The sequence below is a fragment of the Solanum dulcamara genome, chromosome 1, assembly GCF_947179165.1.
Source record: "Solanum dulcamara chromosome 1, daSolDulc1.2, whole genome shotgun sequence".
Classification (NCBI taxonomy): Eukaryota; Viridiplantae; Streptophyta; class Magnoliopsida; order Solanales; family Solanaceae; genus Solanum; species Solanum dulcamara.
The window spans coordinates 62,707,500-62,779,588 of record NC_077237.1 but is presented as its reverse complement, the minus strand read 5'-3'; the positions used below and the strand labels follow the sequence as shown (position 1 = coordinate 62,779,588).

General features: G+C 36.2%; 1 protein-coding gene across 2 annotated transcripts; it reads right to left on the bottom strand.

Moving 5' to 3' along the window:
- Nucleotides 1-41,698: 41,698 nt before the first annotated feature.
- LOC129890945 (uncharacterized) lies at nt 41,699-52,487 on the bottom strand. Of its 2 annotated transcripts, none has more exons than XM_055966323.1 (7): nt 51,900-52,487; nt 51,213-51,347; nt 49,204-49,556; nt 47,514-48,258; nt 47,336-47,432; nt 42,348-42,402; nt 41,699-42,197 (listed from the first exon to the last, which is right to left on the bottom strand). In XM_055966323.1, the coding sequence occupies exons 1-7, from the start codon at nt 52,309-52,311 to the stop codon at nt 42,135-42,137; spliced, it is 1,860 nt and encodes a 619-aa protein (XP_055822298.1). In that variant the 5' UTR covers nt 52,312-52,487; the 3' UTR covers nt 41,699-42,134. The 2 variants fall into 2 exon arrangements, with proteins under 2 accessions (XP_055822298.1, XP_055822320.1); XM_055966345.1 differs by having other exon boundaries at nt 51,213-51,392; nt 51,900-51,983.
- Between the last annotated feature and the right edge of the window lie 19,602 nt (nt 52,488-72,089).

The window sequence follows — 72,089 nt, the reverse complement described above, 5'->3', positions numbered from 1 at the left end:
GATGAATAATCCCAAAGGGGAGATATTGTAACACCTTGTGTTATTCTAGCCTAGACAAAGAGGACCATAAGAAAAGTTAAGAAAATAAACTAATCCAGTGGACCACGAGTATCACCTATGATCCGTAGAGAATTCTATGAGTCATAGGGATGAATCGTAGGTCCTTCTAGCACTTAGTGAATTATTCAATTCTGAAAATCCTCCCTACGAGTGACCTTATGACTTGTAAGGATTTCTACGAATCGTATAAAAAGTTCATAGAACACCTTGGCACTTAGCCAATTTTAGAGTTGAGGTTTATTCCCACGAGCAGAAGTGATGAATCATCAAAGAGTCTACGACCCATAAGAGGGACTTGTAAACCCAGTGGTATGATTCTAGTAGCTACTAGCAATTTTACCTAAGTTCTACGATTGGGTCCTACGACCGGTAGGACTTTGTACGACTCATAAAAAGGGGTCCATAGACCCCAAGCCCTATGTCAGTCGAAGTTCTATGAGTGGTCTTTACAACCCGTCTCTAGGTCTACGACCTGTATAAGATGGTGGTACACTCATTGTACAAATTCCAATGAAGTCTAATTTTGTACCTAGGCTTCTACGACTGGTCTTCTACGACTCACAGAACGACCCGTAGTCGGACAGAGTTAGTTTTTAATGGTAGTTTGGTCTCCCCCTGCCCCCCCACTTTCCAAACCAAAACCTTGACATTTTGGGACCATTGTGAGTCTCTTATTAGTACCCTATACACTTAAACTCTCATTAACACTTAGAATTATTTGAGAGCAAAGATTGGAGAGGAGAAAGAGGCTAGGGTTCAAGCGTTCAACTTCTCTTCATCAATTTTTAATTTTTCTTCGATTTCCAGGTATGTAAGGCTTATCAGAACGTTACACGATTTTCGTACACATGCCCTACATCTTCTTTGAGTCGAATTGATCCTTGAGTTGAGTCTGAATGTTCATATGATTTGAATTTCTTAATGTATTTATGATCCTAGTGAGTCTTTTCATATACATATTCGATCATGTCTTGATGATGTCGATGAGTTGAGCACTTAATATACTCTTTCATGCTTTCATTCTCATAAACCCTAATTGAGTATGATTTTTCAGTGTTTTTATATAATGATTTAGTCTTGAAAGCTTGATTGGTGAATGTTGAATGGGAATGAGTTGAACCTGATTTGGGTAGGAGAAGTCTTTATATTTATTACCATTTTGAACATGAATATTTTTTAGTCTAAATGATTGTTGATTTGGAGTCTTGATTAGTCACGAATGAGTCTTTGAAATAAGTTTAAATGAAAAAATTGATGATTGAGATGTGATTAAATTGATTATAGTCCAATGTGTCTAGATGAGATAACTTGCATAAATTGATTGATTTGACTTATGAGCATATTGAGTCTTGGGAGGAGTCTTGGGCACCGAATTAGGTAAGAGTAAGTAACAACTCAAATTTCATAAACTACGTATCCAGCGTAGGATGGAGGTTAAACCTCTTATGTCCTAAAAGAGGACTTGATTGATTGTAGATCTAATGATAGTGATTTGTCCCTTACCTTGACCAAATATTAGACGGATGTGGCAACGACATCACTTCGTTGTACATCACTGGCTCATAGGTGATGGTTTTCAGTTAGAGAAACTTCCAAATAGGATATGATCGTTCATGATATGATTGGTTTGATTGAGATTGTAGATGATTGAGTTGATTTAAAAAACATTGCTAAATTCTAATTTCCATATCTATTGAGTTGAGTCCTTTGAGTTTATTGTTGAGTTGAGTTGAGTATTGTTGACCTCTTCTCCTTTCAGTTGTATTACATACTCGTACATTTCATGTACTAGTTCCATTTGTCCTGCATCATTTCATTATGTAGATATGGGTGCTAGAGGTCTTCAACAGGCGCATCGTTGAAGGTCATTCCACTTTTAGCTTTTGGTGAGTCCTCCTTGCATCCGGAGGGACTCCTTATGATTCATCTTTTGCTTTGAGTATTGACTTGTCATTGGCACCTTCTTGATACTGATAGAGGCTTCATAGACAGATGGTGATAGTGTAAGCTACTGTTTTGGTTTTCAAACTTGTTCTTTGAAAAACTATTCTTATAATATGGAGTTGATTTGAGATTTGTCTTAAATACATTATTCTTTCGTGAGTATCAATTGTTAGCCCACTTGAGTGTCTCTTGTATTTTAAGTCTTCCACAGATCTGAATGAGTGATTTGGACCAAGTGGTTCGCTTGTGGCCAACAATGATCTTTGAGTGCCGACCACGCCTAGGATACCCTCTCGGGGCGTGACAAAGTTTTTTCTTTACATTTTGTAAAATTATTTTTTCTTATCATGTTGTCAAAAAGATACTTTCTTATTATCGTGTGTTAGAAAGGATATTTTCTTAATAGATACTTTCTTAACATTTAGTAAAGTTTTTTTTACGTTATCGTGTGTTAGAAAGGGTATTTTGTTAATACTTTGTAAAGGTGATTTTTTTTCTTCATGTTGTTGAAATGGTACTTTAGCCACACTTTGTAAAATGTTTCTTCTTATCTTTAACTAACAAGGTTGCAATGCATTTGTACTAAGTACTATATAAATGATTTCGGATTAATAATATCCACGCGTCACGCGAGTACTATACTAATATAAAATAAAGCTAAATATAGTCAAGATGAGTGGCACCTCTCTAAATCCTAAAATATCACTTATCTTTTTTCTCCTCAATTATCCCATTTACTTCATTTTAAAAATTCAATGAAACATTAACATTTTAAATAATTTCCATTGCCACTACATATTCCATGATAATTAAAAGAGGATAAAATTCTTTGAGTCCCTCACGTTATCATGCAATAATTATAGAAACCCAAAAGTCTAATATGTGTTTTGCTTTGTACTATAAATTTCAAAAGTTCCCCCTCTTAATTTACAATGAAACTCAGAAATACAATATTATTTACTCCATCTTTGCAATGTTATATCAGAATTCTTGATACACAGGTTTGATTGATTATTAGTTGAAACCGTAAAGGTTTCATGATAAATTATTTTTAGCTTATATGATGTTTATTATTGTCGATGAACTTTTGTTTTGATGTGATGTAATATTTTTTTTTCATTAAAGTTATTAAATACAAATTCAATTGCAGGAACTGACTAAATGCGATGATATCATATTACTAAGCGCAGAGAAAAGCTGAGCTTTTTGGTATTTCTTTATTTATGAAAGCAAGAAGTAGATAGACGCAGGTTATTCATGGTAAAAATATTTTGTAACTATATTATTTAGTCTATTATTTATATGAAATTGTTTTAAATATTTTGTAATCAGATTTATATAAAGGTTCATTTTCAGTTATATCTTTTAATATATGATGATCTTCATTTTTCTTTTTTTTCCCTTTCATTTCCTTCATTTTAATTAAAATATCTAAGGTGAGGTGTCTACTGTCTAGTAATTCTTTTGTTGATATTGTTTATTCTCTTTATCTCATATTAGTTGTCACATTTTTATTTTGCAAACCCTTTAAGAAATCATAAACAAGAAGAATTTTTTTACTAAATAGTTAATTTTAGTAATGTTGATAATTAATATGAAATAGAGAGTGTATATTTTTTTTCCTTTAATTTTGTTCATTCAACATATTTTAAAAACTCAAATACTCTTTAATAAATTTCTTTAAATACAACTTAGACACAGAAAACTTTCTGCAAATTAAGAAAAAGAAAAGTGTTACTAATTAAGAGTGCATTAACTATTGAAACCATAAATTTTGTATTTATCTTATTTGAATGTTAAAGTGTTTAAATTTTTATTATTCTCCTATTTCCTATTCTTGGAAATTAAAGCTTAAAAGTCTCTATTGTTCTTATTATATTTTATGCCGTCTCCTATAATTCATTATTTCTATAAAGTCCTTAGTATTTCCAATAAGCTAATTGGGGCTTAGATGATGTTTTAAGGAACTCAATTAGATACATGACAAAGATTGAATTCTTTATATCTGTCAAATCAGATCTTCATAAGATGTATCATATTTATTTATAGATTTTTATCATCTAATTTTTCTTTTAGTAGACATATTCATTTTATTATATTGTTTTCCTAAATTTTATTGTGAATCAAGTCTTTATATTTTCAACATTTGTTCCTCGCATTATTTTGAGAAGATTGTGCCTTTCTAATTCATAAAAGGGTGCCCGGTAAAAAATAATAATAATCATTACATGTTTAACATTGTTATACTCATATAATTAAAGAGATTGACAAACTAAATAATAAAAAGATCAAAGTGTAAAGGGGAAGATTATTGACTAAATAATCGGTGCTTAAATTATTTATCGAGTAATTGTTCTCTCATCTTGACATGTATATGTATGAGTTATTACTAACAAACAACAAAGCCTTGATCTCAAATCGGATGTAATTTATATGAATACAAAAATATTTTCAATTTTTGTAAAAAAGAAGCATGAAGTAAAAATAAAAAAGTTGTTCATCACTTTTAAAAAAGGATTAATGAGGACCACGCGATGGACGGCCAAGTTTACTAATTGATATTTAAAATTATGAGGTGGGATTCCTATGCATTAAAAGAGAGTTGGAACAAATGTAAAGGAAATTTTAAATGATGTGGAAAAGGGGAAAAAGAATGGCCCACATGCATTGAAAATTGTGCAATCTTTTTTGCTGAAGCAAAGTAAAAAACAAAATTTGGAAGGACTTTTATGTCCAAGACTAAGAAAGTACAATTGCAAAGTAGTCAAATACAATATTACTTAAGCATAAGAATGAGAAAATTCTCACAGTAGAAATATTATTAATCATGTTTTGTTGCTGTCACAATTCGATTCCTCGAATCATGATAACACCTACTATAATCCATCAATAGGTAAATTGACACGTATCTCGAAACTGTAAGTAATGGATTAAGGGTAGAAACTAAACTAAAATTAAACAATAACAGAAAACACAGGAACAAAAGCAGAAGCAAACAAAAAATGTATACAAATAGAATCCCTTCCAGAACCTGAAAGTCACGAGTATAGAGCTGCTACAAAAAAGATGCAAGTCCAAAAAGTGGACCGAAAAAATAAAGACTTATCTCAAAAAAAAAAGACTAGTCAATTATATACAGATGGAGACAGGTAAATCTAGGACACTGACCATGACAATAAAGACTTGTCTCAAAAAGCAAAAGACTAGTCAACTATACAGATGAAGACAGATAAATCCAGAACGCAATGTGCTCACCCTCGCCTCCGATGTAGACAGTGACTGGCTTAAATTAGTACTGGTAACTGGTGCTCGGACCTGCATCAGAAAAACAGATGCAAAGTGTAGTATGAGTATCAAAACAACAAGTACCTAGTAGGCATCATTGGCTAACTGAGAATGAAAAGTAAAAGCAATATGATAAGATAGAATCTAAGAATGATAGAGGTCAAATGAAATGTAAAGAAGATGAACACGAGTGTATAAGAACTAGAAGAAACTAAGTACAATTAACTAAACCCAACTGGGCCCCATAAGCCTAAAAGGTACGCTTGTGTGAAAGTTTAAATAAATACCCAAGAAGACCCCATAAGCCCGATGGGTACACAGAATAGCTAAATCTACCCGAAATATGTAATGATGAGTCTAGAGTCGAAAAAGCGTATCCCGAACCTCGATCCGCAGATAGGCTCTAAGTAACCAACGAATGTCGACTAGCAAAGGAGCACAAAGCCCAGACCTCAAATCGCGGATGAATCTCAAAGTAGTTAATAGTACTCTCCAAGTACCAATAGTAACAGTTCCGCTAAGAAGTCCAGCGCCCAGTGTAATGACCCTGAAGGTCAGTTTTGATAAAATTACAATTTTACCATCTCGTCAGTTGCCTTGAGATTTAAGATTGGGTTTGAAAGTTGGGTTTTGAAAATCTTGTGAAAAGTTGAGGTTTTGCTAAACAAATGAGTTTTAACGGCTTAAGTTGTCAAATTTTAAATTTCAGAGTCATTTGGAGTTGAAACGTGGATTTTATGTCTGGAGTTGAAAATTGAGTTTAAGTTTGATCCAAGTTTGACTTTGGACAACATTTGAGGTTTGGGTGCTCAGATTGAATTTCTGATGGTTCTAATGGTTTTACGGGGTGATTCTAACGCTAGAAATTGCTTCGTTATAATTTTTAGAGGTTCCGAGGATATTTTGAATATTTCAAGTACCGAAACTAGTTTAGTTGAGACTTAATGGATTCCGGATCAAAGAGACATCGAATTTGAATTTCACCAATTCTGTTGTGTCCGTAACGTCAAAATTAGTATAGCAGCATATATTATTTGTATAATTAGGATTCCGAATGTATCTCGAAGGTTCAATCTGTGTTTTAGCTAGGTTGTGAATTTGTTATTCTGGTGTCTGGTGCATGTACATCACGCTCGCGGAGCTTGTCCACATTCACGAAGGTTCTTGTTCCTTGACCTTCGCATTTGTGAGAGGTCGACCCCGTTTGCGGAAGGCGGAGTGTGAAGCCTTCGTGTTCACGGGCCCTCCACCGCGTTCGCAATAGGCAAAGTGTTCCGCGTTCAAGGGCCTCTGGCCGAGATCGCAGAGGGTTATTTTTGACCTAGCAAGCGTTAATTCCCCAAAGATGGGAAAAGACCCATTTTCTCCATTGTTGGACTTAGAGAGCTCGGGAAAGGGGATTTCAAGAAGATTCTCATGGAAAACCTTATGGGTAAGTTATTTTAGTTTATATTTTTCATTACCGGTTGATTATATTCAGATTTTGGCCTCTAATTCATGATTTTAAACCTTGACTTTTGGGTTTTTTCAAGAACATTGATAATTTTCTTAATTTGATCATTTTGGACTCATTTGAACTCCAAATTCGAAATGGTTTTCGTTAATAGATTCCTTAGATTATAAAGAATGTTTTCATCCAAAAAATTTTGAATTTTCTATTCATTTTGGAAATCAGGTTTTTCGGGTTAGATTTGACCCAGTTTTTAAAATGATGATTTGGGTGTCGTTAGTTCCGTAATTTGATTAGATTTTTACGATTTAAAGCACCACGTAAGAGCAAGGCTCAAGTTTTGGACTAGTGGGATTGGATTCAAGGAAAGTGAATTTCTAAACTTATTCTTAAGCTTGTAGGATCATGTATTCATATCTTATGTGTTGAAGGTTGATAGAAAGTGGTTTTATGAACTATTGATATTCAAATGAACTTGATGATAAAGAGTAGGGTAATAAATGGAAAAATTGAGATTAGATAACATATGGTGTTCGATATGACAGAACTTTCGGCCTGTTGTGAATGTTTGGATATATTTATATGTTATTGTTATGATATTGACTCATTGGGTGATTTTGGACAATATGGCATTATATATGAATATTCATTCTGTATTGACTCATTACTTGTGAATATACTTGTCTATGATGGCAGAGAAAAGTGATATGAGCGAGATGCTAGATATTGGGGCTGAGGTTTCTACCAGTCGAGATGATTTGCCGAGGTCTTTTCTGACGGCTGATGTCTTTTCTGATTGATATTACAGCTGAGGTCTCTTCCGGTAGATATATGGTCCAGGTGAGGCCCCCATAGGTTCCAGTTTGAGGTAATCAGTGGATGTGTATCATTTAGGGAAGACATGCATCGCGATATGTGGTATTGCATTGTATTCCATTGCATCATACATCATTTGCCAACGTGGACTCTTTTACCCCTTATTTTCCCCTAATCTGTATTACTGATTGTAGCATCCCCTTTGAGAGGATGCCACTTACAAAGAAAAAGATAATTTTTTTTCTTAATCTCAAATAGTCAATACATTTAGACAACTTGTTTTGAAATTCTATTTCTAATTCAACACCATTGCGGGTCCATAAAATACACAAAACTCAAACTAGTAATTATCACAAGACTAATATCTTCCTTTGTGCATAATGGCAAGTCAAAATATAAATTCAGTACATGGCATGACTTGAGTTAAAACTACATTCCAAAAATAGCTCACCCAGTTCAAGTTACAAGCATACGGTTTTGTTTCCACAAGCCTTCAAAATATCATACATAAGTGCCACATGTATCCTGTATAAGCCCCCAAAATATTTATAAAACTAGATGCATATGCAGATGTGATCTTCAAAAGGGCTCCAAAAGTCTACTCCAAATGGCCATCTTCACATCTCGTCTCGCACATTACCTACGATAGAAAACAACTATCGCTAAGCATAAAGCTTAGTGGTGTATAAACTTTGGGCTTGGAGCCATTAAATTCTTCAACTCCCTGGTTCATCGCAGGTGGCTCCATAAGGTAAAGGTAAGCCCAAGTAAACAAGTATATCAAAGTATCGAATACAAACCTTGAAGAGCTTAAAAATCAATATCAATATTTGAAGGCTCAAGTATCTAGAAACTTATAATTCAATTCGAAAGAGTTGTCAAATAATCAGTTTTTCCCAATAGGTACATCATGCCTTCACATTAAGAACAATCAACATCAAGATGGACCAAAGCTCCGAAATCAAGAAGGGTCGTCACCCAATATCAAGAGAATCAAGAACCATGTTGAAAGTGACTTTTCACTCGTACTCGAGAATGGACGAAACCCCATCGTCAAGATGAAATATAAATCCAAAGTCAAGATGGGCAAGATACGAATCGATAGGCATGCCAATATCGATGACAAGTTACCATAACAAGAAGGACGAAGTCCCAATAAGGATGCAAAATGATCAAGCAATTCATACAAATGGCGATTTAGCGAAATTTTTGCAATACTTGAGATAATAGTCATACCATAATACAAGACAAGGAGTAAGGAAACAACCCATCAAAATACTTCAAATTTTAGAAAATAAAATATTCCAAGTTCAATTTTATACACAAACCTTGGCGTTTTAGTACATAACAAGTTCTACCACAACTCGAAGAGCTCAATTCCTCTACGCCATAAACCAACCAAAATCTACTTTGTCAAACAGTTCCTCTTAGATGGTATAAGCGCATATACACCTTAAATACACAATCAAATATCTACTTAAGTTTAAGAGTCTCATCATATCAAAACAAAACATGAAATCAATAAAAATCAGCCCAAACTATTAAAACAGGAATTCTGGACAGCCTACTGTCTTGTATTGTTGCTCCATTTCGAAGGGATAAATGGGAGAAGTAGTCTTTATGGCCTCAATGAAAGTTATATACATGTGTCTTAGGGTCGCTTACAATTTCGAATTACCCCTACAATAATTCTGTACAAAAATATATGCCCAAAATACCAATAGAAGTCCATGTAGGATTTTCAAAACAAAATCTGGGCAACGCCTCCCTTATACTTCATCACCCTTTTTCAAAATGATAAAAGGAAAACTGGGTTTTAGAGAATAAATGAAAGTTATATACCTATAAAATAGCTTTCTAAAATATCTTGAATCACTTGAAACGAATCTTTACACAAGGAGTTATACTAGTATTACTAACAGTAGTCCCATTAAAAAAACGGGTTTGTTAACAAGAACAAGAACCTCCTCGATTCCCCAACTATAAAATTTATGTTGTCAAACACCATTACTTAACCTAAGAATACCTTAGATAATTAATTTATGGAATGAAATTGGAGGACTTACCTTGCTTCAAGCCAAACCCGTGGCTACCTCTCTTGATTCTTTACGTTTTCTCTCAACTTTTCTCACTTTCTAAGTTGTAGAATGAGGTCTAGATGAAAGATTAGTCATATTTGCATGTATATATATTCTCCCTTAAAGTGTGACACATGGCAACCCCTAGGGGTTACATGTGTCCAGCCCTTAGGGCGTTACCTCATCCATGCGCACAATCCAAAGTTGCCATGTGGTAGAGTGGGGTCCACCCCAAGTAGGTGTGTCACTTGCTTGGTTCAAGTAGGTGCGTCGTCTTCTTATTCCTCTTTTGTGGTTTCAGAATCTTGTCTCACTTTAAGAACCTATGAAATCCTTTTTACTTAAGCTCGACATGTGTTTAAGTAGCTTTGTTATGTAAGACATCCAAGTCGGTAGCTTACGCAAGTAGGTTGATTACCACAACTCATTACTTGGCCTCCAATTCCTTCCAATTCCTTCTAGACCTATTTTCAACCGTCACTACTCACGTAGAACTTCATAGATAACATGGATCACTTGGAAATCTTTTAGAAAAAGTCATAAAAAGAAAATTGGGATGTTACAACTCTCCCCCCCTTAAGAAATTTCATCTCAAAATTTACCTTATACTCAAAACAAATGTGGATATTGAATTCTCATATCCTCTTCTCGCTCCCAGGTTGCTTCATTGCTAGAATGATTCCTCTAAAGGACTTTTACTAAAGGAACTTTCTTGTTTCTAAGATCTTTCATCTCACGGGCCAAGTTTGGATAGGTTTCTCATTATATGTCAGGTCAGGACTTATCTCAATGGATTCGGCATAAAGAACATGAGATGGATCTGACCGATATCTTCTAAGCATAGAAACATGGAAGACATTATGGATTCTATCTAACTCTGGTGGAAGAGCTAATTTATATGCAACTGGACCAACTCTCTCAAGTACTTTATATGGTCTAGTAAATCGAGGACTAAGTTTTCTTTTTTGGCCAAATCTCATAATCTTCTTCCATGGAGAAACTTTAAAAACACCTTATCTCCTATTAATATTCAATTTCACTCCTCTTAAGATCAGCATAAGACTTTTTTCTATCTGAAGCAATTTTTAGATGATCCTTGATGACTTTTACCTTATCTTCAGTTTGTTGCACAATCTCAGGACTAACCAATTTTTGTTCACCAACTTCACCCCAGCAAAGAGGAGTCTTACACTTTCTCCCATATAAGGCTTCATAAGGAGGCATGCCTATACTTGATTGGTAGCTATTATTATAAGCAAATTCTATCAAGGCTAGGTGTCTGTCCCAACTACTTTCAAATTCCATAATGCAAGCTCGAAGCATATCTTCCAAGATTAAATCACCCTCTCGGATTGACCGTCTTTTTGAGGATGGAAAAATGTACTAAAGTTCAACCTAGTGCCCAAAGTTTCTTGCAATCTAGTCCAGAATCTAGATGTAAACCTTGGGTCTCGATCAGATACAATAGAAATAGGAACTCCATGTAACCTCATAATCTCCTCAACATATAATTCTGCTAGACGTTCAAGTGGGTAGTCCACCTTGATGGCCAAGAAATGAGCACGTTTGGTTAGCCTATCAACTATAACCCAAATTGCATCATGATTTCTTTGAGTACGTGGAAGCTAGAGATAAAGTCCATAGTTATTCTTTCTCATTTCCACCCAGGTATCGACAAGGCTTGTAACAAACCATTCGGGACTTGATGCTCGACCTTTATCTGTTGACAAACTAAGCATCTAGAAGTAAATTCCGCAATGTCCTTCTTCATATCATTCCACTAGTAGTGTTCTTTAATGGTTTGGTACATGTTAGTACCTCCAGGATGCATTGCATATGGTGAAGTATGTGCTTTATTCAAAAAAAAATTCTCAAATTGTCATCTTTAGGGACACATAACCTGTTTTGATAAAGTAGAACACCATCCTTTCTTAATTTAAAATCAAGCTTTTCTCTAATTTGAGCTTCTTTGATCAATTTCACCAGCTTCTCGTCTAACTTTTGTGATTCTTTCACATGTTCAAATAGAACTGGTTTGACTTGCAAACTGGCAGCAATAAAGCCATTAGAGTTAAATGCAAGACAAGCATTCATAGCTCTTAATTTAAGAAACAAAGGCAAGTTGCTTAGCGATAAACTAGCAAGGGCTTTACGACTTAGAACATCTGCTACCACATTGACTTTACCCAGATGATAATCGATCGTGCAGTTATAATCTTTAATGAGTTCAAGCCATCTATGTTGCCTCAAATTCAACTCTTTCTGTGTACCCAAGTACTTCAAACTCTTGTGATCAATAAATATGTGACATTTTTCACCATATAAGTAATGCCTCCAAATTTTCAAGGCAAACACTATAGAAGTAAGCTCAAGGTCATGAGTAGGATAGTTCAATTCATGTGGTTTCAATTTTCTAGAAGCATACACAACCGCTTTCCCTTATTGCATCAAGATACAACCCAAACCATAATGAGAGGCATCACTATATATCACATATTCCTTCCTTTCAATTGGTGGAGTAAGTATAGGAGCTTGTGTTAATAAGGATTAAAGCTTTTTAAAACTCTCCTAGCATTTGTTATCCCATACAAACTTGACATCTTTCTTCAAGAGTTTAGTCAAAAGGGAGGCTATAATGCAGAAGCCTTTGACAAACCTTCTATAGTATCCCGCTAAACCCAAGAAACTCCTTACTTCAGTTGAACTTTTAGGTGGTTTTCATTCAACAATAGCTTGAATTTTACTAGGATCCACTTTCACACCTGCCGCTGACACAATATGTCCAAAAAAGGCCACTTTACCGAGCTAAAATTCACATTTAGATAACTTGGCATAAAGCTTCTTCTCTTGCAGAATTTGCAAAACAATTCAAAGATGCTTTCCATGATCTTCACTATTCTTGGAGTATATTAAAATATCATCTATAAAAACCACTACAAATTGATCAAGATAAGGTTTAAACACGCGATTCATCAAATCCATAAATGCCTCAGTAGCATTCGTCAACCCAAATGACATCACCAAAAATTCATAATGGCCATACCGAGTCCTAAAGGCAGTTTTAGGTACATCATGTTCCCTTACCCGCACTTGGTAATACCCAGACCTTAAGTCAATTTTTGAGAACAAACTAGCACCTTTTAACTGGTCAAATAAATCATTAATCCTAGGCAGTGGGTATTTATTCTTAATTGTTACCTTGTTCAGTTGCCGGTAATCAACACAAAGCCTAAAAGTCCCATCTTTCTTTTTCACAAATAGCACAGGAGCTCCCCAAGGGAAAACACTCGGGTGAATAAAACCTTCTCAAGGAGTTCTTGCAATTCATTTTTCAACTCTTTCAGTTCTACTGGAGCTATTTGATAAGGCATCATAGAGATAGGAGTAGTTTTAGGAACAACCTCAATAGGAAATTCAACCTCCCTTTGTGGGGGCAGTCCAAAAAGATTTTCACGGAAGACATTAGGAAATTCACACACCACGAGTATATCCTCAAGGCTTGGAATTTCCAGGCGTGTATCAAATATATGAGCAAGATAAGCTTCATAACCTTATCTAACCATCTTCCTTACCACCATCGCGGAAATGATATTAGATGTCATTGATCTTTCAACTTGAACAATGATGTGTGAAGGTGAAGGAGCTCTAAAGGTCACATGCTTTGACCTACAATCAACTACCGCATGATATCTATAAAGCCAATCCATACCGATAATGACATTATAGTCTTGGAAAGACATTTCAATTAAATCAGCAGGGAAGACTAGATTTTGAATCACCAAGGGACAACCTCAATAGATTTGATTGCAAACAACTTCTTGACCCAAAGGAATTTGGAAAAGCACCCTACAATCGAGTCTCACAGATTTTACATTTTCAGGAAAAGCCAATAATGAGCCAACATATGAATGTGTAGAACCAGAATCAAATAATGTAACAATACATAAGTCGAATAAGTGAAATTTACCAACAACCACATCTGCTCCACCTTGGTCATCCCTCTGTCTCATCGCATAAGCTCGTGCTATAGCTCTGGACCCACTAGCTGGATTGGCTCTACCTGTACTTGTTGCTTGTGTGTGCCTAGATCTTGCACTTTTATTCCCTTGAGAGGGAGTGGTAATAGGTTTTTGAACCGAGCCTTCCATATGCGGAGAAAAAGTGGGGTTAGGATTAGGATAATCCCTCACTTTATGATTGAAGCTCCCACAATTAAAACAAGCGCCAGAAGCTCTTTTACAAGTACCAAAGTGATTCTTTCTACATTGTGCACAAGTGGGTATGCGAGTCTTGCCTTGGACATAGCTTGGAGTGCTGGCAGTAGAGAAACTTGATCTATTCTGCTTATGTTGGGCTAACTTGAGAAAAGTATTAGCTTTGTAACTATCAAACCTCTCTCTTTTAGATGAACTTCCTAAATCAGCATAAGCTTTCCTGAACTTGTGTTCATTTCTACCAGCTTTTTATTTGTTGATCCTTTCCCAAGTAAGAGCAGCTAAAACTAATTTATAAAAGTTTTCATGTTGTAGGACCGCTACAACTTATCTGATAGAATCATTCAAACCATCTTTGAATCACGTGCACTTATCTTTTTCGTTATTAATAATACCCCCAGTATAGCAAGATAGCCTGATAAACTTCTATTGATATTCAGTGATAGACATACTCCCTTGCTCTAAATTTAAGAACTCCTTTTTCTTTGCATCATGATAAGAAGGTAGGACATACTTCTTATGAAATTCTTTTACAAATTAATTCCAAGTAAGAATAGGAGGTTTTGCTCTGGCATTCGATACATTTACCCACTAATAATAGGCATCTTTTTATAACAGTGAGACAGCATACTTAAATTTGGCAGCATCTGAACACTCTAACTGCTCGAACACTCCTTCAATCCGTTCCAACCACTGCTCGACATCTGTAGGGTAAAAAGTGCCTTCAAACTTAACTCCACCCATTTTTCTCATTTTCTCAAAGTTTATTTCATCAGTGTCAGGCATTCTTCTAGCCATGTTATGAAAGAAATCGACCATTTTTTGAAAATGGGGATCAACAGTAGGAGTAATATGACTCATTTAAGGGTGTGGCCCAACTCTCATACCCTGATTACTTCCCGCTTCAGATCCACTTGTACTAGGGGGATTAAAATCAGAAAAATATTCTCCAACCTCTTCTTGTAGGTGAAGTTGGGCATTAGAGGTATTTAAAACCTCACGAGCGGTTCCATAAGTCTATTGGAAGTAGAAGATGCGACGACTTGATTCTTTGATAAGGGAAGATCACATTGCATTAGAAACATGTACATGATGCATATGCACTATATATAAAAAAACATGTAACAAAAATAAATAGTATACCAACAAGTAACAACAAAAGTCCTAGAATCATAAACCTAGGCTCTGATACCAACACTTGTAGCATCCCCTTTGAGAGGATGCCACTTACGAAGAAAAAGATAATTTTTTTTCTTAATCTCAAATAGTCAAACATTTAGACAACTTTTTTTGAAATTCTATTTCAAATTCAACACCATTGCGGGTCCATAAAATACACAAAACTCAAACTAATAATCATCACAAAATTATTATCTTCTTTTGTGCATAATGACAAGTCAAAGTATAAATCCAGTACATGGCATGACTTGAGTTAAAAGCACACTTCAAAAATAGCAAAACTAGTCACCCAGTTCAAGTTACAAGCATACGGTTTTGTTTCCACAAGACTTCAAAATATCATACATAAGTACCACATGTATCCTGTACAAGTCCCTAAAATATTTACAAAACAAGATGCATATGTAGATGTGATCTTCACAAGGGCTCCAAAAGTCTACTCTAAATGTCCATCTTCACATCTTGTCCCGCACATTACCTACGATAGAAAACAACTATCACTAAGCATAAAGCTTAGTGGTGTATAAACTTTGGGCTTGGAGCCATTAAATTCTTCAACTTCCTGGTTTGTCGCAGGTGGCTCAATAAGGTAAAGGTAAGCCCAAGTAAACAAGTATATCAAAGTATCGAATATAAACCTTGAAGAGTTTAAAAATTAATATCAATATTTGAAGGCTTAAGTATCTAAAAACTTATAATTCAATTCAAAAGAGATGTCAAATAATTAATTTTGCCCAATAGGTACGTCATGCCTTCACATTAAGCACAATCAACATCAAGACGGACTGAAGCCCCGAAATCAAGAAGGGTCGTCACCCAATATCAAGAGAATCAAGAACCATGTTGAAAATGACTTTCCACTCGTACTCGAGAATGGACGAAACCCCATCGTCAAGATGAAATGTAAATCCAAAGTCAAGATGGGCAAGATCCAAATCGATAGGCATGTAAATATCAATGATAAGTCACCATAACAAGAAGGACGAAGTCCCAACAAGGATGCAAAATGATCAAGCAATTCGTACAAGTGGTGATTTAGCGAAAGTTTTGCAATACTTGAGATACTAGTCATACCATAATACAAGACAAGGAGTAAGGAAACAACCCATCAAAATACTTTAAATTTTAGAAAATAAATATTTCCAAGTTCAAGTTTATACACAAACCTTGACATTTTAGCACATAACAAGTTCTACCACACCTCTAGGAGTTCAATTCCTCTACGCCATAGATCAACCAAAATCCATATTGTCAAACAGTTCCTCTTAGATGATATAAGCGCATATATACCTTAAATACAAAATAAAATATCTACTTAAGTTTGAGAGTCTCATCATATCGAAACTAAATATAAAATCAATAAGAATCAGCCCAAACTATCAAAATAGAAATTTTGGACAGCCTACTGTTTTGTATTTTTGCTCAGTTTCGAAGGAGTAAATGGGAGAAGTAGGATTTGTGGCCTCAATTAAAGTTATATACATGTGTATTAGGGTCACATACAATTTTGAATCACCCCTACAACAATTCTGTTCAAAAGGATATGCCCAAAATACCAACAGTAGTCCATGTAGGATTTTCAAAACAAAATCTGGGTTGCACCTCCCCTATACTTCATCACCCTTTTTTGAGAAGATAAAAGAAAAACTGGGTTTTAGAGCCTAAATGAAAGTTATATCCCTATGAAATAGCTTTCGAAAATATCTTGAATTAATCAAAATGAAGCTTTACATAAGGATTTATACTAGTATTACTAACAGTAGTCCCATTCAAAATAAATGGGTTTGTTAACAAGAATAAGAACCTCCTCGCTGACCCAACTATAAATTTTATGTTGTTAAACACCGTTATTTAATCTAATAATACCTTAGATAATTAATTTACGGAATAAAATCGGAGGACTTACCTTGTTTCAAGCCAAACCTGTGGCTGCCTCTCTTGATTCTCTACGTTTTCTCTCAACTTTCCTCACTTTCTAAATTGTAGAATGAGGTCTAGATGAAAGATTAGTCATTTTTACATGTATATATATATGATCCCTTAAAGTGTGATACATGGCATCCCCTAGGGGTGACACGTGTCCAGCCCTTAGGGCGCCACCTCATCTATGTGCCCAATCCAAAGCTGCCACATGGCAGCATGGGGTCCACCCCAAGTCAGTGTGTCACCTGCTTGTTCCAAGTAGGTGCATCACCTACTCATTCCAAGTAGGTGCGTCATTTCCTTATTCTTCTTTCGTAGGTTCAAAATCTCATCTCACTTTAAGAACCTATGAAATTCTTGCTACTTAAGCTCGACATGTACTCAAATAGCTTTATTATGTAAGACATCCAAGTCAGTAGCTTACGCAAGTAGGTTGATTACCACGACTCATTACTTGGCCTCCAACTCCTTCCAAATCCCTCTAAACCTCTTTCCAACTATCACTACTCATATAGAACTTCATAGATAACGTGGATCACCTGGCAATCTTTTCAAAAAAAACATAAAAAGAAAATTGAGGTGTTACACTTATCGTACTGATTCACTTGCGAATTGAATTATACTGTTGTTGAGGTATATGAGTATTGTGTTGTTAGAACTGTAGACTTGGTTGATTTCTGTGCAGGTTGTAGTCTGAAGGTTGGATGGTGTGACAGAACTATGTATATTTTACTAGCTTTGCTTAGTCTTAGTTGTTTACTTAATGGGTACCGCGTTATTGGTACTCACTCCTTGTTAACTATATTTTTGTAGGTTTTGAGCCCAGACAGTGACCCAATTTTTCTTATTTTCATCCAAGGCTTTCTAAGGCAATTCAAGAGGTAACTGTTGATGTCAGCCATCTTTCCTATTGCTCTTTATTTATTACTTTATTCTATTCGAGAGACAAAGATTGAGACTTGTATTTATTTTGTATCTTATAATTATAAAGCTTGTATATGTGACAACCAGTCTGTGGGGATTTTTGTTGTTGACAAATTTCTGCTTTATATTTTATATTTATCTATCTAAGTTGTTTACTACTTTTATCTTCCGCATTTAGTGGGTTAGGCTGACTTGTGTGGTACAATAGGATAAGTGTCATCACGCTCGGATTTCGCATAGTGAAAAATGATATCAGATCCCCAAATTCATAAGTCTCACATGTGTACAAGCCTAGTCTAGTAGAGCCTAGAGGATCGCTGCGGAGATACCCGTTACTTATCTTCGAAGGGCTATAATGACTATTAGCTTCTATTGGACGAGAGGAGCCAGCCCCTGAGATTCCTACTCAGATCCCAGCAAGGAGTAGAGGTAGAGGCAGAGCCAAAGTTCAAGGTAGGGACTGAGGCCAAGGAGCAACACTAATAGGCGATCATGAGACTAGTATTTCCCTCGAGCTTGTGATAGAGGCTAGAGAATAGCAGGTTTCTCCTGAGTATGCGATAGCGCTATTACTACAAGATACTCTACTAAAGGTTTTAGGTGCGCTCGATAATATGGCATAGATTAGTAGCCCAATAGCCACACTAGGAATATTACAGACTCGAGTAAGGTTCCAGGTTCCAAAACCAACAACAGGCTCCCAAGGCTCAGAGATAAGCGGGAAAGCTGCTAGTAGTCCCTAAAGTTGAGATTCCTCTAACACTAGCAGATGAGGGTCAAATTGCACCAATAGTTGTATTTATTGAGGAAGAGTAGTGCAGGTATCAAAAGTTTAGGAAGATGGATCTACCTAAGTTTTAATGTGGGAAGAAAGAGGATGCATATGAGTTTTTAACTACTTGTAGAGAGTTGCTAGAGATAGTTGGGTTGGCTGAGTCCCATAGGGTTTGTTATGTTACATTTTAGCTTTGTGGACTAGCTAGAGAGTGGTGGAGGATAGATTTAGGGTCTCTACAAGTTAGGTCTCCTCCAATGACTTGGGAGATGTTTACCAGTGCCTTTTATGATTATTTTGTCCCTTGGAGTGTAAGGGAGAAGAGACGAATAAGGTTTGAGATCCTGAGGCAGGATGGGATGTCCGTTACTGAATATGATGTTCATTTTTTAAGCTAGCCAAACATGCCACCACTATCATCCCTTATAAGATAGAGAGGGTTTGTCATTTTGTAAGAGGTTTGACTTACTCTATCAGACAGTCTACATTTTTGGGTATTTAGAGATGGAGCCTTTTTTTAGTCTGTGGTTAGTACCGCCAAGAAGGAAGAGTTGATGGATAGAGAGGAGTTTGGTGACCCCAAGATATACCGTTCATCTAGTCAATACTCTGTTGCCTCTTCTAGAGGCAGAGGTTTTGCATGTGGTGGTGGTTCTTTCTAGTGCCACGAGTTTTATGCATCCTTATCGGCATTTGAGGGAGGACAGGATCATCTTGGTTTGTACAGTTGGGGTCAGAGTTCATCCAGTTCCTGCGGGCTGGGGTGGTGACAGTATCCCTTATTTTTATTTGCAACACCTGTCTAATTCGATATCATGATTTGGGTATGGGTTCCGGGGCCATTTGGTCCAAAAATGCCCCATGTAAAATTATTCTTGACCGTATCATTCTTACACAGAAGCACCAGTTAGGGGTTCGGCACCACAGCCAGAGGTTTATCCCCACAGACCCAAGGTCTTGGTAGGGGTCAGTCCGATATAATTGGTCGTATCGGAGGTAGGGGAGTGAGTGATGCCCAACACAGAAGGGTAGTAGAAGAGTTTCCTATATAAGTGGTGGATGGGGAGCTCATTGCTATGCTTTTCCAAGAATACTCGAGGCCAAGGCTTCCAATGCAGTCATCACAAGTGTTGTTCCGATTTGCCATTATTTATTTTATTTGATCTTGGCTTCACTTATTGATATGTGTCTGCATATTTCTCTTCTGGGTTTGAATTGTTATGTGATCATATGCCCATGCTCATGCATGTTTCTACCCCCAATAGGAGAGCCCTTAGTAGTGGATTGAGTGTACGGATCCATTCTTGTGTCTTTAGCGGGTTATAAGATGTGGGTGGACATGATTATTCTTGATATGGTAGACTTCAACATTATTTTGGGTATGGACTAGTTATCTTTGTATCGTGTTATTATTAATTGTTATGCCAAGACTATGACCTTAGCTATGCTCGATATGCCACGGATAGAGAGGAAGGGTTTGAGCGGTTCTTATCCTTTTAAGGTTATATCTTGTATTCGGGCCTAGCGATTGATCAATAGAGGTTGTTTGGCATATTTGGCATTTATTCATAATACTATTGTTGAGCCAGCTTCTATGAAGCCTTTTCCTGTAGTTTGAGAGTTTATGGATATATTTTATATCGATATCCCAGGGGTTCCACTTGATAGGGATTTTGAATTCGCTATTGTCCTCAAGCCAGGCAGCAAGCCCATTTCTATTTCTCCTTATCGTATGGCTCTAACTGAGTTGAATGAGCTAAAGGAGCATCTTTAGAATTTGTTGAGTAAGGGGTTTATTCGCCCTATTGTTTCACCTTGGGATGACACGTTCTTATTTATGAAGAAGAAGGATGGGTCCATAAGGATGTGTGTCGACTATAGACAGTTGAACAAGGTGACTGTTAAGAACAAGCACCCTCTTCCCCGTATTGATGATTTTTGATCATCTACAAGGAGAGACCTTATTCTCTAAAATTGATTTGAGATCCAGGTAACATTAGTTGAGGATTCTTCCATCTGATATTCCTAAGAATGCTTTCCAGACTAGATATGACCACTATGAGTTTCTTGTTATGTCTTTTAGGTTGACTAATGCCCCAATAGCATTTATAGAATTGATGAATAGGGTGTTTTGTTCGTATCTAAATTCATTTTTGATTGTTTTAATTGATGATATCTTGGTTTACTCTAATAATAAGGTAGATCATGTGCAAATCTTAAGTATTGTGCTTCAGAGGCTTAGGGAGAAGAAGTTTTATGCCAAGTTCTCCAAGTGTGAGCTTTGTTTGAGTTCGGTGGTGTTTTTAGGTCATATGGGGTCTAAAGAGGGCATTAAAGTTGATTCGGCTAAAATTGAGGCAGTTTGGGGGTGGACTAGAACCACCTAAGCTAAAGAGATTCATAGTTTTGTGGTCTTGGTGAGATATTATCATCGTTTCGTTCAGGGCTTCTCTATGATAGCATCTCCATTGACCAGGCTCACTTAGAAGATTGTGGTATTTTATTGGTCGAATGAGTGTGAGAAGAGCTTCCAAAAGCTCAAGGTATTATTGACTACCGCACCTGTATTGACCTAGCCTAAGGAGGGTGTTGACTTCACCATGCATTATGATGCATCGGGCGTGGGTTTAGGTGGAGTGTTGATGCGAAAAGGGAAGGTGATTGCCTATGCTTTGAGGCAATTAAAGACACATGAAAAGAACTATCCCACCCATAATTTAAAGTTAGCAAAAGTTGGTAGCAGTAATCTTTTTTTTGAAGTTATAGAGGCATTATTTATATGGGGTCCATTGCGAGATATTCACCGATCACCGGAGTCTACAATATATTTTCAGCCAGCGGGAATTGAATTTGAGGCAAAGGAGGTGGATTGATCTTCTAAAGGATTATGACTTGACTATCCAATATCACCCTGGGAAGGCCAATATGGTGACCAATACATTAAGTAAAAAGACTTCTAGCAAGGGAATTCTTGCAGTTATTCGAACTGAGGAGCGACCCATAGCTAGAGATGTTCAAATATTAGCCAATGGGTTCGTGACATTGTAGCTTTCTGATGAGGGTCGAGTACTTGCTTTCATAGAGGCCCGCTCTTCTTTGATGGATCAGATCCTCAGAGGCAGTTTGAGGATGAGAAGTTGTGCCTCATTTGAGAAAAGGTGAAGAGAGGTGAAACTAAGGAAGCAGTACTTGATTCTGAGGCTATTTTGAGGATTTGGAGTCGTATTGGTGTGCCTAAGGTGGGTGATATGATCAGATCGATACTTGAGAAGGCCCATTGAACTCGATATTCTATTTACCCTAGGACAAAATAGATGTATAATTACTTGAGTTAGCACTATTGGTGGTGTGGTATGAACAAGGACATCACTGAGTTCTTGTCCAAGTGTTGGACATTCTAGAAGGTTAAGTGTGAGCACCAGAGGCCCATGGGTAAGTTTTAGAGGATGCCCATCCCCACTTGGAATTGGGAGAGGATCACTATAGATTTTGTGGTAGGATTGCCCACTACCGGGGAGTATTTGATTCCATTTGGGTTGTGGTCGATCGATTGACCAAATCTTCTCACTTCATTCCAGTGAAGGTTAAGTTCACGACAGAGAGGTTAGCTCAGCTCTATATTAGTCAGATTGTTAGACTTCATGGAGGTCTTATTTTCATTATATCTAATCGGGGATCATTGTTCACATCTCACTTTTGGGAGGATCTGCAACGTTGGTTGGGTACCCGACTTGATCTGAGTACCGCATTCCACCCTTAGAAGGATAGACAATCTCAGAGGAAAATTCAGGTCTTGAGGATATACTATGGGCATGTGTGATTGATTTTGGTTCTCGATGGGATCAACACTTGCCTTTGGCGGAGTTCTCTTACAACAACAGTTACCATTCCAGCATCTAGATGGCTATTTTTGAAACTCTGTATGGCTGAAGATATAGATTGCCCATTAGGCGGTTTGATTCTTTGGCGGTGGATAGACTAGAAGTTGATGTACTCAGAGATTCCATAGAGCGGGCTTGGTTGATTCAAGGTAGGTTGTTAACAACTCAGAGTCTCCAGAAAAGCTATGCTGACAGGCGGGTTCGACTTTTGGTGTTCATTGACGGTGACCAGGAATGGTTGAGCGTCTCTCCCTCGAAGGGTGTCATGATGTTCGGGAGTAAGAGCAAGCTCAACCTTAAGTTTATTGGTCCTTTTGAGATTCTAGATTGAGTAGGCGAGGTGACTTATAGGCTTGCCTTTCCACCTAGTGTATCTTCTATACATCTAGTATTTCGTGTCTCAATGCTATGGCGCTACATTCCAGATGAGTCACATGTGATTTCCCTTGATTCGATTGAGTTGAGCCCAGATTTGACCTATGAGAAGAAACATGTGGCTATTTTGGATAGACAAGTCAGGAACTTGAGGACTAAGAAGAGCTTCGGTGAAGGTTCAGGAGTGGTATCGGTCCGTGGTAGAGGCTACTTAGGAGATAGAGTCAGACAGCGGGCCTATTACACCCATCCTTTTGAGACTCCAGGTATGTCCATTGCTTTATGTTTGATGACAAAAATGGTTTTTAGGAGTGGATGATGTAATCACCTTGAAGATTATTTTCGACATTTTTAATAAAATTATCATTTTACCCTCCCGTCAATTGCCACGAGTCATTTTAGATTGGGTTTGAAAGTTGTCTTTTGAAAATCTTGTGAAAACTGAGATTTTGCTAAAGAAATGAGTTTTAAAGTCTTAAGTTGTCACATTTTGAGTTTTTTAGTCATTTGAAGTTTCGAGTCTTCGAATAAGATCCCGTCGATTCCATCAATTTAAAGTGTGTAAATTGGTCTAGGAGAGTAGTCAGAATCATATTTGGAGTTGAAACGTGGATTTTAGGTTCAGAGTTTGAAATTGAGTTTAAGTTTGATCAAAGTTTGACTTTTGTCAACATTTGATGTTCAGATGGTCGGATTGGATTTCTGATGGTTCCAATTGTTTTGGGGGATGATTTTAATGCTAGAAATGACTTTGTTGTAATTTTTAGAGGTTTTAAGGGTATTTTGGGTATTTTAAGTGCCGAAACTAGTTTAGTTGCGACTTAACAGATTGCGGGCCAAGGAGACCTTAAATTTAAATTTTGCCTATTCCATTGAGTCCGGAATGTCAAAATTAGTATAGTAGCATATACAGTTTGTGTAATCATGATTCCGAACGAATCCCAAGGGTCCAATATGTGTTTTAGCTAAGGTGTGAATTTGTTCTTCTAGTGTCTAGTGCGTGTGCATCACATTCGAGGAGCTTGTCCGTGTTCGTGAAGAGTCTTATGCCTTGAACTTTACATTCGTAGGAGATCGATCACAATCGCAGAATGCTGAGTGTGAAGCCTTCGCCTTCGCAGGAACTCTACGGCGTTCGCGATAGGCAAAGTGGGAAGCTTCCACGTTCATGAGCCTCTGGCCACGATCGCAGAGGGTCATTTTTGACCTAGCAGCAATTAATTCCTAAAAGACAGGAAAAGACAAAAATCCTCCTTTGTTTGACTTTGAGATTTTGGGAAAGAGGATTTCAAGGAGATTCTCATGGGAAACCTTGTGGGTAAGTTATTTTAACGTATATTGTTCATTACACGTTGATTGTATTCGGATTTTGGCCTCTAATTCATGATTTTAAGCCTTGATTTTGGGGGGTTTTCAAGAATATTGGTAATTTTCTGAATTTGATGATTTTGGGCTGATTTTAATGATTTTTGCTAATAGATTCCTTAGATTATAAACAATGTTTTCATCCAAAAAATTTTGGATTTCCTATTCATTTTTGAAATCGGGTTTTTCGGGTCAGATTCGACTCAATTTTCAAGATGATGATTTGGATATCATTAGTTTTGTAATTTGATTGGCAATTCATTTGATTGGCAATTCATTTGATTAGATTCTTACGATTCAGAGCGCTAGCATAAGGGCAAAGGTCAAGTTTTGGACTAGTAGGATCAAATTCGAGGAAAGTGAATTTCTAAACCTATTCTTAAGCTTGTAGGATCATGTATTCGTGTCTTATGTGTTGAGGATTGATAAAAAGTGGTTTTAAGAACTATTGATATTCAAATAAACTTGATGATAAAGAGTAAGGTAATAAATTGAAAAATTGAGATGAGATAACATGTGGTGTTCGATATGATAGAACCTTGGGCTTGTTGTGGATATTTGGATATATTTATATGTTATTCTTATGATATTGACTAATTGGGTGATTGTGTACTATATGGCATTATATGCGAAAATTCATTCTGTATTCACTCATTTCTCATGTGTATACTTGTTTGTGATGGCTGAAAAAAGTGATAAGAGCGAGATGCTAGATATTGGGGTCGAGGTTTCTATCGGTCGAGGTGATTTGCTGAGGTATTTTTCAGCGGCCGAGGTCTCTTCTAGCAGATACATTGTCCAGGTGAGGCCTCTATCGGTTCTAGTATGAGGTGATGAGTGTATGTTTATTATTTAGGATAGACATGCATCACGATATGTGACATTGCATTGCATTCCATTGCATCATACATCTTTTGCAAATGTGGACTATTTTACCCCTGATATTTCCTTGATCTATATTACAGATCACACTAATTCTCTTGCAAATTAAATTGTATTATTATTGAGGTATATGAAAATTGTGTTGTTAGAACTATTAGATTGGGCTAATTTCCGTGCAGATTATAGTCTGGGATTGGATGGTTTGACAGGAGTATGTGTATTTTACTAGCTTTGCCTAGTCTTAGTTATTTATTTTTCTGGGTATCGCACTGTTGGTACTCACTCCTTGCTAACTACACTTGTGTAGGTTTCGAGCCCGGACAGTGACCCAGCTTTTTTTATTTTTATTCGAGGCTTTCTGAGGCAATTTGAGAGGTAGTTATTGATGCCGACCGTCTTTTCTATTTCTTTTTATTTATTACTGTGTTCTATTCAAGAGACAAAGATTGACACTTGTATTTATTTAATATGTTGTAATTAGAAGGCTTATATATGTGACAACTAGTCTGTGGGGGACTTTTTTAGTTGACTAATTTTCTGTTTTATCTATATTTATCTATCTAAATTATTTTCCGCTTATCTTCCGTATTTGGTAGATTTAGGCTAACTTGTCTGGTGGGAAAGGATAAGTTCTATCAGGCCAGATTTTGGGTCGTGACACCTAGACCTCGAACCACGGATGAGTCTCAAATGGGAAATAGTCCGTAATCAAAATGAATCAACTCCATAGAGGATAAGAGAGCAACATGACCAGAACTTGAATCTTCGACGATAGTGACTGCCAAATGTCAACTCATCATTCATAAAACCACCATGGAATGGTGTCCACCCTTATATAACTAACCAAGCACTCCAAGGTCGAACTTATTCCCAATCTCGAATTACCAAGCGATGCCCATATTCTCAAATTGCCAATGGATGGGTTGTAAGAAAAGGGGAAAGGGGTAGAAGGTTGTCGAATTTGAGGCAATGCCTAATCTAAGGATCAAACTATCCGACCATATCTGCTCTTCCAGTCTACAGGGAGCTAAACCGCCCGAAGCGATATCAGAGTAAGAACAACGCCTAAAGGCTCCAAATATCACAGGTTTATGACTATCACTAGTCTAAACTAAGGCCAAAAATGCTCAACCTCATCAGAAAATAGAAATAAACAAGGACACAAGGTATGGATGATCACTGAACAAGTAAAACATGCTCACACGTTCCCAACTTACCCAAAAATAGCCAAATATGGGATTTCTACACTACTAGGCTTAATCAGGTACCTAACCATCTCAAATTCCAACTAATCATCATGTTTTCACATAATCAAGCTCAATCTAAAAAGAGGGAAGTCGTAGCCTACCTTTAAGCCGATCGTGCGCGCTCTAAAATAAAGTCTTCGAAGCTTTTCCCTTCCCTACGGCCTTGAAATACTATCATGCTATCAAAAATAGAATGACAATATTAATATTGTCGTTTAGACACTAAGATCACTAAAAATGAGGCAGACTAATTTCAGAGTCTAAAACAAGAATGTGGGACCCGTGCCAGAAATTTTGAAATTGACTTTGTAAAAAGTCCTAATTATCGCTCCAAACTTGTGTCCCAAAATGAAACAGAATTTAGGGCTCGAAACAATGCAATTCAACTCATTCAATCTAATTTACCATAGAAGCTAAGGAAAGGGACTAAGGCAGTAGGTAAATACTAAATTTACCTCTAACAAAGGTTTATCAATAGTTCTTGAAAACTCCAACACATACCCACAACAATGACTAATAATCCAACATTTGAATGACCCAATTTGGAGCTAAAACAAAGGAGATATCGAGTTTTAAATTGTAACATTGATCTAAATTTTTGTTCTAATATGAACCCCCAGGTGTCACAAAAGCGACCCATAATTTTGCTAAAGCAACGTGGCCTAAAAAGAGGGCCTTGCTAAAATGAGACCTTGGCCGCTAAAGTGAGGGTCGCTTTAGCGAAAGATAGGCTTCTTTAGAGACACACGTCCAGCTGTCCTGCATCACATAACTGATGCCCTAGGTGCTTAAGTAAGGTCGCTAAAGAGAAGCCCGGGCAGCAAAAGTGGTTTTATCAGCAATAGTTGTAAAAGTCGAGTTTTTGCTTTGCCTAAGTCTTTGACGGTGTGCTCCAGATTTGTTCGGAAACCCATTCTATCAAACAAACTACTTTAGCCCACCAAATTCAAAGTTCTGGACTCAATGACGTAATTAAAATTTCCATCCGAGGTTATCTCAATAAAAAATGAGTCCTACACCTACGTGTCATTTTTATCCAATTTCACAAGGGGCTTGTGGATTAGACTTGAAGCCTCGAGAAATATACGAAAGATCATTCTAGATAAAACTCAACATTTTGAAGCTAATCGAGCTTACTAAATTTTTATCCGAGTGTGTTTTCCAATAATGTTGGCCAAGGTCTATCGTAGGCCAAAGCTTAAAGGCTAAAATACCTAATGCCCCAAACTCACACTAAAAGCCTTGGTACTCGAGCCGACCTTGTCACTAGCCTAAAATGAAAATTTTAGAGCTGTCAAAACCATTAGAATTTGATTTTGAGGTTGTTTACCTGATGTTTTGGCCGATGTTAACTATTCAAGATTTAAAATCTCCAAAACACCGCAATGGGAATATTTCACAAACTAACAACCAGAAAAACAAACAGTAAGTGCCAGCAAGCCATAAATGACTTGGAGTCGCTATAGAAATGCTCTAATCAATGAAAAGAATGCATTTACACGGAATTACCTAGAGGGTCATTAAAATTGCCTTTTTTATTTACAGTGTACTCAATACTAGAAAGATATATCTCAAATAAATTAAGTCATTACTCTATATTTGATGTAGTATGATTTAGATAATACCAATATTAACTACTATATCATTATCATTAAATTGTAGATAATAAAATTCGAGGATTAACAGTAACACACAACAATAACATATCTTATGTTATATCATAGATCAAGTTGTTGCCCCCAATTGCACACGCAAGTGTACGTGCTTGCACAAGTAATATAATGTCTCTAAAAGAGCTGAATTATTGAACCCAAAGGACTTATGAGTAATAAATAATCACTTTCTCTAACCCACAAATTAATGGAAATGCACTTCAAGTGTTTAATGTTTATCTATAACTATGACTGTAAAAATTTAATAACTCAGAACTTTTGGTATTAAATTGGTTATTTCTCATTAATGAGGATAATCAAGGCTGCAGCTTACTTAGAAGTCGTGTTTCACATCTCTTCCATGAATTTCATATGATTATTAAATTATTGATTAACAGGATTAATATTATGGTCAGGGCTCCCGACCTCTAACCATCTACCTAAGTTGACCATCTAACTACATATTTGAGTAGGGATAGATAGAATTAACTGTTGAGCATTATGTTTTCATCCTACTTCATAATCAAGCATGGTTCTAGGAATAACCCTATCCTAAATACAAATCAACTCAAGTAGCATACAAGAAAAGATCAAGCTCTCTATATTCCACGTTCTATCTCTCTATTCCTCTCCCGAGTTCAAGATAAGACAATATATTTATTCTAATGGTGATCAAGCATTAAAATAGTAATTCATGAACACAAGAATAATTTCTACAATAACCAACTTCATCCAATAAAAGTGATGTTCAACAATCGTTCATAGCTATAGCCCCAGAATAAGGGCGTTTAGCCACTCAAAATAATCAAAGACACAAAATATATTATTCTCATGCAATTCAATATCTAAAAGAAAGTAGAAGAAAAGAAACATAAGGTGAAAATCCAATTCTCTCCTCTTGCCCTTGGAAAATAGTGAGTAACCCTACAAAAAAGAACTAAGGTTTTATTTATGGAGTTTGGGAAATTAAATTCTTTTCCCTATAGGATTCAGACTTGTAAAATTTGGAAATTCTCATCAGGTAAACAATAACGCGACGCGCCACAACTGGACTTGAATAAGTATTTTCTAGAGCGAAACGCATGTAGTACGCCCATATAGTGTCTTGAATATTTGGGCCTTGGCATGTCGTGCCTGCAAAGGGTCTTTAGTATTTAGACCTTCGCACTATGTTCCTGCACAGGTTCTTTAATATTTGGGCCTTGGCGCAGCATGGCCGTAGTGCGCTTCACCCCTTTTCATCATGCTCCTGCGTGCTCGATTCCCCTTCAAAATTCATGCGTTAGCTCATCAATCCCATAAGTGCACACTTATTGCAATATCAATCAAAACATAGCAATTAAGATGTATAATGTTTTTAAAACACAAGGTACATGAGTGAAAAATATAGAAAATGGATATATAACTATGTCCGAGATCACCACCTCACACTTAAACCTTTGTTCGTCCTCGAACAATATCTAAATTATTGCTATCAATTCACCATCTACACCTAAGAACTTATCCACCCGCCATATAACCAACCAAATAGTTTTTAATCATGCATTTATAGTTCACACTTCATGAAATCACATCCACCGTTTCTTAGCACTCAAAGCATTTCCATAAGACACAACATAGCCTCAATGCTAAACTCCTTATGATTCAACTGGATAATGCTATCATGTATACACAAGCAACCAATATACCCAAGTATGTGTCATATGCCCTCACTATTTTAGTACAATCCTTCTCTTAATCAAGAGTCCTATTTCATCACATTTCAAGTTCGATAGGCCAATTTTAGACTTGAAGCTCTCACTCTCACAAAAGATGTTCCCACATATCACAGCATGCCATAGGCTTGCCTCAGTGTGCGATGACTTTTGATAATGCATTCACTCATGGAATCAAAAGGACTTTACTTGGTTGTAATGTCAGTTTTTAGGACTAGAAAGACATGTTTTAGATATAGTTAGTGACTTATTTCCTTAATGCACTTAACACTACACCACTTTTCTGTTTTCATCATTCTTCACTTCTTGTGCTCACACCCATTGATCAGCTTTAATTATGTTTTATTTTCCATCCTCTAGATGATTGGGCACTTGGTATATATATTTTTGTTTTTTAATATATCTAGATTGCAAGCACCTTCACAGTTTTAATGCAAGGCTCTTTTCAGCATTACTATCTTTAACCGTACTCATCATTTTTCTTCTTTTACTTTTGCATCGATCTAGATTTTATTTAACCCTTCCTCCACTACAAAGGATCTTTATTCGTATCAAACGAAAATGGGATATCAACAAAAATAGGATTTGGCTTATCAATCAGATTAATTAAAGAATCATAGGCTCAAAGGGGCTTCACTATAGATCATGTCATGGAGGCACAACTTAGAATTGAATGGGATATATAAAGAAATGTCTTGAGCATCTTCCATGATTCATACAAGTCTACTCATCAGCACACACACAGAGCAAGTTCTAGATGAGGTTTTATGGAAGAACAGAGTAATACTCAGTACACATGGCACCATAACATACACACAAGAGTAAACAATAGCATTCTTGCACACAACAAATTTACACATTTATGCACACTTAATATTTTCAGAGTCCTTTCAAAGAACCAATGTGTCTCTTACGGAATTACTTTGTTATGTTGCAAACTCAAGGATGAACTACCCATGATGTCTGGTTGACTTCTAGCAAGGTTTCAAAGCGCCCATGGTTGGGTTTCTAATCCACAACTCCTCTGACTAATTTTCCCTTCAGACATTTCTCATACATCTATCTTTAGGAACAATTATTTCTACGACAAACTCAACTAACCACTACACATCACTAAGAAAAATTTCTACTTGGTTCAATGGGACTATCCTTAAGAAAAGAACCAAAATCAAAAGTCGATGAACCCAACCTAAAAACAGTAAAACATATAGGAATTCCATCTCCCACCCCATGTTAAACAAATCACTAACCCTAGTGCATCAATTGAACAAAAGATAAAAGAGAAAAAATAAACTCTCATGGCCTCTCAGGTCATATCATTATCATTAGTGGAAGCATCATCGACTGCATGAGTGACGTGGAAACATCATTTGATTCATCTTTCTCATCATCACCACCCTTATCTTCAACAGTGGACTCATCATCATTATCATTATCTTCAACAGTGGCTTTATTATCATCAAGTGGTTATTGAAATACAGGTCCCATTTGGCATATGTATCCATTATAGCATAGCGCTCAACCAATATGGCTATCTCCCCATCTATCTCTGGAAAGCCACTAATGCACAACTGAAGCTCATCTATGCCAAACAATGGCCTCATCCAACTGTCATCACAGGCTAGATGATCAGCGGTAGATAACACGGGCACATGGAATGTATCTTGAGCCTTTGTCTTAGTGACATCCACCATATTGCAAACCAAGTGAGGAGCCCTAGGTGGGCATAGACCATGGACTTATTCTTCAACCCCCTCAGCTCTCAGATAATGGTTCAATAAACTCCAGTAGCAGAATTTCCATCTTTTGTTGTTTCAGAACTTCATCGTATTGTGTCGAAGAACCAAACCGGCATTAACCTGCAAAACCTTCATTATCCTATAAACCAACACATCTCTATCGCGTGTGAAATTTGAAGTATGTTTACTAGGCAACAGAACACTACATACAATCTACTATACCCCATACTTTTATACCTTAAACGCGTTTTTAAGTCTCTTGAAAGGCTCTTAAGTTTCATGGAAGGATTGTAAGCCTCTTAAATTTCTTAAGGTTTTCTAAAGTTTCTTAAAGCTTCTAAAAGCTTCTTAAGTTTCTTTAAAGATTCCTAAGTTCTTGAAAGCTTCTTAGAAATTACCATGTGAGATGGATAGGCTATAACGCTATCAAAGAATTCTAAGGAAAGGAGAATGCGATACCCCATGGCAGGGAAGATTGGAAATAAAGTTATAGGAATTCGGAAGGAATTGGAGGCCAAGTAGTGAGTCATAGGACCCGAATTACTTGTGTAAGCTATTACTTTGGATGTGTTGCATACGTAAGCTACCAATTTGAAAATCTTACATACTTAAGCTACTTGAATAAATACCAAGGTTACGTAGTAAGGATTACATAGGTTTGTAAAGCAAGACGAGATTACGAACCCACGAGGAAGAAATGAAAGCGACATGTGGAAGCCCATGAGAGAGTGCCACATGGAAGAATGAGGGAGTTCCATGTGGCAGCAGCTTCAGCAATGGGGTGGGCCCCCATATTCCATGTGGCAGACCCTAAGTGGAGGGGTGATGCATTAGCCCTATAAGGGCTTGACACGTGTCACCACTTAGGGGTTGACACATGTCACCCAATAAGGTGGCATATATATAGATGTGTTTGAAGACTTTTAAGTCATCCTTATCCTTCAAGTTTCTTTTTATACAAAAAAAAAATCAAGAAAAGTCTAGAAGAAAAGAGAAGAGAAACTTGAGCTAGAGAGAAGGAAGAGCTACGGTTTTGGAGGAGAAAAAAAGGTAAGTCTCCAATTTCGTTCTACAAATTAATTACCTAGGGTGAATAACGATGTTATGAAGGTGTTATTAATAAAAATTTATGGTTTGGAGTAGCCCAAAACGTTATCAAACAGCCACGAAGTTTTAGGCGCGCTAAAGGAACTTCCGAGGCAAGTTTTGGCGAGTTTCGGACAAGGTAAGGCTTTTCCTTTCAAATTGAAGTTTATGATGTTGTTATGGGGTATATTACATGTCTTAAATGAGGCTGGAAGTGTAAGAATTGCATAAGGATGTGTGACATTAGAAACAAACTAAATTAATGTCGCTAGCGTTAAATCGATATTGAGTAGTGGGTTGTCGTTGTGGTGCTGCGGAAAATACTGGTTGGGTTGCGTGTTTCAGGGATTCAAAGTGTTTTAAAAATGGTGATGGTGCTTCTGGTTTCAGCCACACGAGCCTCCGTTTGGTATAGTTAAAGATTTTTCGAAACAAAGATTAAAAACTCTATTTTTGTATCGTAGTTTGGAGCTAGTTGTTTGGAGCTTGTATTGTGTAAGGTTGAAGTGATTTACTTGTATATATGCTTCTTATTTTTGTTATTGGTATGGTTGTTGACATGGTGTCCGAGTTGAAATCTCGGGGATGTTGAAGTTATAGGGGAGATGCTGCCCAATATTTGGTAACTTAGGAACTAGTAATGAACTAGTCGAGGGAAATGGATAAGGAAATGGCCTCTATGGAGACTTGGTTGTAGAGTTAGAATTGGAAAGTTCATTAACCGTAGTATTACTTTCATGTTAAATAGGTTCAAGAGGCGACGAGACGAACGTGTTAAGAGTAATTCTTAAGAGGTAAGGCTTATACTTTCTTTTAGCATGTCTTTGGCATAAGTGTGTTAAGCTTTTTCTATCTCTTGGCATGTTTTGGGCACAAATAGGTAAAGATAATCTTTCTTTCTTTTTGGGCATGATCTTTATGAAACAAATAGATGAAGTACATAAGCTTATTCTTTCTTTTGGCGTGTTTTGACGTAAGTATATAAAGCTAATCTTCCTTTTTGGCATGGTTTGTATGAAACAAGTATATGACTTTTATATCATACCAAGAAAGTTCCTATTCGTAGAGCCGTTAGGATGGCCAATTTCTTGACTTCCAAAAGATATTTTGTTATGCCTTGAAAGGTACTTGATATGACTCTTGTCTTGATTTTTGAATAATAGCTCATTTTAAGTACCCCATCGAGTCTCAAATATGATTTAAATTGCATATAGTTTCTCACTACTTCACTCATGGATGCCTCAATGTTTCTTTCACTGAGCCCAAGCCAGGTTTGTTATTATGTGTACCTCTCTGCATTATTTGCCATGCCCCGATATTAGGGGGCAGGTATGCCTTGTACATGAGTTTGTGGAGTTATGTTGTGTCATGTACACGTATGTTGATGATATGATATGATATGGCTATTTGATATGATATGATTTGTTACGGAGATATTCCCTACTCTGGATGTATATTGTGCTGTGGCGCCAGTGATAAGGTGGCGACTATGTTTTGTTCACCGAGTCCCGTAATAGGGCCTGATATGGCATATGTTTTTTTTGCATACATTATCTGCGGTTATGAAAAGCATTTTGATATTCTGGATATTTTGCTTATTTTTGCACCTTCTGTTCTGGTAATGGCTTTACTTATTATAGTCCATGCTTTACATACTTGGTACATTGTCCGTACTGACCCCCTGTCTTCGGGAGCTATGTTACATGCCCGCAGGTGCAGACGCTCGATTTGCTGATCCACTCGCTTAGGACATCCACCCTGTTAGTTGTCAGTGCTCCTTTGTCTAGAGCCCTATTTTGGTACTAACTTTTCTGTTATACATTTGTACATGCTAGTTAAGGGTACGACAGGGCCCTGTACCAACATATGATTATGCTATCATTAAGTAGAGGTCTGTAGACTTGTGTTGTGGATTTTGTATATGTGTTTTGGGATTTGTGTTCCGTGATGGCCTTAACAGCCTTCATGTGCTACATATATTTTCATGTGCTCTCTAGCGATCTCTTTTGATTTCTACATTTATTTATTCTACTAACATACTCAATGGGCCCAAGTCAGGCACCAATCACGACCTACGGAGTTGGGTCGTGACACAATCTTTAACCAAACTTGAGCCTCTTGGTTGAGGTGAGCATAATAGAGGGTGGTGTGTCTTCCTGTGTATTTACTCCCATTCCACCTTGCCTTCAAATTTACACCACAAAGGGTGTAACAAATATCTATATACGGTGGTTGGTCTTTCATCAATTGATACTCAGCATAATCACAGCGAGGGGTTCCCAAAAATTCATTCAATGCACTAGTGGTAAACCGAATTGTTTTTTCCCTAACTTCTTCCTTATTAGTCCACTGGTGCTCAGTGTTCAAATTTGCATAAAATTCATGGACAAGTGTAAGATTACACTCACTTTAGTCCTTAAAGATATAGCGGAGGCCCAAATTGTACACCATTTCATGAATTTGAGGGAATTCATCATGTAACCTACCCTTATTGACATACTCATCTCCAAGATACTTAACCTCTTTCTGATATTCAAACAAATCTTTTTCCATATTTCTCCACCACTTGTTTACCAAACCTCAATGGTAAAAGTCTAGTGCTAGTTTGGTCTGATGATCTAGTGACATCTTCTTTTCTAGACCTTTTACTCCCTATCCCAACTTCCACTTAATTTCCCTTGGGTGCCATAAGAGTGGAAGAACAAAGATTGTTGAAATTTGGAAGAGAGGAAAGAGGGTGGTTCACTGCTGACTAGAGTGAGAGGGAATGGAGAAATATCTTTTTGGTTTTGGTGTTTCAACAGAGGATAACAATGGAGGTGGAAGGTTGAACTATAGACGAAGAATAAGAGAGGTTTGGTGGGGAGGGGCATGGTTTGCGAGAAGAGAAAAGAGAGAAAGGTGTGGTGAGGAATTTAGGTTTTTTGGGGGTATTGGGTAAAGTGATTTTGGGTTATAACTGATTGGCCCTGATGTATAGAGTTGGCGCAATGGTGGAGCGGTACACCAAGACTACATACCCTAAATCTATAGTGTAATGCGATGATGGCGCATTGCGCCTGTAGGGAGCCAGTTCAAGTTAGTAGTAGTTTGAGGCCTGGCGCGGTGAGCCAGCAATGCATCACTTTGCCAAAGTTCCGGTTGTATTGTTCATCCCTCTCCACCTATGGTGTCATTCACTCCCTGCTTCATCTGCATATGAACCTCATGACGTTAGCAAAATTATGGGTTGCCTCTCACCCTGCGTCTTAGTTTAGGTCATGGCATGAATCCTTTTTTCCTCACTATTACATTTAACTGAAAATTTAAACTAAAGTCCTAAAAAAAGAAATAAATAAAGAAAAACATGATAAAAACAAACTAAAGTAAAAATACCTGTCAATCACATAAAATCATGGGTTGCCTCCCATGTAGCGCCTGGTTTAACATCTCGATGTGACCCAGCTTGTGGATCACTTATCATTCAACTCAAGTCTTTGTTATCTCGATCTGAATCATTTCTAAAATAGTGCTTGACATGCTATCCATTGACCAAGAAGGTTTCACTCTTGTCTTTTTCGTTATCTCAACGACACCATGTTGTGTGATTCTCACCACTAGCTTTTGCATTCTTTCAAATTTGTGCGCCAAACCAAGCGTCTTGAACTACAAGTGATATGAATTCTCATATAACCTCAGATATGTAGGAAATCTGATACCGGAGTCCGACCATATTTTTCAAAGTCCATACGAACCCCCTTTCAAAAAGATGAAGATATAGTCGGTCAAAATTAGATTTGTCAATTTTTTTTGTCCAGGATCTCTTTCATCGACTCTATCCAAAAAAGAGATAATTGTTGACACCCAATTTTGATCCTCTACAAGGTAAATTAGTTATCGAGCTTCTTAAATTTTAAACAATTTGAAGTAATTATTTTAAAAATCCACTAAAATAAAATAATATTTTTCAGTTATTTTAAAGTAATTTTGTCATTTTTTATAATTTTTGAATGATATATATATATATATATAGAAAAGCCACTTGTAATGGTTTAGTGATTTATGAGTAATAAATAAATAAAAAGTGACTTTTTGAGTAAATCTATATATACCAAGTAACCATCTAAAATATTATCTCCCCAAAAGCTTGTCCGAACATGCTATAGGTTAGGAAGTATTAATCCAATTCAAATTTCATTTGAAAGGTACAATTTAACTTTGCAACACTAAATTCTGAACAAACGGAAGATTACACCAAAATTAAACTTTCAAGTTATATTGGAATCAAGCAATAAAATAGGGGAAATATTTGCATATAGTCACTCAAAAATACCTTAATTTTGCTCCATAGCTATAGTTTGCTAATTACAATTCATAGTTATAGTTATAGCAGCGTTGTATAATTCACGCAGCATTTGTATATATTTGTATAATTCGCAGTTTTTGTATAACGTTTGTATATTTCACTATACAATTCATGCACAATATTTGTATAATTCGCTTTCGCTATACAATTTGTAATGTTTGTATATTTCGCTATACAATTCAATTTGCGCACAACGTTTGTATAAATCACGCGAATTATACAAAACTCAAACTGTAATTATAGCTAGATGTTTGCCGCGAACCATAATTAATTCAAACTATAACTATGTTAGCTAATTAACTAGTATATATTTGCTTATCTGCATAATTTTTCCATAAAATTACATAAGAAACTAGAAAAAATTACAACACAATATCTTTGGGTTATCTAGTTTACAAAATAGGCCCAATTACATAAATAATATACGGAAAAGGGCCAAAATTACCCCTGTACTTTGAAAAATAGTTTATTTATGCATTTCGTTCTACTTTAGGGCCAATTATACCCCTACCGTTATACTTTGGGCCAAATATGCCCTTGAGTATAACAGAATGTCACGTGTCAGTTTCTCAATGGTCAACTTATTTCTCATTTTAAATATGTTTTTTTAATTTTTTTTTAATCTGTTTTTAAAACCATTTTTTTAAAATATTTTTTTAAAAAAAATCTATTTCGTTTTTTAATCTATTTTTAAATCTGCTTTTTAATTATTTTTTTAAATCTGTTTTTATGTATTTTTTACAATATGTTTATTTTATTTTATTTTAAATTTGTTTTTAAAATAAATTTGCATTCACAGATTTAAAAAATATATATTTAAAAAACAGATTTAAAAATAGATTAAAAATGGATTTAAAAAACATATAAAAACAGATTTTAAAAACAAATTTAAAATAAAATTTTTAAATCTGTTTTTTATGTATTTTTTACAATATTTTTATTTTATTTTATTTTAAATTTGTTTTTAAAATAAATTTGCATTCACAAATTTTTTTAAAAAAAAATTTAAAAAGCAGATTTAAAAATAGATTAAAAATGGATTTAAAAAACATATAAAAACAGATTTTAAAATAAAATTTAAAATAAAATTAAAAAAAATGATTTTAAAAAATAGATTAAAAAAACCGATTTAATCTCAAGGGCATATTTGGCCCAAAGTATAACGGTAGGGGTATAATTGGCCTAAAGTAGAACGAAGGGCATAAATAAACTATTTTTCAAAGTTCAGGGGTAATTTTGGCCCTTTTCCGAATAATATATTATATTACAATAATTACGAATTATGGCATAAGATATATTCTTACAAAAAATAGCATTAGTTTTGTTACTCGAAATAGCAAAAGATAATAAATACACATTTTTTCTTTTATTTCTCTCTCCTTTTTTCCATCATTTTCTCTCTCTCGTTCTTCTCTTTCTTCCCTCTTTTTCTCTCTCTCCTTCTTCGTCTTTTTTTTTTCTCTCTCTCTCTCCTTTCTTTTTCTCCTCTCTCTCTCTCTCTCTCTCCTTCTTCTCTTTTTTCTATTTTGGTCCCTTTTTTTCTCTCTCTCTTTCTCGTTCTTCCTCTTTTAAAATAATAATTAATTATCTAATTTAAAACTTAATTTTAGATTAGATATTATAAAAATGATAATTTTACTATTTTTTAAATTAGATGATTTTAAAATATAAATACAAATATATTACATTTCTAACACAATAAAAAAAATATAAACGATAATTGTAATACATTTTGAATTCAAAATATTATACTTATTATAGACATGTTTCAATGCACGTGGGGAATATATAACTAAAATATTTTTAATACAATAATATATTTCGTTAATAAGAGAAAAAAATAAAAAATAATTATAATAGATTTTGAATTCAATATATTATATTATAGGCATGTTTCAATGCATGTAGTGAATATATAACTAAAATATTTTGAATACAATAATATATTTTAGCATCGTTAATAAGAGAAAAAATTAAAATAATTATAATATTTTTAATTTAATATATTATATATATTATAGGCATGTTTCAATGCACGAGGTGAATATATAACTAAAATAATTTAATACAAATGTATTATAAGTATTATATGTGAATTTCAAATATTTCAGTACTATCAAAATTAATTTACGTTGTTAGAAATGTGTTATATTTGTTGAAATAACAACAACCAAATTCATAACAATGTATAATAATGAATTCCAATTGTAATACATTTTGAATTCAATATATTATACATATTATAGACATGTTTCAATGTACGAGGTGAATATATAACTAAAATATTTTTAATATAATAATATATTTTGTTAATATGAGAAAAAAATAAAAAATAATGAATTCAATATATTATAATTAAAATGTGGTGGATATATAAGTAAAATATTTTTAATAAAAATATATTATAATTATTATATGTGAATTTTAAATATTTTGATATTTTTTAAATTAGGATAATTAATTATTAATTTAAAAAAAAAGAAAGGGAAAGAGAAATAAAAATAAAGGACAAAAAATGGAAGAGGAAGGAACGGATAAAGAGAGAAAAAGAGAGAGAGAATATCAAATATACTTATCCAAGTACGGACAATAATAATGCAAAAGTCTATTACAGCTATCAAATATACTTAGAGGAGTTTTTGCTTAACTAATATAATTTACATAGTTAATTAAGCTTATTAAAACTCCTACAAAATATGTACACAATATATATTATATAATAATGGCGAAATCCATTTGTGGCCATTTTAAATAGTTCAAATAGGCCTTTATTGTGTCATTTTGACACTTTTTGCTGAGTTGGCATAATATGTGTGTTGCATTGATTTTGAACTCATGAAAGACCAAGCCTGTTTGGATGGACTTATTTTAAGTTACTTATAAGTTGAAAACTGTTTATACGTTAAAAGAAAATAAGTACGTACAACCCAACTTTTTTTGATTTATAAGTTATTTTCAACTTATAAGCTGCTTAAAATAAGTTCATCCAAACAAATTCAATTATTTATTGGGACTTATTTAAGTATAAAACTACTTTAATTTGACTAGTCAAATACTCAAAAAAACTGAAAAAAGCTTATAAGTAAATTATAAGCCAATTCAAACGGACTTTAAATTTATATTATTATTTTTTATTTCTTGTTTTTCCTTCTCTCTCCTTTCAACACTTCCTCCACCATCCGCTATCACTCTGCCACCACAACGCCACCACCGTATATCCAACCTTCTCCTCTTCTGTCAATTTTGATGTGAGAAATTAAATCAATAATATATATCAGCAAAAAAACTTAAGAAATGATTAAGATATGTCTAGATTAACCTACAACTCCAAACCGGCAAAAATCATGGAAACTGTGAAATAAATTTATTTGTGAAGTGAAGACTAAAAATCATTGTGAGCGTTGGTCATTAACGTTGTAGTATGATAATTTCCATGTCTACAACGTATATCTTCTTCATGGTATCAAATTTCTCCACCTAATTTTTTTCATAGTTCAATTGTTGGAAAGTTCGTCGGAATCATTCAAAAGCTATGTTGGTCTGTTTTCACCGTTAACATCAAGTTTATGAAGGCCGTGGGCTCAAATCCTACTCCCAACACATTCTAATTTTGCTATTTTAAGTTATTTAAAAAAAATCCTTTTCCCTATTTAAGTTATTTTTTTCAATTCAATTTTTGAAACACTAATTTCCTGTTTCTCAAAGCTTCTACTTTTCTTTCGATGAATCCATTTCGAGTAAATTCATAAATGGCTCCGATTTCACCATGGGTTAATTAGTTTTGGCTATTTTGAAATTTTCAAAGAAACCAATTCTGATGGGCTAGCAGAGAGGTGGAGATGATCAGAGGAAAAAAATGGTGGATTGAAGGAAGAGATGGTGGTAGTATGGTAGTTGAATTATGGGTAAAAGCTTGTAAACTTAATTAATATTAAACTTGGTGATTATAATAGGTGGATTTGAAGAAAGAGATGGTGGTAATGTTAATTGTCAAATTTGAAGAAGAAGGTCATTGTGGTTAGAGAATAAGAAGATGTGGAAATGGTTGACGAGATGTGAAAATGGTGTAGAAGAAAAAAAAATGGTGCTGCTAATTTTTTCTTTTTCTTCTTTATTGAAATATATATTTTTTAAGTAATTAACTAAATAGTTTTAAAATAGATTTTTATTTATAATATATTTTTGATTTATGCCACATTTTTATTTAATTCGTCCTTTTGACACATCATCCGCGAGTTTATTACACAAACCTTACATATTTGGTTGATTGTCAAAAGTGTCAAAATGACACAGAGTTCGACTTGAGATTTAAAATGAACAAATCATAATTAAAGTGTCTAAGTGAAAAATTGATGTCAACTATAGGTAGAGTATACAATCATTTTTGGTAAACTAAACGACCATATGATATATATTAAAACCTATCCCAAGAAATACTCAAATTCACATGGTACAAGATTATTTTCTATTGAAGAAAGAAAAGAACGTAGAATTTTCAATGAAATTTCAACATTAACTTTGCTTATGTGAGTTTCAAAAAAATTGGTAATCCCTAGTACGAAAAAAGAAGGAAAATTGCAAGAGGCTGACGGCTATTGACAAATCATGATAAACTAGGGCTGAATGGGCTGATAGCACGAAATGAACAGGTAAATCATATAACTGATCTAAAAAAAAGTTCGGAATTGAGAAGTAGCTTATCTGAAAGAGACGCTTTTGTTAGTGTACAATCATATATGTAGAGATAAAAAAAAACCAGACAATGATTTTACCTGTCTTAAAAGCTCAGATACAATAACTCAACTTAGAAGTCTTTATTCTAGTACAACTTTTGTCTATCAATTGGCTTGGGAAGCTAATTGTACAAACATTGCACAACAATCTCAAAAAAAAAAAATTGCGGAATTTTGCATTGAAATATACAAGGAATCTGTCCAACCCACCCGACAACTATGACCTAGTTATTTTTATCAGAGAACTATGTAAATAATCTAATAAAATTGAAACATCAGAACTGTGCAAATTTATATAATCTCACAAGACAAAAAAATTAATGAGTGCATTCTTTTTTTCTTATAAGGAAAATATTTTTTAATGCATGCATTCATTTCCTATAATGTGTTATCTGACAGCAAATATTGCCAGTAAGTTGGTAGTTGTTCCTTCTGTCACATTCAAATGCAACATTAACTGGACAATTTATATCAGGAGGTGCTCTCTCCCATACTCGCGCACAATCACAGGCACACTTGTGGTTGGTATCTGGAAAACACCAAAATGCCATGAAATGAGCATGGGTGAGTGGATACTACTCTTTAAGACTTCACACTGCGACAATCAAATATGCATCTAATACTCCATGTGGAAACCTAAAGAACTCAGATTGAAATCAAATTTGTGAAATACACTTACCATGCCATAATCTGTAATGATCATTGAGATATAGTCTGATGGAGTAGCATCATACCTGTTAAAATCATGTACTTTCAAGTATTAGACAAATGCGAAAATTCTATTTTCTGATTTCCTTTAAGACTAAAAACTTCTCTGAGATAAAGTAACTTCTTCTACATTTGTCCATTACAATGCATCATTGTTTTTGGAGTCATTCCTTGTTCACACTTTACAATTCAATTTCTTAAATAACCTTTTCAAGTCCTAAAACTTTAAGCAAGTCAGCTTACGAAGGTGTCGAGGCAGTGATTTTGGGAGGACCAGAGCAGTGAGGAATGATTTTCCTCATGGCTCAAGGACAACAACAAGAAGGATACAGATGCGGGGATTCAACTAAAAATAATTCAAATATCTAAAAATAGAGTTATAAAACCTAAATTATGAGATATTATGCGAAAAAATTGAGGGGAGAATATTGATCAAGAGGAGACTTCTAGAAGGAGATAAAAGGAAAGGTAGTGAATAGAAATTTATATATACGAGGTATTCCATTTTCTTCAATTTCGCGGTAGTTTTTGTTTTGATTACAGAACTCATTGAATCTATCTAGAATTTCTCCCTCTAATTTGGTTAAAGTACCCAAAACCGTTTGACCATATCGGGTACGGATCCCACACCCACAGCCACATCTTGTCAACACGGGTGCGACACCAAAAGTTAAGAGTCCGAGCAACTTAGACAACAACAACATACCCAATGAAATCCCACTAAGTGAGGTCTGGTCAAGGACAACTTCGTTTATTCTTCCAAATGTTTGGTAGCTCTAGAGGATAATGTTTTGTGAAATTCTTCTACTACAGCTCCAACTGAGCGTGGAAATCAGGTACCTACATGAGGTTGGTGTTCCATCTCCTCTAGCTGCTACAGAAATCTTGAGCTGCTACACTACTCTGGCGAAGTTCATCGGCTATCCAGCGAACAACAGGATCCTTTTTCGGCGAAATTCTCTTTCCTCTTTTCTTCTTCTTCGTTCTTTTTTTTTTCGTTTTCCGGTGAAATACCTGCAGATCTGTTTAGATCGGACCTAGATCTAGTGATTTCCGGCAAGATCTTTTCGGTGATCTTTCCGGCGAATTTTCCAACAACTAAATATCTCCGGGCCAGGTTCTATCTTTCCTCTCCTCAACTAATTTATTTAAGTTTGATTACTATTCTTCTTTACTAGCTCCTACCTTTAGTGTTTTAGTTATTGTTATTCACTTTCCTTCTTCACTTAGTGTCTAGGGTTGTTGATTTGCATATTAGCTAGTGTGTGTTATCTCTTTATTATACATTCTATATTGTCAATTATTATCTCGTTGCTTGTATTCTCTTAATTTATTTGTTATCAATTTTTTTTTCACTTTGTAGTTCCTATCGTTTTAGTGGCTTTGGTTACTGATGGTAGACTAGGGTCATGTCCTCAATTGGGGGTGAAGCGAGGGGAAATAGTGGTAAGAGGGAGACAGGTTTTCATAAGTTGAGAGCAGGATAGTGGAACATAGGGTCGCTTACAGGAAAGTCCATAGAGCTAGTGAAGAGTCTTAAGAGGAAAAAGATTAATATAGCCTGTGTTCAGGAGACTAGATGGGTAGGTTCCAAAGCTCGGGATGTGGACGGATTTAAATTATGGTACTCAGGAGGCTCAAGGGATAGGAATGGAGTAGGTATTCTAGTCGACGTGGACCTTAGGGAGTGTGTGGTAAAGGTAAAGAGGATCAGGATAGGATGAAGTTTATTAAGCTAGTAATAGGCAGGCTTTTTGTGAACGTTGTTAGTGCGTATGCACCCCATGTGGGTCTGGATGAAGAAGTCAAAAGGCTCTTTTGGGAGGATTTAGATAAAGAAGTGAGAGGTATACCTAGTTCCGAAATGATTTTCATTGGTGGAGATTTCAATGATCATATCGGTACAACTTCTAATGGTTTTGATGATGTCCATGGAGGCTTTTGTTTTGAGAAAAGGAATGGCGGCGGGGTTTCTCTCTTGGAATTTGCCAAAGCTTTTGAGTTGGTTATTGTTAATTCGTGTTTTTTGTAGAGGGATAATCAATTGGTCACCTTTAGTAGCATGGTAGCTAGGACTCAGATTGACTAATTACTCTTCTGGAACGGTGATAGAGGCCTTTGTAAGAATTGCAAGGTTATTCCAAGTGAAAATATTACACCACCAAACATAAGCTTTTGGTGATGGACTTGGAGATTAAAAGGGATAGGAGAAAGAAGACTCTATATGATCGACAGAGGATTAGATGGGGGGGCCTAACTCTCGCCTTTTCTCGGGAGATGAGGGAGAAGTTGAATGGTTTAGGGAGTGAACAACATGTGGGACATTACAGCTGGTTGCATTAGAAAAGCAGCTGTCGAGGTTCTTGGGGTATCGAGAAGAATCTTTGGTGGTCGTCAAGGAGACTGGTGATGGAATAGAGAAGTACAAGGCAAAGTGAAAGCCAAGAAGGTTGTCTATACGGAGTGGTTGGAGTGTGTGGATGAGGAGGAGAAGAATAGGCCTAAAGATATCTATAAGAAGGCAAAGATGGAAGCGAAGTCGGCGATCACTAGTGCTAAGACGGTAGCTTTTGAACGCGTGTTTGTCGAGTTAGGGGGAAAAGGTGGGGATAAGAGATTGTATAGGCTTGCCAAAGCGAGAGAGAGAGAAGCACGCGATCTGAATCTAGTAAAGTGCATCAAGGACGAGGAAGGTGAAGTGTTAATGTATGAGACCTTTATCAAGCAAAGGTGGCAAACTTACTTCCACGGACTCCTAACTGAAAAAGGAGACAAAGACATTGTACTGGGAGATTTGGCTTACTCTGGTAGTCTTCGAGACTCTGGGTACTGCATGTGTTTTAAGGTTGAGGAAGTTCGACGTGCTGTTAGCAAGATGAGGAGGGGGAGAGTGACAGGGCAGGTTTGGAGTGGTTGACTAAGTTGTTTAATGTTATTTTAAAGACTGTTAAGATGCCTGATGAATGGAGGTGGAGTACTATGGTTCCATTGTACAAGAACAAGGGTGATATCCAAAACTGTAATAATTACAAGGATATCAAACTACTAAGCCACACTATGAAGATTTGGGAGAGAGTGGTGGAGATGAGGGTGAGGAGAGGAGTGTCAATCTCAGAAAACCAGTTTGGATTCATGCCGGGACAGTCGACTACTAAAGCAATCCATCTTATGCGGAGACTGGTGGAGAAATTTGGAGAAAGAAAAAGGGATCTCCATATGGTGTTCATTGACCTTGAAAAGGCTTATGACAAAGTTCCGAAGGATGTTCTTTGGAGGTGTGTGGAGGCTAAAGGTGTCCCGATTGTGTATATTAAGGTGATAAAGGACATGTATGCTGGAGCTAAGACTCAGGTTAGGAAGGTGGAGGTGACTCAGAACATTTTCTTGTTGAGGTGGGACTACACCAAGGATCGATGCTGAGCCTTTTTCTTTTTGCCTTGGTGATGGATGAGGTGACACGGTCTATTTAGGAGGAGCTTCCATGGTGTATGCTATTTGCGGACAATATAGTTTTGATTGATGAGACTTGGGACGGAGTTAATAATAGGTTGGAGGTTTGGAGACAAACGTTGGAGTCCAAAGGGTTCAGATTGAGCAGGACCAAAACAAAATACTTGGAGTGCAAATTTAGTATTGCGATAGATGAAGAGGGCAAGGAAGTGAGGGTTGCCACCCAACCTATCCCCAAGACAAAAAGCTTTAAATATCTTGGATCCATCATCCAGAGTAGTGGGGACATCGATGATGATGTCACACACCACATTGGGGCAGCATGGTTGAAATGGAGGCTAGCCTCTGGAGTCCTGAGTGACAAGAAGGTACCGCCTAAACTTAAAGGTAAGTTCTACAGAATGATTGTTAGACCAGCATTGTTATATGAAGTGGAGAGTTGACCAGTAAAGAACTCTCATGTTCAGAAGATGCATGTTGCGGAGATGAGGATGCTGAGATAGATATGTGGACACACTAGGAGTGATAAGATCAGGAATGAGGTTATTCGGTTGAAGGTAAGAGTGGCATCCTTGGTCGACAAGATGAGAGAAGTGAGACTGAGATGGTTTGGACATGTGCAGAGGAAAGGTGTTGACGCCCCAGTTAGGAGGTGCGAGCAGTTGGATTTGGAAGCTATGCGGAGAGGTAGGGGTAGACCAAAAAAGTATTGAAAAGAGGTGATTAGACAACATATGGCGGTACTCCATATCACTGAGGACATGACCTTAGATAGAAAAGAGTGGAGGTCGTGGATTAAGGTAGAAGTCTAGTAGGGATAGAATGGTGTCTTACCGTGTGTCGGTTTAGGGTGATCATAGGTCTAGGCGTGCCTTTATAGTTGTATTGCTATTGTCTTTGATTATTGCAGTACTTTGCTATAGTTATTGTTCTTGTCTTATAAATTTTGCATTGCATTTTATTTTTATTTTTATTTCTATTTTTACTTTTTAGTTACTTATTTATTATTTTATTTATTTTTTTATTTTTATTTTTTTCTTTATGCTGTATATATTGTTTTTTTTTCCTCTCGTACTTGGAACTGTGACTTTCGAGCCGAGGGTCTTTCGAAAACAGTCTCTCTATCTCCATGAGGTAGTGGTAAGATCTGCGTACATCCTACCCTCTCCAGACCCCACTTGTGGGATTCCACTGGGTTGTTGTTGATGTTGTCTTCTACTGCATAATTCTTCATAAAATTAAAGTTCTGCCTTTTTCTTTCTTGATATCTAGAAACTTTTCCCAAACGCCGGTTACATTTCTTGTTCCCATCCCGATGCCCTTGTAATGTATCAATGCACATGGTCCGGAAAGAAGCTAAGGAATAGACCATAACAAACTCTCCAATCACTAAAAACTCCATTTAATAAAATAAGGACAAAAAGCACACATAAAGCTCTATAAAGATCAAAGAGAACTATATTTTATCCTTCAGTTGTGAAAGAAGACTAAAAGAAGAAAATCACTCACATCAAATTCACAAGCTGAATACTATCATTACTTGTCCAGTTATCCAAATAATTGACATCCAGTCTACCAGGAACCTTGGAAATGACATCTGGGTCACCTGCAAATGAGTTAAAAACGATAAAGTAACATATAACGTTGCAATATATGGCAGGAAATATAATCTATAAATAGGACATACCCAGCTCATTGGAACAAACAGAATCAAGTTGTACTCTATCATGAAACTTATAAGCTTCACAACAAATCAGCAGAGGAACACGGAATGCATGAGCAACCATAGCAACACATGCAGTCCCAACTCTAGAGTACACAGTTCCATTAGATAATACAGATTCAGCACCCATGAACACTCTAGAGACTTCATGCATAATGTAAGAAACAGCATTTATATGAGTGTATGTACAACATAGGCCCTTCTTCACCAGCCTCCGAAGTAGCGCCTGGCCTTCAAATGTAGGGCGAGAATCAACCACTATTACACGGAATTGTTTCCCAAGTTCGTAAGCATGTAGCAGAATCATCTCAACAACAAAGGAAGAACCATACGTGAGAAGAACATCACCATCTCTGATCTTCATAACTGCCTGTCTTGTTATTACTCTGTCCGCTAAAACTATCTTCTCATTCATGAAGCGCTCAATATCTGAATAAAGAGCAGCTTTTGCTTCTGACTCAGAAAGAGTTAATGATAACTTTGTTATACGAGCTTTCAGAAAACGAATAGCATTCCCCATGCTAATAGAGAGAGGCCTACACTCATTAAGAAATGATACATAGCCATTGATTCTTGCTGTTAAATCTCTACCTAGAGCTTTTTCACGAGGTGTAGAGTAATCTTTGATGGCTTGTTGAAATGCTTGTAGCATTGCAACACAGCGAGCATTGGCCCCAACTACATCTCCAGCCAAATACTGCAATCCGACCTGGTAAGATGTTCACACAATCAATCATGAATATGTGCGACATTTCAAATATATTAATATCATACTCGAATTAACAATGCTTTGAAGTCCATATCTAATCACCAATTAAGACTGGCAGTTGTACAAAAATTTACAATGATATCTTCAAGAAATTAACAGTATAAATGCTAAAATTTAAAAAGAGCTTGTGGCTCATAGATTAGATTATCTGTTTAGTAAAGTAAGAAAATTGTAGAGGACAAAATAAGAGAAGGCTGCTTGAGATGGTTTAACCATATCCTGCTTATATCTCCAAATGTATCCATCCGTAGGTGAGGCACCATGGTGATTCAATGAATTAAAGGAGTAGAATGAAATTGTCTCAAAAGGCTTACAATTTATTGGAGTTCATGCAAAGTTAGCAAAAGGTCGAATAAAAAGGAAGCAAAAATCCATATAGGCAATACCAACTAATGAGGATTAAGGCTTAGTCATGTTACTACACTTCCATTAGGTTCAATGCTCACTAAAAGTTCGTGTAAGTTTATTTAGAGATCTCTATGTCAATATAAATGCAGGGGATCACTAGTATTAGAGACACCTAACTTATTGAGCACCCGAATGAAACCGGTTCAAAGCAAAACGAATATAGAGGTTTCATACAACAAATTCAAACCTAGCTTGGAATTGAGGCATTATAATTAGTTAGGAGAGAAACACAAAGTGAAAGTCGAAATTGCAGTCGTCTCAGCAGTCTGGTGGTAATACAGTCTTTTAGTGCACTAAAAGATAGATACATGATCACGAAGGAAAATGATTAGTGTAACTCTCCTTCTTAGTTCTTATTAGCTGAATAAAGTCTTCCAAAACAAGCTTAGTGTCTTAAACAACTACTTCCTTGAAATGGTTTCCCACTTTAAAGCAGAAATAAATGAAAATGGGAAATGACGGGGTGGAGGAGGTTACCTTGTAAACTGCAGGATGCATGGTGTCAAGGTGGAAAAACCTTGATTCAAGATCACGTAGCTGAGTTCCTTGTTCATACTGCGGTAAATGCCGAAACAATTCTACTCTATTTCTAGCTTCAATCTTTTTAACTAGTGCACGCTTCTTAGCTTTTTCAACACGATTCTTATCGTCAAATTGCATCCTAGGAGCTGGTGCATCTTTCTTGCGATCCTTCTCCGGTGGTCGGTCACCTCCTTTTGTCTCAGAAGTAGCTACAGATGACATCATTGGTCCACCATCTTTCTTTTGTGGAGGCTGCTTAGCAGATTTACCAGACTGTCCATGTAACTTTACCGCAGATGTTTCCCCAGCTATATATGATACCAAAATAAAGTACATCTTCAGAAAGATGATTTAACAACTCAGAAAAAAGATGTTCAGACCTAACTTTAATCAGAGGATACAGATTTTGAAAGCTACCAATTACTATCATGTATTCACTGTTCAGAAATCTTTCCAAGGTAATACCACAACAGGGAAAACTATTAAAGAACAGACTACTATAGGCTCATGCTTTCATGCATAACTAATAGATATTGGCAATATGAAAGCAGCTTCTACAGCTGAGAACAAAATTTATTTATGGCCCAAAAGGGCCAAATTATAGGTTGGACGAGCTACAGGACAGCACTAAAATTATCAAAATACCCCATGGTCAGAAATTCTAGATATATGTAATATGAAACTTAACACCTGAAAACAATTAATGAAGGCTTAAAAATTTTGATGACACAATTTGATGGCTTCAAATGGAAATGCAAGCCTTCCTGGAGAATTTATGGATTACAAACACACGTGCATAGTGCATCGCTAGTTAGTGCAAATCGTGACTTTACTCAGAGACATACAAGGGGACATCCTCAACAACACAAAGAAATGGCTATTAAAAAATAATGCTAATCACACATGTAAGAGATGCTAGGTGACAGTATAACTTTTCTCTGGAAGAATACCAGAGGTCGACTAGGAGAATAACCTATACAGAGTCTCAAAAAACCAAAGTTAAAAACATACCAAGTATATACTTTATCCTCCATCAGTGTACTGTCCTTTTCTTTTCTTCTCTTTTTATTTGGGGGGGGGGGGGGGGGGCTATCAGTTCTACTGTCAAGCATGACTATCAAACAACTATCAAACAACATAAGATTGATGTTTCAAAAAGCCCGTGGTACCAAAGGTGCGTTTAAGCTCTGAAGCGAAGCTCAAAACGCATTGAGCGCTTTGCCTCGCTTAATGTGCTCTTTAGTGTCATCATCAAGGTTCCAAGGCATACTTTTCTTGCCAATGAACCTCTTCTGAAGAGACGTCACTAAATAATTGATATTTCACTTTATCGTAATTATTTTTCAACTTCTTTGTTCATATATTTGTCATTCCTTCTTATAAATTATTAGTCCTGGACTAAACATATATATTTGTATTTTTTTACCCCTTTGCACCTTTTATCATTAAAGCTCACACTTTATCTGTGTTTTGCACTTAAAGCCCCAACGGACCTTAGAGCTATTTTGTACTTTTTGCTTTTGATAACACTGCAAAAAGCAGCATATTGAATAAACTAAATTATCCATTAGCAAGCAATAATAGAAATTATAACACTGAATAATCCGGTACCTACATTGGAGCCCAAAATAATCTGAGTTGTGATGGGACGGATAGGACCCTTCTAACCTTGACCAGAGTATCGTGTTCCCTAGGTATGGAAAAAAATTCTGATAGGGAGTACTTCCCCCTTAAATGGATTCGGATTAGTGAGGGCTCCAATGTAGGTAAAGGACAAATGAAACAAATTCTTGTGGAAGACAAGTTAGCCCAAGATGAAATCTGAATAATAAAGGCAAACCGGTTTACTAAAGTTGTATCAGAAAGAAAAGAAACTTTAAAATCATTGCTTCCACCCTCCTCTTCTGCGTGGGGATAATATGTAGTAGTTGCTTTCCTATCTAAAGAGGGAAGATGATTGAAACCTTTTCCAGAAGCTTTTGCAGCTCGTTGAGCCTCCTGCAGCGCACGCCTTTCAGCTTTGGTGGTCTTCTCTTTCAGTGACTTTGCATTTCTTCCTACTTCAGTTGGTGTTTCAGCCACTAGTGCATTGACCCGTTCTGCAAGAGAAAAGATCTTTTATCCTCATCGGAGAAACACTGGTTCTGCAAGATCAAAATTCTTTAGAGGGAGGAGAACTCTCCTTTCAGCGAACCTAACTGTTGTTAATCAAAGAAAAAAGGAGTTTAGTGCTGATAATGCAAGCACGAAGCATTATTTAGCACTGGCATTCTTATTGCTCTTAAGATGTGAGAACTCAGAAATGTGCACACGACATGGTGTCAGAATAGTACGGCTACATAGAATTGTTGGATCTTGTGTCCAATTGATATTTCAGACTGGGTTCAGGAATTTAAATCTACATTATCATCTAGTCCACATCGCGCAGAGAAGGAAATGAGCAAAAGTTCCTTCTATTTTTATTTTTATTCACATACATATTTAATTTTTTAACAAATACAACAGGACATTTTCCATATTATCTAGCACTGAAAATCCCTAATCTAAACTGAGGGAATCATAATGTATGCCTACTTTGCACCGCTATCCAAAGTGCTGACTATGTTAACTCCAAATGCAATAATATTGTCCGGTATAAAGTTGTAAATTACCCATGCTAGAGGTATCCTGATCGTCTTTCAACTCAGTCATTATCGCGGGAGAAGTCAAACCGAAACCATCGGTTAGACGAACCCAGTGGGAGGAGTCCTCGGAAAACTCGCCCTCTACGCCAATTCCGCTGGATGCCGGCGAAGTTCCCAGCATGGACTGTATAGGATTGTAACTTCCTACCACCAATTGCTCACTTTCGTCAAAAGAAGACCGTCGAGGCCAGGACAACGTAGAATTGGGAACAGGCACAGCTTGTGAAACGCTCTCGAAGGCGTGAGGGATCATCGCCGGAGATGAAGAGTTGCCGGATGGAGATGAGGCAAGTCCATGATGGTTATCCGGGTCGGGCGCGAAAAAGCCCACCCGACGAACCTTTGGATCGATAAGCCGAGAAGGTCTGCGAGGATCCATTAGGGTTTAAAACTGAAACTTCAATACTACAAGGGAGAGAATGAGCAGCTGATAAATCTTTCCCCAGTAAAGTTCTTTAGCAGGCAATCAAATGCTGATCACTTCGCTAATTGCTAGTGAACGCTTGCCAGAAACTTATATTTTTCTGGCGATTCGATTTAATAAAGAATTTAAATAAAGTTTGTAAAGCATATCAAACAAAGAAAATTGAATTGAGGTATTTTTTAGTCTCAAAATTAATATTGGGAACATATTTGACCAGGTAAGGTCAAAGGTCACTTAATATTTTGATTAAGTTAATTGTGAATTGAATAACATTTTGAAAATGCGAAATTAATAGGTGGTTATTTAAAATTGACATTAAATTTTACTTAGGCTTCTCAAATATGTTTTGTTCATTTTAAACAACTCATGTCAAAATTTACTATGTTATTTTGATACGTATTTAATAATTAACCAAATATGTAAGGTGTGTGACGTAATAAAATGACAAATTAAATAAAAATATTTGTCATTTGTGATAAAAATAATGCTTAAATAATGATTTTTTAGTAGAAAAAAGTGACTAATTACATGTGATAATTTTTAACCCAAATAATTTTAAAAAAAATTAACCACATTTAAAAATTTTATTTTAGAGAAGCACACCTCTCAACCACAACCCCTACCCCACCCAATTCTTCTCACCCCCAATGCCAACCCCTCTCCCACCCAATTCATCTTCTCCACTCCCCAACCCTTTACTCACTCAATTCGTCTTCTTCATTCCAAATCTCAACCCCTCTCCCACCCAGATCATCTTTTTCACTCTCTAATCCTAAATTTATCTTACTAATAACTTCAAACAAAATTGAATTCTCCAAATCTAAATAAATAGTTTGAAAAAAAAAAGATTTGCGGCAACTTTTAAAAAATTATATATTTCTGTCGATTTTCTCAAACTATTTCGAAGAGTAAGAAAGGCAACAAATTAAAATTAAAAAAAAGCTTTTTAAGTTTGAGAAAATCTTTTGGCGCCAGAATTCACTTCTTCGTCTCTAGCATTATCTAATCTGTTTCTCCATGAAAAGAGTTTAAGTTTAGAAAACGGTGGTTGAAAAATGGAAAAGAAGAAAAAATTAAATAGAGATTGATAAAATAAGGCTCTCACGTTACGAATAATGAGTGTATCACACTCACGATGTCATGTCAGCAAAAATCAAAATGACACAATGAAATTCTAATTGAGGTGTTTAAAATAAGTAAACTCTAGTTGAGCTGTCTAAGTGAAAGTTGGTGTCAACTTTAAGTGGCCACTGATAATTTCTTCCTTTTTAAAACTTGCTAAACTTTTTCAAATACAAAAAAATCACAAATTTATTTAATTCAAAAACAAAGTCAAATAAGTTGTTTTTTCCAAGTTAGTTTCTAATTATATTTTAATCTCCTCCACCATTCTCTCTTTTAAAGAAACCGAAATAATTGCCTTTGAAAACAACATATCAACGCGACTTTAACCTCCGGCTACTTCAACCTCTGGCGATCGATGGCATTCCTTTTTCATTTCTAACCGATGATTTCTCTTCTTAGGTAATGCTTGATTCAAAAAGTTAGGGATTTAAAAATTACTTTGGGGTTAATGAAGAAAAAGAAGATATGCTTTTGAGTCATCTCTTCAAAATTAGGGTTAATAATTATGTCATTTCATGCTTAAGAAAGAAATCTTAATTTATGGTATTTGTTCTCTTGATGCTCGACTTGATATTGTTTTTTTTTATATTGAGACTCAAGATCATTATTTTTTTGAGTGAAATATGATTTTTTGTTGTTGTTTTTGTTGTGCTTGAATAATGTTGTTCAAGTAGTGAAATTTAATTTTTGTTGAGAATCTGTTAGACAAAATCTAACGGATCTTGAGTTTCTAACATAGCTTTTAGTGAACTCTTCCTTGTTATTATATTTTGGGTTGTTAAATGGGCCCAATGATGTAGTGAAATTGTGTGCGTATCTTTAGTGAAAAAGTTAAGTCTTCTCTTAAAGTTAAGTTAGGGTTAATGATTTTGTTGTTTCATGCTTAAGAAGAAAGAAAAAAATTCTAATTTGTTGTTAGCATTTGATATGGTTTTATATTTGTAAATTGTGTGCGTATCTTTAGTGAAATATGATTTTTTGTTGTTGTTGTTCTTGTTCTTGAACATTATTGTGAAATTAATGAAATTTTGATTTGGTCTGAGAATCTGTTGCAATAGTAAAATGACTTGTTGGATAAAATATTGATAGTTGTTGAGATTGTAGCATCTCTTTTAGTGATTAATTCTTTATTATTATTATTATTATTATTTATTATTATTATTATTATTATTATTATTATTATTATTATTATATAGTAAAATTGATTTATTTTTGTTATTGTTGTTGTCCTCTATGATATGAGAGAAGGATCTTGTATCTGTTTTGTCTTTGTCTAACAAATAACTTATTTTTATTAATATGTGAACTTTTATTGTTGTTGTTGTTGTTGTTGCTATTCTTGAACATTATTATGAAGTAGTGAAGTTTTGATTTTACTGAGAAACTGTTGCAACAATTGATTACTTGTTGAACAAAATATTGATAGTTGTTGAGATTCTAACATATTTTCTAATAAACAATTTTTTGGTTTTTATTTGTTGTGTTGTTAAATGAGTCCAATGATGTAGTAAAATCAATTTATTTTTGTTGTTGTTGTCCGTTGTGATATAGGAGAAGGATTTTGTAAGTGTTTTCATTTTGTCCAATAGATGACTTATTGATAACACTCAACTATACCTCGCGATTAAGGTATAGGCGATCGTATGCAAAAATAATATCCAACTTAGGAGTTGAGGTCGAACTACAACGGCAAACATAAAGAATTACATTCTAATTGATTGTCAATTCAAGACTAACTAGCACAATGTTGTCAAATGAGAATGTAAAATTGGGAGGAATTTGGGAAACAAAATCTTCGATTTGAATTTCAAGTAACACCATCATAAGTCAACACAAAAGAGAATTCAACAAGATGGAAACGACTATGGATGTGTGCAATATTGATGGGGTTTCAACCCAATAGGCAAAGATTAATCAATTCTAAATCAGTCGATACATCAATAGCATTTTGTCTATAATATATTTAACATTCTCTCGAATTATTGAAGATATATATCTTGGGTTCTTTCGAACCCCATGATCATGCAACAAAACACTAAAGATTGCTTGAGTAGGTTAGACTATCTCTATCTCCACTCTTAAATGAAAAATTAACCAGATTAGAGTATCTCTAGCTCTAATCCAATGACCAATTTCTCGAGTCCTCACTAATGAAGTCTTACCCAACCTTATTTTGCTATCTCAAGTAAAAATAAAGTTAGAAAATTCAACCAATGTGTAATGACCTTCCAAGTCATTTTTACCTTAATGCCTCTTTTTTGTCGTTTAGAGCACTTCTATACGAACCCCAAGTCATTTATGACTTGTTGGCACTAACTGTTCGGTCGCCTGATCTTCGTTTGGGTTTTAGGCTCATTTTTCTATTTTAGAGCTTTTATAAATTGGAAAGTTGATTCTGGTCATTACTTCAGATAAATAACCACAGAACGTAATTTTGACAACTCCATCAACTCTGGAATGGATAAATTAGGCTAGAAGCATGATCGGCATGAGTATCAAGGCAATTGATGAGAGTTTGAGGCCATTTGACACTTTAGCCTTTGAAATTTGGCATAAGGTTGGCGTTGGTCAACATTATTGGAAAACGCACTTGGATGAAAATCCTGTCAGCGCGATTAGTTCCAAAATGTCAAGTTTGGTCTAGAACGATCCTTCATTTGCTTGCCGAGGCTTCCGGTCTAATCCGGAGGCCCATTGCGAAATTTGACTAAAAATGGAACTTGGATGTGAGACCCACTTTACATTAAAATGACCTCGTATGGGAATTTCAAATACGCCATTGAGTCTGTTAAGTCGAATTTGGTGGGGTAGCATAGTTAGTTTGAGCGCATGGGATTTCGAATGAATCCCAAACACCCCATCGGAGACTTGTACAAACCAAAGTGAATATTGAAGCAACGCTGGTGCAAGGGAATTTTACGTTCGCAGCTCCTTGGTCGCGTTCGCAGAGTAGAGGCCCTTTTCTCTCCGCGTTCGCAGAGGCCTGATGGCTTCTTCTTCGTGTTCTTGGGATAGGATCCGTGTTCACAGAGGCTTGCTTGTTCCTCTTACGCATTCGCAGAGGTCTAGGTTATTCTTCTCCACGGCCGTGGGCTATTGTAGTCGCGTTCACGGAGAGTAAATCCCGGGTCTTTTAATTAAAGACCAAGGATGAACTCAACTCATTTGAGCTTTTTCAAGACGCGATTTTGAGAGTTATACTATTCTAAATTTGGTAATTCGAAGTGTTGTATGTCCAAAATCTTCGTGGCTTTGTGGGTGGTTATTCGGAGATCATCGAGGAAGTTTTCGTTTGAGGTAAATTGTCATTTGAATCTGCTGTCCTAGCTTTATTTTAGTGCTTTAAATGGTGAAATGTTGTAGGTTGTGTTTTCCACTGATTTGAGACCCGAATTGTGTTCCATTTTGGAATACAAGTTGAGGATAGTGTTTAGATTCTCTTACGGAGTTTATTCCGTAATTACCAGAGCGGGTCCCATATTCTTGATTTGACTCCAAAATTTGTCCATCTCCGATTTTAGTAATTTTAATGTCAAAACAACTGTAGTAATAATGTACACCCATTTTTAATAGCGTGACATCGTTTAAAGACTATTAGGAAGGGGGAAACTCCAATTTCATAATTTTGGAAAGCGTGTGATCGGCCTACAGGTAGGCTATGATTTCCCCTTTTTTAGATTGAGCTTGAGAATTTAATTGTGTGTTGATTAGTTGGAATTTGGAATTGGGTAGTATAGAATCATGCTTAGACGTTTAGAAATTATGTTTTAGGCTTTTTCAGGTAATTGTGAGCATGCTATTTGTCTTGTTGATTATCCATTCCTTGTGGTGTAATTGCATGCTCGATTTATCATCTATTTGAAGCATCTTCAGCCTTAGTCTAGGTTTGACCGGAGATTGCCTTAGAAATGCATGATTCAGACCTGATAGGCCTTAGTTTTTCCCTGACGTCGTTCGGCCAGCTTAGATCCTTGTAGATTTGTGTAGCAGACTTGATTCAGATAGTTTGGGCCTTTGCTAGGTGGTACGCTTGCTCCAATGACCTTCTAACTCTACTTCCCCGATTTTGCGTCTTCATGAGTTTCGATGGCGACACCGTGTTCTATTCTACAATTTAGGATTGGTTTGGGATTCAGCTTAAATTGTTTTATTGATTGAGTAAGTGTGGATGGAGATCCATAGAGTTCGGCAACTATTGACCTTTGGGAGGACCTGCAGTAGCTATATTGAGCAAATTTTTGGGCATCCATATTCAAGCTCTGGTCTCGACCGTATTGACACCTTCTACGAGTATCCGGTTAGAGGTCTGTCCTGGGTCATTTGGATCCTTATAAAGAGCATCTGATTAGAGGTTCGACCTCAGTTACTTGATACTTGATCGGTTACTCGAATACTTCTGATGAGTATCCAGTTAGAGATCTAGCCTCCGTACTGTCAGATTCAACTAGATTGGGTTGAGGTTCTGGTTCTATATTACACTCTCTGGTCTTGGTTCTCAATTTCTGTTCTCAATAGTTATAGCCATTCTGTGCACTCGTTGGGCTTATGGAGGTCTGGTTGGGTTTCTATTTAAACTTTCACATGAGTGTGCCTTCTAGGCTTATGGGGGTCTAGTTAGGTGTAGTTTAGCTGTAGATTACTTTAATTAGTTGTTTCTACACTCGTGTGCATCTCATTATTTTACATTACTTTAGACTTTTTCTCTTGACCTTTGTTCCGTTCTATTTCCTCTTGTCATATTGCCTTTACTTTTCAAGCTCAGTCGGCCAATGATGCCTACTGGGTACCTGTTATTTTTGTACTCATAGTACACTTTGCATATATTTTCATGATGCAGGTCCGAGCACTAGTGGCCAGCGTTGATTTGAGCTTGGAGCGGTCTGATCCGGAGACGGGGGTGAACACTTGGCATTTTGTATTATTCTGGTGTCTATCTGTATATATAGACTAGTCTTTTATTTTTTAAGACATGTCTTGTTTCAGTAGTCCACTTTTAGGACTAGTACTCTTTTGTTTAGCTAGCTCTATACTAGCGACTTTCAGGTTCTGAGAGGAATCAATTGTATATATGTTCGTTTTGTTTTGTCTTCCGCTTATTTATGCTATTTATGTTAGAATTGCTTATTCCTGTTTAGTTTCTATCCTTAAACCCATTACTAAATATTCTGGGTTATGGGTTCGCTTACCTACCAGTGGGTTATAGTAGGTGTCATCATGACCTAAGAAATTAGGTCGTTACAAATTGGTATCAGAGTCCTAAGTTCACCGGTTTCACTTATACAAAGCTAACGTCTAGTAGAGTCCTGCAGATCGGTGCGAAGATGTCCGTTACTTATCTTTAGGAGGCTATAGGATGTCGTTAGGAAAATTTCTCATTTTTTCTCGCTTTCATGCAATGTATGTCTTATTGGATCTTTTAAATCATACTTGTTTCACTTTTTCGCAGGATGGCTTACACGCGACATAGCGACCGGGGATGATGCACTTGGGCCCTGCAGATAGAGCCTCAACTTGGGGTAGTAGTCAACCTAGAGGTCGTGCGAGTGATGCAGCACCGGCTAGTTATAGAAAGAAGGCTCCTAAGCTTGAGAAGGAGTCGTAGGCAGCATACATACCTCCACAATTAGTGGGGCCGGGACCAGCCCAACGACCACCCGCATCAGCTGCAGCACCAGAGCTTCATGCCATACTCACCCAAATTTCTTGCAGACTTGGTGATCGGTTCTCCAAGTTGGAGCAGGGCTCCATAACTGTCTCAGAGTACGAGGTGAGGTTCCATGAGCTGTCCCGCTATGCCACCATGATTTTATCCACGGAGGAGGTGAGAGCTTGTTACTTTGTGTATGGGTTACGATATAAAGTGAGAGTTGATACAGAGCATCTGGCTTTGGCAGACCATTTATTTCTGGATGTGATAGACCATGCCTGATCCATGGATCATATTCATCGTGAGGCCCAAGGGGAAGCGATAAGAGGCCTCGCTACTAGGGGAGCTAAAGCGAGTCCCAAACTTGAGGAAGGGACTCCTATGATAGGCCTCGTCAGAGATTTCACCAGGATCAGTCCAGCCGGCCTATTCAGGTGGCTCTACAAGCTTCAGATGGCAGCCAGCCCTATCATGGTAGTTCTAGTGTGGGCCAGAGCTCGAGGGGATCAAATTCACTCCCTTTCTACCACGGTCGGGTTATTATAGGGTGTTCAGCTTTGGGGTGTTATGACTGTGGCAGCTTAGATCATTGGTCCCGAGAGTGCCCCAGCGAGGGCGAGGGGCAATTGCACCAGTTTCTCCAATAGCTAGACCAGTGATAGCAGCGCCTCCTTTAATTAAAGGCAGAGTTTAGGAGCAGAGTCATCGGGGCATCGATAATGTACTAGAGGTGGAGCACGGGGAGGCAGGTTAGAAGGTAGGTCAGATGCACTGGGAAGATATGCTCAGTGTTATTTTTGTGCGGCTTCAGCGAGGGCAGAGGCTGAGGCATCTTTACAAGTACACTTCTATTATGCCACCAGCCTGCTACATGTTTATTTTATCCAAGATCCACTTATGAATATGTATTTGCCTATAATTCTTCCCGATTAGGTATGTGTCATGACCCAAAACCCGAGGTCGTGATGGAACACTTCTCAAAAACCCAACTCGATATGTAAGCCAAAAATTAAAATCATATGAGACTCCCAAAGGGAAGTCAGGCCACAAATAGATGCAAAATAAAAGACAACAATGAAATTATTCCAAAACATAGTATCATAAGTTTCAGAGCATTTAAATACAAAACTGAGTTTGAATACATAGTACAAGTCTCCGAATATAGAAAAGACTCTAAATAAAAGATGAATAGCAGCGATCTAAATCCCAAGATCTCACTACTGATCTGAATAGTAAATATCCACAAGAGAAGGAGATCAGCTACCGCGCAAAATACCCTGACTAGCATCTGCATCAAAAGGGACACAAAAGTAGGGATGAGTACAATCCACATGTACTCAGTAGGTTTAACCGACTGAGTATAAAGAATTAATCAAAAACTATGAAATAAACTAAAGAACACTTTCACCTGCACACAGAAAAGGCTTAACCGACTGAGTATAAGGAATTAATCAAAAACTATGAAATAAACTAAAGAACACTTCCACCTGCACACAGAATAGTCTCACTCCGACTACACGACCACCAATTTATATAGAACGGTGCGAATAAAATAAACACATAAATATAATTCAATAGCACAATTAAACAGATAGAACAAATATCACAGGTATCAATGCAATGCAATGCATTATTGTTATACCCCGCCCTTTTGTACATTGGAACATGTTTTGTTTTCTAAAAGATTGTCATGTGATCCATGTTATCTATGAAGTTCTATATGAGTAGCGATGGTTGGGAATAGGTCTAGAGGGATTTGGAAGGAGTTGGAGATAAATAATGAGTCGTGGTAATCAACCTACTTGCGTAAGCTACCAACTTGGATGTCTTACATAATTAAGCTACTTGAGTACATGTCGAACTTAAGTAGCAAGGATTACATAGGTTCTTAGAGTGAGACGAGATTATGAACCCACAGAAGAGGAATAAGGAGGTGATGCACCTACTTGGGTGGACCCCACCCCGCCACGTGGCAGCTAGGGGTGGATGCATAGATGAGGTGGCCTAATAAGGAATGGACACGTGTCACCCTTAGGGGTGCACCTACCCTTCAATAAGTTACCCGAGGCTAAGCAGTGTCCTCTACCCTTCAAGAAGTTACCTGAGGCTAAGCAACGTCCTTTGGAAATTGATTGGTCAAACTCTACCCATCAAGAGAATTACCCAAAGCTAAGTAGTGTTCTTTGGAAATTGATTGGTCAAGCTCGACCTTTCAAGAAGTTACCAAGGCTAAGCATTGTTCTCTTGACACTGAACGAGCTACAAACATTATTTTCTCTAACCAGATCTCCTCTAGTTAATTTTTTTTTTAGTACCATCATTTTTTAAATCACATTAGCCTATACTTCTCTATGCTTATGAGCTAACCATTTGATTTAGTTATGATAGAAGATTCGAGTATCAAAATCCTACAAGCAAAATAAGAGACAATTAGAAACAACTTTTCCTCCCATTTCGAAAGCATCATTATTTACTCTTCTATATCCACCAACTTGAGTCGTTTTATCTTTTTACACTGCTCACACGATATCCTGACTTTATATATTCGTCACTACTTAAGCCATTCTATATCTTCACATTATTCATATGACTTTATGTCTCAATCTTATCAATTCAAGCTACCATCACTTTTTATTTCAATCTCATACCGTTATTTTATTTTTTAGGAACTTTATTCGTTCCTAAATCTAGAACTACACACGACCTGAATCTCATATAACCAAAGATATGTAGGCGACTTAAAACCAAAGTCTCGGCCGCACCATTTTTACAAACCCATATCGTTCCTCCTGGTCACACAACGACCATCTTGTTAGTCGCTCATAATCGGCTACTCAGTCAACGTCTTTGCTCGATAACTCATCCTTCATCATTGAGAAAAGAAGGGCAGCTGTTGACACCCAATTTTGACCGACTTAAAACCCACTCTCGGACTGCTATTTGATTGAGTAAGTATTTTAAAACTTATCTATTTTTTATTTTATGTTTAAATCTTATCCAATTAATTGCACATCTTGGTATTCATAATTTACAAAATTTTATTATTTGTTGTTGTTGTTGTTGTTGTTGTTATTATTATTATTATTATTATTATTATTATTATTATCACTTATTTATTCATTTTTAATTTAGAATAAAGATTTGTATATAAGTTTCAAATTGTAAGTGTTTATTTAGTATGTAATATGTATACATTATATTATATATTGTGAAATATATTTCTTTTATATGAAAAAATATTACTTATTTACTTATTTATGTGTGTAGTATTTTTATTAATTAAATAGCAATTCATTTAATTTTCCTCCAAATTATTTAAATTATAGTCTTCTCTATTCAACTTAATTTCAACTCTAGCTAATTTTATTTAAATCGTGTCAATTTTAGTCAAATTATTTACATTTCATTTCAAATCTAGCCTATTTGAATCTAAATGTGGCTTAATCTTAAATCTCATTAGCCAATTTCAATCCTAGACATCCATTCTTTTTGATCCAACGACTGACATTGATTCCTCCAATTTAAATTTTTTAATAACCTAAGAAAATCCCAAAATCCTTAATTCCCCTATTATTCTTTATCTTCTCAAAATAAGAGAAGAGGCATCACTTCTCTCTCTCTAAAAACCATCGCCACACACTCACCATCGCCGCTCAACTGGTGAAGATCACTACCAAGCCGCCGCAACAACCCATTCCCTTCGTCGTCATTCCATCGACGGCAACCAAAGAGAAACCATATCTCCTTGTTCCACCTGTAAACCACTGAAAACCACTACTGCTCCTCTTCTTCCTCCACTCCCATCTCTCTTCGCTGACAAAGATCCACCGGAGAAACCCCCCTCGACGCCACTCCATCTCTGGCGAGAGACAACAAGGGCCGAAGCACCGCCTCCCTATTCTCCTTTCTCTCCCCTCATTTCTATCTCTAATGAGAAAGCCGTCGTTCCTCTATCTCCAAGTACCAGCGAGCCGTACAACCAGCAACTAAACGCCACCCTCTCCGAGTTCGGCTAGCGGAAACAAAGATCCCATTGCCATCTCCTTACAGATCTTTCCCTGGTAACACTTTTCTAAATATTTGAGTGCTATGTTATTACTTCAATTCTTATTATTTTCTTCAAAACATATTCTAAGTATGGAATTTGTTCCTTTGCTTATGGTTTCCCATGGTTGGTTTTTCTGTTATGTTCTTACATAAGTTGTGTTTTAGCAACTGATAATCTTCCTCCCAGCTCTTTAGTTCATATAAAATTATCTATTTTAGTTTTATCGAAGTGTCGGTGTGAGAATGCATCTTAATTTTCTAGTTGGATTCTAGTAATTTTTACTAATTTGTCTGAATATTCATGATTTTTGATTTACATGCTTAACTTTGGTGATTTAGCACATCATTTTGTGATTTATTTTCATGTGAATATAAGGTGATTCATCTTTACATGTTTAGCATCTTTGACTGTGATATAAAATTATAATTTACTGATTATATTTAGCCGACGCGACCCCGGTAGTACCACCTACCCAAGAGTTTTCAAAAAGGGATTATGTGTATTTATATGTAAATATTTATATGCTTATATTTAATCAACATTGTCACTTATATGTAAATTCCTATTGTTAAGGTCCGTTGGAGGCACCGTCTAGTCGAGGAGGCTACCTGGGAAACCAAGCAGGAGATGCAGAGCTGTTCCCTGGCTTATTTTACACTTTAGGTACTTTTTGACTCTTACTTTTGCAGACGAAAGTCCTTTTTAGTAGTGGATGTTGTAATGACCCTCCAGGTCATTTTTACCTTAATGCCTCATTTTCTTCGTTTAGAGCATTCATGTAATGACCACAAGTCATTTATGACTTTATCGCATTGACTGTTTGGTTGCTTGGTCATTCATTTGGGTTTTAAGCCTGTTTCCCTATTTTGGAGCTTTTATAGCTTAAAAAGTTGATTTCTGTCGTTACTTCAAGTAAACAACTTGAAAATGTAATTCAGACAGTTCCATCAGCTTTAGGATAACCAAATTAGGCTAGTAGCATAGTCGACATGAGTATCGAGGCAATCAGTGTGAGTTTGAATCCATTTGGTTTTTTAGCCGTTGAAATTTGGCCTAAGGTTGAATTTGGTCAAATTTCTTAGAAAACACACTCGGATAAAAAATCCATCAGCACAGTTAGTTTCAGAATGTTAAGTTTTATCTTGAATGACCTTTTGTTCTCTTAACGAGGCTTCTTGTCTAATTTCGAGGGCCGTGATGGAATTTGGCTAAAAATATCACTTGGGTGTGGGACCTATTTTGTTAAAATGACCTCATATGGGAATTTGAAATACACCATTGAGTCCAAAATATCAAATTTGGTGGGGTAGCATAGTTCATTTTCTCACATAGGATTGTGAACCAATCTTAAGCACCTTATTGGAGAGTTGGACAATGCCAAAGTGAATATTGCAGTAGCTGCTGGTGCAAGGGAATTTCCCCCTTTATGTTCATGAGCTCCTTGGACAACGTTCACGAAGTAGAGACCCTTTTCTCTCTATATTCGCGGGCAACTGGACGCGTTCGCAGAGGCCTGATGGTTGCTTCTCAGCATTTGCCGGACAGGCTCTACATTCACAGAGGCTTGCTTCTTCCTTTTTCATATTAGCATAGAGACCTCTATGTTCGCAGAGGTCTAGCTTGTTCTTCTCTGCGATCGAGGTCTACTATGGACGCATTCGCAGAGAGCAAATTCATGTTCTTTTAATTAAAGACCAAGGACAAACTCAGCTCATTTGAGCTTTTTTAAGATGCAATTTTGAGAGCTATACTCGTCCAAATTTGGTGATTCGAAGTACTGTACGTCTATAATCTTCTTGGCTTTCTGGGTGATTAGTCGGGTATCATTAGGGAAGTGTCTTTTGAGGTAAATTCTCGTTTGAACCTGCTGACCTAGGTTTATTTTGGTGCTATAAATGGTGAAATTGCATGTAGTATTTCCTGCTGATTCAAGCCCCGAGTTGTGTTCCATTTTGGAACACAAGTTTGGGATAGTGTTTAGGACCCTTTTACGAAGTTAATTTCGAAATTATTAGAGCGGTTCCCATATTTCCACTATTGACTATGAAATTGGTCTGTCTCTGATTTTAGTAATCTTAATGTGAAAACGACCGTAATAATGTTTTATACCATTTTTTGATAGCGTAGTAGTGTTCAAAGGCCGTTAGGAAGGGTAAAGCTCTAGTTCTATGATATTAGAGCAAGCATGATCGGCCTATAGGTAGGCTGGTTTTCCCTTCTTTGGATTGAGCTTGAGAATTTAATTGTGTGTTGATTAGTTGGAATTTGGGATTAGGTAGTATTGAAACATGCTTAGACATTTAAAAATCATGTTTTAAGCCTTTCTAGGATTTTATTGGGTTTTTGTGAGCATGCTACTTGTCTTGTTGATTATCCATGCCTTGTGGTGTAATTGTATGCTCGTTTTATCATCTATTTGAAACATATTCGGCCTTAGTCTAGGTTTGACTAGAGTTTCCCTTAGAAATGCATTATTTGGACTCGATAGGCCTTAGTTTTCCCTTGATGTTATTTGGCCATCTTAGATCATTGTAGACTAGTATAGAAGACTTAAGTTTGATTGTTTGGGCCTTAGTTAGGTGGTACGAATTTCAGCAACGACACTATGTTCGGTTCTGCATTTCAGGAATTATTTAGGATTCAGCTCAGATGGTTTTATTGATTGAGTAAGTGTGGACAGCAATCCACAGAGTTTCATAATTATTGACCTTTGGGACTACCTGCAGTAGCTATATTGAGCAACTTTGTCAGGCATTTGGATTCAAGCTTTGGCCTCGACTATATTGACACGTTTTACTAATATCCGGTTAGAGGTATGGCCTCGGTCATTTGGATCCTTATAAAGAGCATCTAGTTAGAGGTTTGACCTTAGTTACCTGACACTTGATCAGTTACTCGGATACTTCTGATGAGCATCTGGTTAGAAGTCAGGCCTCCGTACTATCAGGTTCTCCTAGATTGGTTGGAGGTTTTGGTTCTATATTACACTCTTCGGTCTTGGTTCTCAATTTCAGTTCTCACTAGTTTTTGACATTCTGTGCACTCGTCACCTTATGGGGGTCCGGTCAGGTTTTTATTTAAACTTGCGCAAGTATGTGCCTTCTAGGCTTATGAGGGTCTAGTTAGGTGTATTTTAGCTATATATTACTTTAGTTTTTCTTTCTACACTCGCGTGTATCTCATTACTTTACTTTAGACTTCTACTCTTGAACTCTGTTCTGTTCTATTCCCTCTTTTCATATTGCCTTTACTTTTCAAGCTCAGTCAGCCTATGATGCCTACTTAGTACCTATTGTATTGGTACTCATACTACACTTTGCATCTGCTTTTGTGATGCAGGTCCGAGTATCAACAACCAACATTGATTCAAGCTTGGAGCGGTCTAATCCGGAGACGGGGGTGAGAACTTGGTGCTTTGTACTATTCTAGTCTCCATCTATATATATAGACTAGTTTTTTTCTTTTTGAGACAGGTCTTGTTTCAGCGGTCCACTTTTGGGAATTGTACTCTTTTTTTAGCTAGTTCTTTACCAGTGACTTCTAGGTTCTGGGAGGGATCAGTTGTATAAATATTTATTTTGGTTGGTCTTCCGCTTATTTATGCTACTTATTTTAGAATTGCTTATTCCTTTTTAGTTTCTACCCTTAAATCTATTACTAGCTGTTCCGGGTAACGGGTTGACTTATCTACTGGTGGATTATAGTAGGTGCCATCTTGACATGAGAAATCCGGTCGTGACACAATGTATGCAACCATTGATATTTAGATTAAAACTTCAAGACAACAATAGATTGATCTATAGCAGCTGATGCTAGAGTTATTTAATCACTACTTATTAAGATTTACATTAACGTCTTGCACACACACCCCTAACTAGAGATTTAGCCACTCATAAATAATGTAATAGAAGATATACCAACAAAGGTATATTCTATGAAATTCATCAATAGTAACAAAATTCGAGTCCAAGCTTGGATAAGTATAGTATTCATTCTCTTCTTGAGCAAGCAAAGACTTCTACAATATCTATTTTTCTATCTTTACTTTGCAGTAATGAAAGCTTAATAGAAATCTCCCAATTTGGAAGATGATAATAGTACATGATTTCATTTTCCAATTTTCTCCTTGGAACCTTCCAAAGGAAGCCTCTTCAGTGTCAAGTATGTTTAAGCCCCTAAACTTCCATGTCTTACTAGCATTGTACCAGCGGAACGCCGATGGAGAAGTGTCTAGCTCCGATTAAGACACAGCTTTATTGTTCTCCATTTCAGCGATACCTGCATTTGGGCCAGTAAAACGCTGATACACATCTATCAGGCGCAGATGCTTCTCCTATTTTTTGTCGACATTCGACATATTTTCATCTATTTGATATTTGGTTTTGCAGAAATGACATTTGGGCCTAGACAGCATTATGAAAAGTGATGGAGGTGCTTACGATGGGCGTGACAGGCGGCACCATGCATTGGTGCATTGAGTCTAGGGCGATGGGGGACATGTTAGGGCATCAGGAGGAAGGAGATGTTTAATATTATTTAGAGTGATTGGAATTATGGATGTGATCATACTAGCATTAATGCACCATATCCCATCAGAACTCCGATGTTGGAAGTCGGTTCCTTTCTAGTGTGTTTTAGTAATTTTTCGTATCAAATCCTTCAATATTTATTTTCCAAGAAATGCCTGCACACAAGAGAACAAAGGCCTAAATTTCCCTTCATTGGCAATGAAATATAGAAATAATTCATGAATAAAAGTCTAATAAGTTGGTGAAATACCAATTCATCAAACCCCCAACTTGAACTATTGCTTGTCCTCAAGCAAAACATTCACATAGCATATGATTAACGCTCAACCACACACGAGATAAGATCTGCACAACTATGAACTATGACTCAAACTACAACAATAAAAGATTCAAAACAAAAGACTCTATAGATAAACACAACTCACAAATTTTTCACCATCACTATAAGGCAAATGTTATCTTCTTTTGAAATCATTTTTCATTCAAAATCAACTTTTCAAGCAACATCTAGGGATGGTATTTCATTTAAGAACAAATTGAAAGCAACTCAATCCAATGGCATCAACCTTCAAGGTTTGCCTAAGGATTCACATAATTTATCACATTCATGAAGCTCAATTGAAATAAAGACCTCACACTTACTTCACTTGAAGGATGTAATGCCACTCACACAAGAGAAAATCTCACTCACAATCATGACTATCACATCAAGGGATTATAAATCATACAAATGGACTCACTCTCATTAAGGAATCAAGCACAAACACATTGAACCATATGTCTATCTAGTATGGAAATCGTCACTAATGTTGATTGACAAAACTTAGAATCACCAAGGGACTTGCAGGTTAAACTTAGGCTCAGGCAAATGGTTGGATATCATTTGGTCAAAGTGACTTAGAAACCTCCCTAATTCTATCACATCTCGCTTTGAGCATACCACTCATATCATCGACTTGTTTTTACCTTAACCCCCATTTTTCTTTTCACATGAGGCATGTGCTCAACATGAGCTAGTACTGAATTTTTGTTTACCTTTCTTTTACTCTTTCATTCATGAATTTCCTAAGCATTTTTCAATTGAAGCTTATGATACTCTAAACACTTTTTAGCTTATTCCTTTTTCATATTTTAGTGCACACACTGTCATGACCCAAAACTACCCCTAGTCGCAATAAGGTGCTTAGAGCTACAAGTAACCTCAACCTAACCCATGGTTTGGCATGACATTAATATTTAAACATATAACTAGAAACATCTGATGTGGAAGCTAAATCTGATAGATATAAGAAATCCAAACAACTGAATAGGCATATCGATATCATTCAAACATTACATAGTTGAAAACTAATATCTGACTCTTTCTGTCGGCTATTTGAAAGCCTTTACTATGATAAGTTGATGAGACAAACCCCTAGCTAACTCTAACTATCTAAAACTGAATGGCTAAAATGATAAAAATAAATGTAGGGCCACCCTCTAAAGATGAGAACACACAAACACTACGACTAAGTTGATAGGAGATTGTACAAACCGTGAGTTGGATACTAAGCATCTAAAATTATATTAAAAGAGAATTATAATGTATTAAAGCACCTGGGAATGTTAGTCAATGTTCATGTTCAAAGTAGTAACTACTCATCCTTTAGCCTACGTTACAACCCGCAAAGTCCTATTTGATCTTGAACTTTCATATTCTTATATTGGTAGAGAATTATACTAAGGTCAAGCCTATGGTTTATCTTGTGGTGCATCAGAATTTAATTTTGGAGAGTGAACAAAAATTCTATTCTTACACCCATTCTTGTGAGAACTTGTATACTTGTGAATGATAATGGGTGACTCTCTTGTGGTGAGGTCACATGTTTAATGAAGGATAGATGATATATATGATTTTTTGAACAAGTAATATGCATGAGTTTGCTAAGTTATAGAGTCAATTCTTGAGGTTAGAAGGTTTGAAGATAGTTATTTGAGTCATTTTGATATTGTAACATGCTTGTTGTGACATATGCCATCTATGCTAGTCATTAGAGTCTAATATTGAAGGCCTTGTGTTGAATCTTAGGTGTGAATATGTGGATTTGTTCGAGGAAAAATAAATTTGTATGTGGGGTGGTGATCTTAGGTGTATTTATGCGCTTAAGAGCCAAGACCCATGTTTTAGCTAAATTTTAAAGTAAATACCATATTATTGATAATATTTTAAGTATATTTATGTGTTTTTACTAACCAACGTGATTAGGTTCTTATATGTAGGAGAACGAGTAAAATGAATATGAAAAAGGTCAAAAATGGAACTTGCGATGAAATGGAAGCTAAAAGCTTGAGGATGGAGAGTTAATTTTGCAAGAACACTATTTTTGAGTAGCTTTGTGTCGTAGAGTTGGGCAGGAGATTTTGTCACAAGACCAAATTTCACAATAGTAGAGTCCGTACTGGTGGCGCATCACATACCTGGGACCTTATTTTTGGTTGCGTCTTTCCAACTCTATAAATAGATACGTTTTGTTATTTTTAGGGGTCGTTCTTTTTCTATTTTTTGGGGGACATTGTGGATGAATGGGAAGGCCTTTTTTAGGTTTCTTACTTGTCTCTTTTCATTAATTTAATTTGGGTATGAATTCTTCAATTCATACAAGTGTTATTGGAATCATTAGCGGCTAAAATCTTGTTCTAGGGTTGTAGCTACGAGTGATGGGTTAATGTTAGTTTCTTTGGATGAAGATTGGTTATAATTTAAGGTTATTCTTATATCCTTGATTTTACTATTTTAATGCTTATCTACCATTAGAATATATTTGTTGTCTATTCTTGAACACATGAGAGGAATAGAGGGATAGAATGTGGGATGTAAGTAGTGTGTTCATTCTGGATTAAACTTAGAGTGTTTTGTAACTAGGATAGGGATATATATAGTATACCGTATTTGGTTACGAAATAAGAAGATAGCTTAATGCTCCATAGTTGGTTCATGTTTATCCCCGCTCAACGATGTAGTTAGACTGTCAATTGTGGTCGGCGATTAGAGATTGGGAGACCATAATCGTATAATTAACCTTGTAAATCAATAGCTTAATAGCCTATCAAATTCTAAAGAAAAAGATATTATGCCTGAGCTCATGCTAGGCTGTATCCTTGGGATTTTCCCCAATTTGTAAGTCTATTTCATTATTTACTTCTTGCACTTCTTTTCTTAGAATTACCACTCACACTCTTTTACCTCACTTAAATAAATAATTAGATTTAATATAATTTAGTAGGATAGTTAATCAACAAGTCCCTGTGGGTTTGACACCCGATTTCTAAAAAGAGCCACTTTATTACTTGCATGACTGCGCACACTTGTGTGTGTGAATTTGGATGCAATATAGATTCTAGTACGAGTTCTCACCATTGATTATCCCTTGTGTGGAGCAGCTATTGGATTCGGAGATTTGGGGTGAGCTCCTGACGTCCGGACTAGCCATTCCCCCTCTATTTCAACCGGAGCTTCTTTATTTTGGTTTCGAAGACAATTGTGTATTATATTGTCATTGTACTCCTATTTTTGATTAGTTTCTCAAATACCAACTGATACCAGGTCTTGGGGTGTATTTTATGTATTAATGATTCTCTCCCTTTCCTTTGCTTTTAATTATATTTATTATCTAACATTCTTCGCTTCTATGTGATAGCCCGTTGTCTCAGCCTCTAGGGTATGAGTTCGGCTTACCTACTGGTGGGATGTATTATGTGCCATCATGGCCTGGGATTTTGGGTCATGACAATAATAAAGTGAAAAAAGACTAAAACAACCTTGAAAGAAAAAATATCAAAATAATCCACGAGGGCCATCTACGGTATGTGATTCCATCTATAGTCCATAGATGTCATCCATAGAATCTATCAAATTACCCATTCTCTAAAGTTAAATCTATAGCTTGTGGTTTCATCTATGGTACGTATAATGGGTCTATAAATGCAAGCAAGTAGAAACATTAGCTAAATTTTCCTGCACATCATTCCATAAGTTCTATCAATAATCCATAGTCTGATCCATGACCTGTGGTTTGAGTTTATGAAAATCAATTTGAAAACCAAGTCTTTGAAGTTGATATAAAGTCTGTGGTTCCTTTTACGACTCGTAAATTACATCCATAAATCCTAAAATTCTAAAACCATAAATTTCTTAACTTTTCATAATCTGTTAGGTGTGGTCTTATTTGGTCTTAGAATTTCTGAGGTGTTACAATATCCCCCCCCCTTGAGAATATTTGTCTTTGATTAAGCTGAATAGTGTAGGGAAAGAGCTACAATCCCTAAACTAAAAGCTAATCACTGAAAACAGGTGTAGTGAATGACTGTAGACTGAAACATGAAGACTGGACTGATTTCATGAACA

Excerpts from the sequence above, each read along its gene's own strand:
- LOC129890945 (XM_055966323.1), bottom strand. The coding sequence starts at position 52,311 with ATGGATCCTCGCAGACCTTCTCGGCTTATCGATCCAAAGGTTCGTCGG. Across the intron at positions 51,348-51,899 it reads TCAGGATACCTCTAGCATGG|AACGGGTCAATGCACTAGTG; the intron begins GTAATTTACAAC and ends TTTCTCTTGCAG. Across the intron at positions 42,198-42,347 it reads TCATTACAGATTATGGCATG|ATACCAACCACAAGTGTGCC; the intron begins GTAAGTGTATTT and ends GGTGTTTTCCAG.